General features: G+C 31.1%; 8 protein-coding genes and 2 long non-coding RNA genes across 20 annotated transcripts in view; 5 read left to right on the top strand and 5 right to left on the bottom strand.

Annotated features, from left to right (window-relative positions):
* The window catches only part of FPA (RNA binding protein), an 11,358-nt gene extending 4,284 nt beyond the window's left edge, over window positions 1–7,074 (top strand). The window contains exons 4-7 of one of the 5 annotated variants that reach the window (XM_011038824.1): window positions 1–250; window positions 784–1,765; window positions 1,902–2,184; window positions 6,688–7,074. The exon at window positions 1–250 is cut by the window's left edge and continues 667 nt beyond it. In XM_011038824.1, the coding sequence (XP_011037126.1) occupies window positions 1–250; window positions 784–1,765; window positions 1,902–2,168 (1,499 nt within the window). In that variant the 3' untranslated portion in view covers window positions 2,169–2,184; window positions 6,688–7,074. Of the gene's footprint in view, window positions 251–783; window positions 1,766–1,901; window positions 4,417–5,550; window positions 6,063–6,687 lie in introns of those variants that run through there. The other 4 variants (XM_011038826.1, XM_011038827.1, XM_011038825.1 and 1 more) reach the window with 4 other exon arrangements.
* A 7,134-nt stretch (window positions 7,075–14,208) lies between these two features.
* On the top strand, window positions 14,209–19,411 carry LOC105134419 (F-box protein SKIP16-like). Of its 2 annotated transcripts, none has more exons than XR_843980.1 (6): window positions 14,209–14,515; window positions 15,370–16,092; window positions 16,527–16,745; window positions 17,522–17,628; window positions 18,224–18,598; window positions 19,119–19,386. XR_843980.1 is itself a non-coding variant. In XM_011038822.1 (6 exons), the coding sequence occupies exons 1-5, from the start codon at window positions 14,312–14,314 to the stop codon at window positions 18,300–18,302; spliced, it is 1,332 nt and encodes a 443-aa protein (XP_011037124.1). In that variant the 5' UTR covers window positions 14,209–14,311; the 3' UTR covers window positions 18,303–18,321; window positions 19,119–19,411. The 2 variants fall into 2 exon arrangements, 1 of the variants encoding a protein (XP_011037124.1); XM_011038822.1 differs by having other exon boundaries at window positions 18,224–18,321; window positions 19,119–19,411.
* Window positions 18,736–19,461, bottom strand: LOC105134421 (uncharacterized). The gene is made up of 2 exons (XR_843981.1): window positions 19,197–19,461; window positions 18,736–19,125 (listed from the first exon to the last, which is right to left on the bottom strand). It is a non-coding gene; the product is annotated as an uncharacterized LOC105134421 (long non-coding RNA).
* A 3,088-nt stretch (window positions 19,462–22,549) lies between these two features.
* Window positions 22,550–27,250, top strand: LOC105134418 (probable transcription factor PosF21). 2 transcript variants are annotated; one of them, XM_011038821.1, is made up of 5 exons: window positions 22,550–23,879; window positions 24,407–24,539; window positions 24,723–24,807; window positions 26,528–26,727; window positions 26,770–27,250. In XM_011038821.1, exons 1-5 carry the CDS (start codon window positions 23,197–23,199, stop codon window positions 26,887–26,889), a joined length of 1,221 nt encoding a protein of 406 aa, XP_011037123.1. In that variant the 5' UTR covers window positions 22,550–23,196; the 3' UTR covers window positions 26,890–27,250. The 2 variants fall into 2 exon arrangements, with proteins under 2 accessions (XP_011037123.1, XP_011037122.1); XM_011038820.1 differs by having other exon boundaries at window positions 22,551–23,879; window positions 26,528–27,250.
* A 1,025-nt stretch (window positions 27,251–28,275) lies between these two features.
* Window positions 28,276–36,216, bottom strand: ETFQO (electron-transfer flavoprotein:ubiquinone oxidoreductase). Its single transcript, XM_011038819.1, has 18 exons — window positions 35,683–36,216; window positions 35,455–35,531; window positions 34,894–35,000; window positions 34,185–34,266; window positions 33,994–34,102; window positions 33,473–33,519; window positions 33,305–33,379; window positions 32,829–32,945; window positions 32,494–32,562; window positions 32,165–32,257; window positions 31,811–31,913; window positions 31,360–31,484; window positions 30,864–30,913; window positions 30,668–30,734; window positions 30,236–30,315; window positions 29,045–29,173; window positions 28,883–28,949; window positions 28,276–28,590 (listed from the first exon to the last, which is right to left on the bottom strand). The coding sequence occupies exons 1-18, from the start codon at window positions 36,062–36,064 to the stop codon at window positions 28,507–28,509; spliced, it is 1,863 nt and encodes a 620-aa protein (XP_011037121.1). The 5' UTR covers window positions 36,065–36,216; the 3' UTR covers window positions 28,276–28,506.
* Window positions 36,217–40,020: 3,804 nt separating this feature from the next.
* On the bottom strand, window positions 40,021–42,057 carry LOC105134416 (strictosidine synthase 1-like). The gene is made up of 4 exons (XM_011038818.1): window positions 41,636–42,057; window positions 41,020–41,304; window positions 40,779–40,946; window positions 40,021–40,556 (listed from the first exon to the last, which is right to left on the bottom strand). Exons 1-4 carry the CDS (start codon window positions 42,001–42,003, stop codon window positions 40,136–40,138), a joined length of 1,242 nt encoding a protein of 413 aa, XP_011037120.1. The 5' UTR covers window positions 42,004–42,057; the 3' UTR covers window positions 40,021–40,135.
* A 4,433-nt stretch (window positions 42,058–46,490) lies between these two features.
* On the top strand, window positions 46,491–50,090 carry LOC105134415 (protein ENHANCED DISEASE RESISTANCE 2-like). Its single transcript, XM_011038817.1, has 3 exons — window positions 46,491–46,715; window positions 47,624–48,576; window positions 49,515–50,090. Coding segments are annotated over exons 2-3 (948 nt in total). The 5' UTR covers window positions 46,491–46,715; window positions 47,624–47,629; the 3' UTR covers window positions 49,516–50,090.
* Window positions 50,091–51,023: 933 nt separating this feature from the next.
* Window positions 51,024–53,080, bottom strand: LOC105134413 (rhomboid protein 2-like). 3 transcript variants are annotated; one of them, XR_843977.1, is made up of 3 exons: window positions 53,028–53,080; window positions 51,394–52,629; window positions 51,024–51,249 (listed from the first exon to the last, which is right to left on the bottom strand). XR_843977.1 is itself a non-coding variant. In XM_011038815.1 (2 exons), exon 2 carries the CDS (start codon window positions 52,417–52,419, stop codon window positions 51,610–51,612), a length of 810 nt encoding a protein of 269 aa, XP_011037117.1. In that variant the 5' UTR covers window positions 52,420–52,629; window positions 53,028–53,080; the 3' UTR covers window positions 51,024–51,609. The 3 variants fall into 3 exon arrangements, 1 of the variants encoding a protein (XP_011037117.1); XR_843978.1 differs by having other exon boundaries at window positions 51,428–52,629; XM_011038815.1 differs by having other exon boundaries at window positions 51,024–52,629.
* On the top strand, window positions 52,210–53,233 carry LOC105134414 (uncharacterized). Its single transcript, XR_843979.1, has 2 exons — window positions 52,210–52,252; window positions 52,651–53,233. It is a non-coding gene; the product is annotated as an uncharacterized LOC105134414 (long non-coding RNA).
* Window positions 53,234–57,020: 3,787 nt separating this feature from the next.
* LOC105134411 (PRA1 family protein D-like) lies at window positions 57,021–67,548 on the bottom strand. 3 transcript variants are annotated; one of them, XM_011038813.1, is made up of 2 exons: window positions 66,859–67,548; window positions 57,021–57,237 (listed from the first exon to the last, which is right to left on the bottom strand). In XM_011038813.1, the coding sequence occupies exons 1-2, from the start codon at window positions 67,357–67,359 to the stop codon at window positions 57,151–57,153; spliced, it is 588 nt and encodes a 195-aa protein (XP_011037115.1). In that variant the 5' UTR covers window positions 67,360–67,548; the 3' UTR covers window positions 57,021–57,150. The 3 variants fall into 3 exon arrangements, with proteins under 3 accessions (XP_011037115.1, XP_011037116.1, XP_011037114.1); XM_011038814.1 differs by having other exon boundaries at window positions 57,021–57,812; window positions 67,434–67,525; XM_011038812.1 differs by lacking the exon at window positions 57,021–57,237 and adding an exon at window positions 58,821–59,015 and having other exon boundaries at window positions 66,837–67,547.
* Window positions 67,549–70,198: the final 2,650 nt, after the last annotated feature.

Genomic DNA, 70,198 nt, shown 5'->3' with positions numbered 1-70,198 from the left:
CTATTGATGATGATTCTTTTCCAGCTAGAAAGATGGATGATCGTGATCTGGGGTTGGACAAATCATATGGGCTAGGTCCTAGAGGTGCATATCCAAGTCTCCAGGGGAATAGTAGTCTTAGTCCAGTTGGTGGTAGGTTTAAGGGTCATTTTGATAATGATTTCATATGGCGTGGGATTGTGGCCAAGGGTGGAACGCCTGTATGCCATGCCCGTTGTGTCCCAGTAGGTAAAGGGATAGAATCAGAGATGTGAGTATGAAATTTGCTCTTAGCACTTTTTTGTCTTTGCGTTTTGCATATCACACCCATTTAAATGTTGTAGCCTGTATGTAATTTTGTTTACCTATAGCACATGTGTTCTTACATGGAATAGTTTCACCAATACATAATTATTTGTTTCTGCTCGTTCTAGAAGCCGAGACACATGGCTGGGTTGGCTTGCCAAATTTCCTTGAAATTTTACAAAAGCTGCTCGCCTTAATTATCTGCATAAAGTTGCTCATAATGCCTTTTTTCTATCACCATTAAATCTCCAGCTGTTGTTCGCTGCTGAAACATCATTTTGCATCATAAATATTCTTTAGTTAACTCTTTGACATGCAACATTCTTGACCAACTCCTTCCTGATAAATTCCAATTCTTCTCTGGCTTCAAACTCAGCTTTCAATGGATGATGTCACTCAATAATGGCTCTGTTCTCACTAGCATTTCACCTTTTCCATCAAGCGCTTCAGCAATAACCTCCTTTTCACATCCTAACATGTAATCTTCCTACTTTGCAGACCTCATGTCATAAATTGCTCAGCAAGAACAGGGCTGGATATGCTGGCTAAACACTATGCTGAGGCAATTGGGTTTGACATTGTCTTCTTCTTGCCGGATAGTGAAGAAGATTTTGCTTCCTATACAGAATTTCTGCGTTATTTGGGTTTGAAGAATCGGGCTGGTGTAGCAAAGTTTGATGACGGGACCACTCTATTTCTTGTGCCCCCATCTGATTTCTTAAAGAATGTGTTGAAAGTTGCAGGACCTGAACGCTTGTATGGTGTAGTTCTCAAGTTGCCACAACAGGTCCCTAGCAACACATCAATTCAGGAACAATTGCCTCAGCCCATCCATTTTTCTCAGTATACAGACAGTCAGATTCCACCACCAGAAGCTGACTACAATCAGCTCCGTCAGGGGGAGGAGCGAGTAATGCCAATCCATCATAACAGGTTTTTGCATGAGGATTCAAAGCTTCATCCAAAATCATTTTATCCTTCGACAACAGAGTCCATTGCAGTGCCACCAGTTCCCCAAGAGTATGCGCCAAATCTTAGTGCAGGACCATCCACTGCGGGAGTTTTGACACCTGAGCTTATTGCTACTCTTGCAACTTTATTGCCCACTAATAAGCAGTCATCTAGTTCAGAAAGTAATCAACCAGCATTGGGCTCTTCTATTGTCAGGCCACAATTTTCTTCAGTTGCACCTGACAGAGGAATTTCCTCTCAGGGATGGAAGCATGATAATCAAGTTTCTGGAAATGCAAGTCATTTACAAATGGGGAACCAGTTCAGTTCTCAGGTTCAGGTTCAGTCTCAGTTCCAGCCTTACCCATCTGTCCCCAACACATATAGCCATTCAGTAACTGTGGTCCCTAGCAACAATCAGATCCAAGATTCTACTGCCAGCCTATCGCATCAGAGTGTAACTTCATCCAGACTATTGACTAATTTTTCTATGCCTTCTCAAAGTGGACAATTTGCTTTGTCTCCACAGGTCAGCCAGAAAAATCTGCTCAGAGTCCCTCAAGCTACTCAGAAGGGCCATGGGTTGGTCCATGGAACAGATGTTCTGGAGCCATGTAGCCCTTCAATTATGCAGAAACCTAATCATACTGATATCTTGTTTTCAGGTTCAGGGAACGAATTATTCTCAGACCCAATCAGGGATCCCACCATCTGCAGACAGAGGGAACTGGGAGCTCCCCAATCAAGTGCAGCAATTCCAACCTGCTCTTTCTGGATCTGGCCAGGGCACCTCAGAGGTTGAGGCTGACAAGAATCAGCGCTATCAGTCAACTCTGCAGTTTGCAGCCAACCTCCTGCTCCAGATACAGCAGCAGCAGCAGCAGAAGACTGCTACCAACCCAGCTGCACACGGATCTGGAAATCAGCAATGAGTTTGCTCTCATCAAGGTAATTATTCCTGCTGTGACTTTTTAATTTACTCAATTGTTAGGTCCTTTTAGAATAAAGTGATAGTGCAGCTGTAAGTGTGGTTTGAATGTTCAAGTGATTAAATGTGTCTATTATTTGTCTATGATCTTGGCTCACAGGTATAGTACAGCATCTTCTCTAGTAAAGTGAACATTGTGTTGTTTCATGTATTTTTTTTCCCTTAATTTAATTGCCCATATCCATTGAAAACCTTTTTAGATAGATTAGCATTGGAATGCAAGATCTGCTATGATTGTTATTTGATAGAGGGTCTGCTCTGATATAGAAAACAACAATGTGCAAATGAGTAAATTAATCGTCATGCTTGTAGTCTTGTACATTACATTTAAGATGGTAACATTAGATGTTGGGAAATAGAATTGTCATGGCTGTTTGGAAGAGCTTGAGTTGCTGTGAGGTGCCCAGGAAGAGATGACTTACTTTAGATCGGGTTGGGACTTAATTATTGGAGTTCTGTTTGATATTGATGATATAAGGGATTTCATTCAGGAAGAAATGGACAATTTTAGATCAAGTTAGAACTAGTTTTTTGGAGTTATTTTTGGTAATAATGATACAAGGGATTTGATGTGGAAGATAGTCTTCTGAAGATGATTGCTGGCATCATATGCTACAGTTTGGCATTTGGAGAGCTGACTATGCTTCAACAGTGTTTCTTTCAAGACTGTTATTTTTCAAGGAACAGTGGTATGTTTTAGGTTGAATCGGTTGGTTTTGGTCTGTAACTGTAATTGTTTTTTATCGGATAATTCAATCATCATCTCTTCTGGGATATTGGCTTTCAGCTTGTTTTATTTGCTTAAATTAACATTGAAGCTGATTTTCTATGGCCTTCAGCTTGTTTTCAATGGGTAAAATAACCTTGAAACTGGTTTTCTCTTGATAGAAGTTGTTTTTTAAGTTTTGGGGATTGGTAGACATGTTTCATTTCATTTTTATATTCTAATCCAGAAAATTGCCTCTCTACTCTAGCGAGCGTTGATTGTAGCAGCCAAAGGAAAAAAAATGAGAATCTATTCTTGTCTTCAAGGTAATGTTTGGTACCAAATAATGAATGCAATTTAATGGAGAGGAACATATTCGTCTCTCCACTACAGTGCAATCACATTCCATTACGATCTTTTAAATGTATCATAGTTTGAAGAGCAAGCATCATTTTTTTCTTAAAGACAATCTGTTAGTGCTTGATGCAGCATTAAATCAGGCACATAATAGATTTAAGGTTAAATTTTATGGGACTGAATTATAAGCTTAGAAATAGGATTAATCAACTTCATGCTGTAATGCATGGGGATTTGAGGTGGAAGGGATGTTTTTGTCTCCTAGTCATTTGTGGGTCATGTCTGCAGTTTATGGACAGAAGGTTTGCTTGTAACGTAGCAGCAATGATGACAGCAGATTGCTTATTCTATTTTGAACCATGCCTTGGAAATGATAATGCAGCAAAATGAGGGTGATGTTGGTGGAGGGTTATAATGTCCACTTCGCAATCAGTGGCATTGGTAATGAAATTAGGAACAATATTTTTTATTATGAGATTAACTGAATGGGCAGCTGTTTAAAGAGGTTGAATCCAAGCATTCTACTTCTTTGGATGCCCTTTTTGCTTAGGATTGCGCCTTTTAGCTTACGGAACATGACAATCAACTCTGCTCTTTTGGTGCTTTGCAGTTTCTGCGCACTGTAACATATCTTCATGCTTTTGATGCTTTAAATTCTGTTAGTCATTGAATCCCCATGCATTCAATGTTGACATGCATGTCATTTTTATTTCTATCAGACCTGTCTTATAATCTCTCTTTGCATGACCAATTATGGTATTATATTATGTTGTGTATCATCGTTCATCTTTACTGCTATCAAGTTTTTTCTCTTGCTGATTAGATGTATTCATTTGTTTGTTGATGCTTAATGTTGAGTGCCGGAACAGATGGCTATGCTTTCGTGGTTTTAAATGCATGTTTCTTTTTATATGCTTTTATTTTATGGTCATATGCTGCCCTTTTTGTTTGCATTTCTATTATCTAAGCTTATATTTCTCTGACACCGTGTAGCTCTTTCTTTTTCATCAACTTTTCATATGTTACCAAAATTTAGGTTGGATTTGCTTAATTGTAACCATGAGATGTAATTGTACTTTGTAAGAGTTGGTTTTACATAAATATTTAAGACATCTGCTATTGAATTTCCTGAAATATGGTCTACCAAGGATGTTTCCTAAAATGATTCTTAATTTTGTTGAAAGGTCCTAGAAATCAATACACTCAATAACGTATGCCGCAGAAGTTTTTATAGATATAAAAAATGATGAGAGTTGATATATTGGAGCTCATTTTCACCTTTAAATAGGCATTTACACTTATTTTTTTAACTGTTTGCCCATGCAAACTGAGTTGGATGAACCGTATCATCCTCTACATCAGACATTGACAGAATAAGAACCTAGTGCATCCATTCAAATGAACCATTAACTACAAAATGCCACACGAGGAGGAACTTAGTTCATGTTCGTGTTGTAGAAACTTGTATGGTTTCAAGGATAAGGAACTGCATAAACTACCTAGGTAAATGTAAGGTCAATAAGTGTCAAAGCAGGCATCAAAAATGAAAACTCACGCTCCACAGATATGTTCCGTTTCGGTTAGATATTCTGTATTGGTAATCTTACTACTACTATTACAGTCAATTCCGAGCATTAAACAACACTACTGCGTTTGTGATAGCTAAATGAATTAATCAAATTGGGAATGCATATTGGGTCAATTTTGTTAGGTCTGAAAATGTTGCATCTGTCCCACTTAAATTAATTTATAGGGCTGTTAATTGGAAAATTGTTTCTACTGGTTTCGCACGACAAAATTAGAGTTTTTAGTTTTTCAAAAGTTTCCCTCCCCAAATATGCAAAGAGACAAAACTGAATTATTGTCAGTGACTGGAGATCCTTTGTCCTCTAAAGTATATACATTTTGATACAAAGCTTAACTAAAGATGAATCAGCCCTTCTCTTTTCACTCCACTTTTCTTGTTTTTGATTGCAGATTCAGTCTAACATAAACTAATTAGTTTAGGGTTTTCTAATGTAAAGAAAAACATTTAGGTAGAGCTTGTTAAGTATTCGATTCTGTTTTAGCTTATGAAATGAACTTAGTACAGTGGAGAGCAAACTACTTTAGAGCCTCGTAAGTACAATCAAAAAGGGATAAGCGACAGATTTTGCAAGAAATGTCTGTATTGATCTGTGTTCATCTTTAATTGAGATTGTTATAGATTTTATTAGATCCCCACTATTTCAAGAATCAAGACCATCCCTTGGCTCTTGGACAGGAACATAAATGCAACAGCCTGGAAGCTGCTAAAATCCTTGTTGGTTTTTAGACATTCTTTACGAGGACTCAATTTCATCAGCTGTCATTGGAAATCTTCCTGCGCTCAACCCAATTAGCTAGCAGTCATTCTAGTTCACTGGGTATTTCTTAGTATCCAGTTCTTCCTTTATCTCTTATGCGTGTGAGAGAGGAATGTAAGGAGAGGCAAAACCTTAGTATCTTTGGTTGCAAACAGCTTTTGAGGACTGTTACCACTTTGTGTTTTTTCTGAAAGGCAATCAGGGCACTTCAGATATTGTAACGATGTCAACAAACATTGTCAATCATCGGTCTAGCGTTCTGTTTTAGCAAATTTCTCAGAATCGAGTGCAATTAGAGGTTAATATTCCACTTCTATTAATGATTGGGTTTAGCAAACAGGCTTTGGCTATAGTTCTAACCTGTATATTTTGAACAATCATATCATAGCAGAATGGTAGTAATGAGAATCCAATTTCGGCTCCCAGCAAATATCAACATGCTCGTTCCTAGTTATTTTCAGTTGGTTTTGCGGTTTGCAAATCGATTTTCATATATCTCGCCTAAGGCTTCATTTGTTTTTGTGATGTGGTTTGGTGAGGTGTTTTGTCCATTATAGTTTCTTGAAATCTTGATCAAGAAAAAGCTATGATTTTATAGGTTTTTTAAAATTTATATTTTTCTACTCGCAACTATAAAAACTACCAGACATGCTAAATCTTCTATCTCATCAAAGCGAGGCAGTCTACGTTGGTCACTTCATATAGCAGTTTCGATCAAAACTATCCGGACCCGCAATCATGGCAGTCATGGCAATTGCTGGAGGTGCCTTCTAGCAGTTGCACTTGATGCTCCGTCATGTGGTGTCACTTTCTGCACGAGCAGAGTAAGGAATTGCTATGAATTTGGGGTGAGATCTGGCTGATAGCCTCCTATCCCAGAAGAATTTGATACTTTCCCTGTTTGTTAAATGAGCTATTATCATATAATTAAGTAGGAAACAAATGCTAAGCATATAAAGGAGGAGCGTATTTCCATGCCTGTGACTGGAAGTGAGAAATGGCAGTGATGGGCGTCTATCAGCACCTGATGAGGATTTCGTTTTTGTGTTGTGTAGGTGAGTGGAGCCCCGTTTTCCTCTCAAGGTGGCATCCATCAGTACAGAATCTACCTCTAGGATTGGCTATTCTGCCTGTAAATATCGAGGAGGAAGTGCAAGATCAAAGCTGTCTAGTGTTCGGATTGGGTTGGGTTGACTGTGTTTGTAGTCAATTCAGGAATGTAAATGGGTTTTGTCCCCCCTCTCTCAACATGACGCCATCAGAATGTTTTTTCCTTCTTTCTTTCAATGATTTGATTTCTTCTAGCTGATGCGCTCTCTCTCTCTCTCTCTTTCCAAACTGGTACTGGTATACTACCAAATCTAGTTCAGGTTTGAACATTAATTCAACTAAATTCGAGTTATTCATACGTTATTTGATTGATTCGGTGAAGCTTCACGAGATTTATTGAGTTGATTTTAAAGAATATTTTTTACATAAATTTTTTACTCAAAACAATATTATTTTAAAATTGATGTTGGGGTCCTTTCTCGTCGGATCGGATCTAATTAGGACACATTGAAGGTTCAAATTATTCGGCAAGATCATTTTTTACCTGCTTGCCGAGTAAAATAACCGAGGATCTCAACTGCTTTCCCCAGCAGTGGTATGGTTAATTTTGAATACAAAACATTAAATTGAATCAATCATCTAAAAATCAATAGAACATTGGGTTTTTTTTTCTCTTTCAAATTAGCGCAGGAAACACAAAACGTTGATGGAATACGGTTTAATTTTTTTTTTTATGAACATATTTTCATTTCTCCCGTTTTAGAAGCATAACAAGGTGAAAATTTAATTAAAATTTAATTATCTGGCCCAATTAGTATACTAATTTGTAATGATTAATAACATCAATTAACTATTTCGCATAAAAATCATGATTTATGGACGAATGAAACTGGTTTAGATTCAAACAAAATTTAATCATATTAAACTAAAATAACAAATCAAAATTACTATTATTTTTTATATAATTATTGCATTAGACTTAAATATTATAAAAGTTTATGTAACCATTAAGAATCACCTAACTACTTGAGTTAAATAATTGTATTTTTACTTTGTTGTACTTTAAAAACACAATATTACTAGACATCATTATTATGAAACATGACGACAAGGTAAAAATATACTATTTTATTAAAAAAATTCAAATAATATTATTCTATAAATATTTTATTTTTACAGTGTTAATTGTCATATTTATTCATAACATTGGCAATATTATAGCTACACTTAAAGGGAGCAGACATATTAAGATAGCTCATGATACTTTCTTCTAACGAGGAAAGCATGGCTTCAAGAACAATGGCTCCTCGAATACTTGGCTGCCAGCCGAAACATGATTGAGCAAACCATGTATTTCACCCCCACGTCTTCCCTTCATCTGCCTGTCCTCATCTATTTATCAGCACGAGTCCCTTTGAGGATTTCATGTCAGGAATGGGGTTTTTGCTATCATGGGATCTTGCTGGATGGATCGGCAAGTCAGGCATCCCTGCAAATGACACGTTTGGGCCAGAGGAGAAGATGGCTTGGAAATGGTTGAAGACGGGAAACAATCTAATATAGGTTTTCCGACGAGCCTGCAATGTATGACCATCTAGGAACAAACGGGAGGTGCTCACATGAGCTTGTACCCGAAACTTTGGCAGTTCATGGACTAGGTAGTTATTTGAAAATATAATAGTGGTTATTTTTTAAAATATATTTTGTTTTGTATTATATTAAAATAATATTTTTTATATTAATGCATTAAAATGATATTAAAATATTAAAAAAAATATTAATTTAAATTAAAAAAATAAAAATATTAATTTTTAAAAAATATTTTTAAAACACAAAAATAAATAATTTTAAAATATATAAACAGCTTGATCACTCCAAACTATATATCATGTATGATTGGCTTTTATTTATTATTTTTTGAATGTATCATGTTAGGATGATTTTGAAGGAAAGTTGGAAGTCTTTATTATTACAAAATCTTGTAAGATTTGCGCACAAAGTTTAAAGGGCTAGATGTGTTTTTTTTTTTTTCAATTAGGAAATTTAACTTAAAAATAAAGTGCATGATCCTACAAGGTTAGATGAGTTAATCTAAATAATTATTTTTTAAAAAAGTTATAATAATGTTGTTTAATTTTAATCAAAATCAATTAGATTTTGATTAAGTAAAAGCAGATCAACAATATATTGCTTTTTTTTTTTTACACCCACATCAAGCCAAGGTGCATTGAATCCCGAGTTCAATGATATATATATATATATATATATATATGCTCTTAGAGAATGAAACACATCTTAATTAGTTTTTTAAAAAAATCAAGAAAGGCATCATCTTTTTTAGAATTTACCGTCTAAGAAGTGAGAAATGCATATTTTAGGTTTATTTATTTTTCCTTTTATAGGAAAAAATTATTTATTGTTTCAATATAAAATAAAAAAATCAATTTAAAAAACCTCATTTTTCTATAAAAATATAATTGACAAAGAAACTTAGGATTTCATTCTCCTTTCATAACTTCAAATTTTGAATGAAAAGGAATTCTCCAAACATAGCCGCATACCGGGCTAATTAAAAAAGAGTATAAATGGTCTGTAAATATTTTTGAATGAATTAATTAAGAAAAGAATGATTTGTGAGGTTTTGGGTGGTTAGGTTGGGAGGAAAAAAGGATGAGTTGTTATTAAGAAAAAAATATTTTTGAATAATTTTAATTTATTAATATAAAAATTAATACCATGTACTTTCATATGTATTTTTACTTAATTTTAATGATTGAATCAGGTAAAAAAAGTCTTAATAACTTTTCAATAGTTTTATAAAAGTACATAATTTATTATAATTTTTCTTAAAATTTTCATCCATGTTAATTATTTATAAGTTTTTTTAAAATATAAATATATTTTTTATATATAATACTAAATAGTTTAGTGGCCCAAAGAAATGGATATCCTCAAACGAAATTACCTAGAACATATACAAAATTACAAAATAAATCTTATTAAATATTTGCATAATTTTAATTACTAACATTTAATAATTATATGATCAAAATTAATTTTATAATTTTAAAAAAAAACATTGATTTTATATCAATTTTCAACATTTTTCATTGTTTATTAATAATAATAATAATAAAAATTCTCATCATTTTATTCATCACCTTATCATCCTTACATCATGGTAACTGTTTTATTCATAATCTAGTTTAACTCATTACTATATGATTTATTTATTACAATTTTAAAATTGATTAGTTTTATTCAAACACTTTTATACAATATTCTTTTTCACATCAAGGTGTTTTCATAAATATTTTCATTTAAGGAATGTATTCAATTTATATTGACAATATTATTTCACAACTCATGGATTTTACCCCCTCCCAAATTATTTTCTTAACATATATAAATCATATAATGTTTCTCTCTTGACCACCTTTAACACGTATCGTAACTCATTGTATAAACATGTATTATTTACATCATTATTTAATTTATAACATATTTAATTCATATCACTTTTTTACTTTTCAAATATTTTTTTATATTTTATAATATATCGTACTTCAATCCATATAACATCATTGTTATATGAAAAAATTTCTTTGATTCATTTATTCAACTTATTCTACATCCATTTTTATTATTTATAATTTATTATATAACATTTTATTACTTTTATACTTGTAAGAAATGCTAAAATCATCTTCTTCTTTTTCATTAAAATTTATTAGTATAATTAATTAAATACTCAATTATTAACATGTTAGCATAACTAAACTTATATACACCTTGCTTCATTACATGTTATTGTAAATACTAATTACGTGATATACTACTTGATACAATGTTATAAGGTGCCTGAAAATTTATTTAATATCAAATATAATGAGCTTTATACACAATGAATATTTGTTATCATCTCTTTTATATATTTACAATAATTAATTTTTTATTTTACCATTAATTTTATAAATTAGTACAATTAACACAATTTAAAAACATATTGATATCCTCTCTAGTCCAAACCGGGTGCTTGTTCCATTATTAAATTAATAGGTAAATTAATAGGTTTCTCTAATTGTCTATTTACAAATGAACTAATTTCATGAATCAAGGTAACTTTGATAGCCCATTAACTAACTAAAGTATTAGTTTCATTAATTAAAATGACTAGTTTCACACATATTAATATAAAAAATAAAAATATATCATCATTACTTAACATAATAAATTTGTTAAATAAAGTATCAAGGTGTCATTCATCTTTCCTATAAAATATATGTTAACTTGTCAACTATTTCACACATAAGTTATTTTAAAATTGTCTTCAAACACACAATATATATATATATATATATATATATATATATAAACATTAATTTCTACAATGATAGTCTAATATGAATTATACATAATTTTCATTATTTCAATTGGTGATAAATCATACATGTAAGGATTTTTTTTTTCATTGTGGTACATAACTTCTTGTAATATACTATACATTAGCACCTATCTGATTAATTATAAATTGCATACCAATTTCTACCTTGAAATCATGCACGTTTCATTAATAATAACAACAATAATACACTATATAATTTAATTATTATTGTAATCTAACAATTATAAAAGCATGCATAAATAATTAAAAAGATAAGATATGGTTAATCTCTTATCTTGAAAATACTACAATGCATACTTATGAGAAATTAGATTCCACTCCGAATACTTTTCCTATATTTCAATAAAGCAATCTGAATCAATATTTAAACATTTTTAGTTCATTTATCATATTCATTAATTTACATAATCGAATACTTTTGTAAACAAATTTATGAATACAATTTGTCTTTTGTTTATCATTTCAATTTAACTAATCAACATCTTTTTACATTGATATTAAATATTTGAATGCCTCTATTTTTCATTAATGATTTTTAATGTTGAATTGACTTAATTTTTCATCAATGCTTTTTAATTTTTAAATGGTTTAATTTTTTTATTGATGAATTCCACATGACAATTAAAGCCAAGTTTGATATAGTCCATGATACCCTATTCAAGCTTATATTTTCTTTTATTATATTCATAATTTTAGCCAAGTAAACTTTAGTCATCTTTTAAAATTTTTCTTTATTAAATATTTCACTTTACACACTTATCTTCGAAAACTTCAAATACAATCATATCAAATCATTTCTTACATAAAAATGATATATGCACAATCTCTCTAAAATATAATAATTATTTTTTTCTCATCGAAATTAACTTATAATCATCCCCATGATTTATCCAATACATGATGTGTAATTCATTTAAACCATTCCTCAAGTAAGAAATATATATATTCAATCTTTCAAAACATAACCACAATAATCCCACACATTGTAATTTACAATGAAAATTATATAATTTAAATAAATTCAAGAACACAAATTCCCACGTATTTATAACCTTTCAAAACACATCTACAAATGGTTCTACATATCATAAATTAATTTACGATGATTCTAATCACATTTACATCTTAATTCACTCATCACATACAATTTACATAATTTCCAGCAACAATTATACATAGTAAATCTTTAAAAATACACAAAAAAAATGGTCCAACACATCACAAATTAATTTATAAACATTTACACAATTTATTAGACACATGGTGTCTAATTAACTCAATTCATGCTTTACCTAAAGAATATACAAACCTGATATTGAATCAATTTCAAATACAAACTAATTAAATCTTAATAATCCACCATTAATAAGTCTAAATTTCTTGTTGGGAAACATCTTAAAAACTATCTCATATAACCAAGGATCAAATTACAATTTTTCTAAATTTATAGTCAAGTCATATTAAGAAAAATAAATGATTATAGTGAAAAATATTATAAATCAATGACTAAACTAAATTTCATTATATTTAATCCCATAATCAGTTCTATTTAAAATTTTAAAATAAGTTTAAAAGTTAAAATCATAATTTCTTAAACTTTTAAAGATTAGACTGTAAATTTTATAAATCAAGAATCAAAATAAAATTTAATCATTTTTAAACTCAAATCCAATTTCTTTTTTCCATAAATGTTTCTTCACAAGTCATAAGATGACTTACTAAAAATATATTAATTAATTAAATTCAATCTCAAACAATTATTTTTTGACAATCCACTTAAATCAATTAATCAAACCATTATTCAAAACAATCACCAATTAATTTTAACAACAAAAACCTCGAATCTTTATTAACCCCGACAAAATCAACATCATATTTATAATACATATCAACACTCACTTTTGCCTTAACACATAACTCCTTTATCATCCAACTTACCTCCTTTATCGTCCATGTCTCAACTTTATCTTCATTTCTTTCCCCATCTCTCTCTTTTTCACCTCCTCCCTCTTTCTTATCCTCTCATTTACAATTTTCTCTCCAATATCTGTTGTCTTCTCTTCTTATATATATGAAAAAGATTACAATGTCCCCAATCATTAATATCCGTAATAATGCATACAAGGGCACATTTATCTTTTCAAATCATTTTTATTTTTTGGCTTCATATATATTTTTATCGCAATACATGAAAATCACAATGCACTCTATAAATATCTGTATATTCCTTTTTATTAAATTTCTGTTTGTCGGTATTTTCATGATCCTTCCCATATTTTGATTAAATTGAATATTTAATTTAAAGTAGAATAATATTTCAAATGACTAATTGTAAAATTTTAACTCGATCCAACAATTAGATTGAGAGATATAATTAATATTATAAAACTAATCATTAGATAATTGTACTATAAAAATCTAAATTTTAAGCATCATTTCATTTACTCATAACATTGTTATTTTTAATCTAATTAATTGATGACTCCTATCTATAGCTATCATAATAATTCATTCAAAATTTTCACCACTCTCAGTCAAAATAACACCATTGTACACGTAGTTTATATGAATAATAAATGTTTTTACGTATAAAATTATTCATTATTTTTTTTCTTAGAATCTCACTTTATCATTATTATTGTTGTTGTATCACCTTTTCTTCTTCTTAATACATAAATTTTTTTTCTTAGATAATAATGATTTTACCCAACTAGAGAATTTATGTTATTCATCGCTAGATTGACATTTTCCGTATCAATTTATTATTTTATTATTATCATAATTTAAGTTAAATTTCTAAAAGTTTATTATCCCTATGTTAAATAATGTTTCTTGTTAATAATCATTTTCTAATAATTTTTTTTTTATTTTTGATTTATTAATTTTAGATAGGGGGTTTACACATGCATTAGTTTTTGTCATTAATTTTAGAGTTGTGATATATTATGTTAATAATTATTTTTTAAAATATTTTTTATTTAAAAATATATTAGAATGATATATTTTTTATTTTTTAAAATTTATTTTTAATATCTTAAAAGTTAAAATAATATAAAATAATAATTTAAAATTAAAAAAAAAATTAAAACACAAAATCAATTAAGTTATCGGCCTCTTCTATCTGCAGACGATGAGACAACAAACAAACAAAACCAAGAAACTAAAAGCAGAACACATCTTAATAAGCAAGAGAAACCTACACAGAATTTAGAACACACAGAGACATGGGTTTGGATTCAGTGGGAGATTTAGCTCTCAACATAATCTTAACAAAATTGGGTCCAAAAGAGACAGCAAAAGTATCATCTGTTAGCAAGAGGTTCAAGGATTTAGCCTCTGAGGAATCTCTCTGGTCATTATTTTGCCTTAAAGATCTAGATCTATCTGCCCCTCTTGACCATCATGGAAACCCTTTACCCTCTTTTAAGATAATAGACAATACATCCAATCATTTTTGCTTTCTGGGTTCTTATTAGTTTTTCTATATATGATGAACATTTGGTAAAGTTTGGAACCTTACAGTTAGTTCTTGCTGTTGAAGAAATTTGTTGAAGTTTGGAACTTTATAGGGTGTTGGTTGTACTGAAGTGTTTGTCAAAATTTGGCATTTGGAATTGGAATCAATTCATTGATTTGCCCCCGGGACTTGTAGCTTGTTTGTTTGCTTTTGTTAATGATTTTTATTTTCTGGGTCTTTTTTTTGCTCGAAAAAAAAGTTTGAAGCTTTGTAGTGTTGTTTGTACTAGATTGCTTGTCAAGATGTGGAATTTGGAATGGTAATCAATCATGTGCTTTGTCTTGTGCATTTGCTTTTGTGGCTGATATCTTTGTTGACATGTATACAAACAAAACGGAAATATGGTTTTTTTTGTTAATTCTTATGAGAATCACTTGTTGATCTCAAAATATGATAAATTGGGTGGGATGGCGTCCAGCTTTACTTTCATCGAGTTGAAAAGCTGAAACTTTTCAACATGTGTGCATTTTTTCAAAGTTCTATTGGGTATGTTAGGTTCATTTGCTTTTAGAAGAATTTAGTGGACTTTGTGTGTCATTCATGTAAATCCCTGGATAGAGATTACTGAAAGAGGGTCTCTAGTTGATGGCCCGAACCCGTAAGTTGTAGCTTGTACTAATGCCTTGTTCGTTAATTTTGGACTCTAGTTGATGGCCCTAACCCGTAAGTTGTAGCCTGTACTAATGCCTTGTTCGTTAATTTTGGCTCGTATGTTGGAATCATCCTATTGCATCATACATGTTTACACTCTCTTTCTCTCTCCAGGCAACTTATAAATTATGGAGAGAAGCATTTTGCATGTATCCATGGTCCCTTGTAAAGCGAGTTAAAAGTTGTTGGGACAGACTGAAGAGCTGGTTGGGCACAAACTTTCCTGAAGTTAAGGCTACTCTTGGAAGGGGTGCATCAGAAGATGAGATTCAAGAGTTTGAAAGAATTTTGAAAGTTAAGCTGCCTCTTCCCACGAGACTTCTCTACCGCTTTCATGATGGTCAAAACTTAACAGGTGAAAATTTGAACACAGATGTGGCTGACTGTCTATTGGGCCTGATAGGTGGCTACTGTTTTTATGATCACTTGGTTAATGTCTACTTATTACCCCTACGCGAGGTGATCTTGGAAACACAGGAGATAGCACGCCACCTGGACTTACCCAATGGATCACAGTTTATTGTTGTGGCTGCCTCATCCTCATACAATGGAAAGTTTTTCTTCCTGAACTGTTCTGATGGCCAACTTTATGTTGGGACTCAGAATCTTCTGACAATTGGAGAAATGATCCCATGTGTACCTCAGGCATTAATTAGTCCAGTCCATGATTTCAACGTTGACCAACAACAGGATGCTATGCTGTTATGGTTAGAAGAACATGGCCATCGCTTGCAGAATGGCATGATCAAACTTCGGGATGAAGGAAATATCAAAAGTCTCTCTCTTTTTCCAGAAGAATCTCCTCTCTGCTCAACTGCTGTAACCAGTGGTGTAAAGGTAAGCAATTGAATATGGCCATGCACGCAAATTTTTATATTAGGGCGTTTATTTTTTTCTTTTCTCCTGCTCTTCAGGCTTGGGATGGGATTTTTTTTGTTCCTTGTGCAGCAAGGTTTGTCGAAAATACATGGTTGTCAAATTTATTTGGAATGTACTACTTAATATCATGTGTTTATTTCCAAAGTAATAACTAACAAACATGTTTTTGGCTCTTTCGCAATATGTTTATTCATACCTCTCTTTGTTAACATATTACTATTGCAATTTTTGTTTGCATCCACTGTCTCCCCTACTGGAATTATGACTATCATTATCACTTTTGCAAGAAATATGAGAAAATTTTACATTTCTTTCATACTTGTGTACATTTTCTTTTATTCCTTAAATAAATAGTTCTGTTTCAGATCAAAAGAGCTTTTAATTGTTTCCAGGTTCGCGCTTCTGCTATTTTTGTGCCAGAGGCTGTTGATCTGCTAGATATCTCTAGAAAATACTTGTTTGCTTATTCAATCCGCATGTCCCTTCCACCAGAAGGATGCATCATCAATGGAATGCACTTCAACTCTTGCCAACTGCATTTGAGGCACTGGGTTATCAGTGCCAATGATACTGTTGTATCCAATATCAACGCAGAGGCTGTGATAGGCAAGGTATGACTTAAGAATTTCTCGGGTTGATATTGCTAACTTGCTTCGAATGAGATTTTTATTTTTGTTTCTTGGGTACATATTTGGAGTTTGGACTGCGCTTGATCAATCTTTTTTTCCCTTATCTTTCCACTTTGTTCATAGACTTCTCAAGGTCCACCTGTGTGGCTTTCTAGATGCAACAGTTGGGAGCTTCTAAAAGGGCCTACTGGTGAAAAAGTCGATGATTTGAATTTATGTAATGCTTAGTTTCCCTTGATTTAAGAAAGCTTCTGGGGAGAGCGCACGGTTCCTTTCTGAATCTAATGGATTTTGTGCTGAACATGGATTAGCCATTGTAGTATCTACCTGGACAGCCAAACTCCAGAAAAGAGATGAAGGCATGATAATATTTTGTTTACTTGGATTTAATCAACATGAGCTTTAGGTAATGGAAAAATCATACTGTACTGTTGCCACTTCTTGTCCAAACAAGGAAGGGAAAAAATAGGAACTGCTGTAGTTCCCCTTGGTATTTTCTGACTCTGCCCATTTGCGAGTTTGATTTCTAGGTAACTGATCTCCATAGATAATATGCTGTGAACTGGGAATTCACAGTGACAATCATGCCATAAAAGAACTTCTCTGTGCCTACTACATATGAAGCAATTTTTGAAAGGGAAAAAAAGTGAATTTAGTAACTTGTTTGCTGTATGTTAAATTTATAAACCCACACCATGATGCATTGTTTCATGTTTGGAAAATGTGCAGAATCTCAGACTTATCGTTTATGCTTGCAGTTCCCACTCTTACTTCCAGGTGAGAAAGAATTTGTTTATGAGAGTTGCACACCTCTGCGATATCCTACTGGCTCTGTTAAAGGTTCTTTCACATTTGTCCCTGGCAGGTATTCTGCATGGATCCATGATATCCTCTGAGTTACATTGCTTTCAAATCTTTACGGGAGCAGGGATTGTAAATCCTACTTGTATCTGAGATGGTCTTGCAAAAATGACCTGCTTTCTTTTTATAATGACATTCTATTGCTATGTGGATGTGCCACACTATTGATTTTTGAGTTCTCACATGACAGAAACACTTAAATCTCATATACCAGAATCTGGTAGAGATAATTATCATAAAATGTATCTGTTGAAGCACTCCAGGCCGTGCCTACCAAAACTTGCATGTCGTTATGCTTGATTCATGTTTGCAGTGGCATGGAAGTGAAGTCTTTTGAATTTTTGTAGCCTTGTGATTGCTAAAACCTATTTATTGGGGTTTTTGTCATTGAACAGGAAATTTGAACACTGCTTATCTTAGTTTAATCATTGAACAAGAAATTTGAAAACTGCTGTCTGACAATAATATTAGCAACAATAATCACATCTTTCTTGCACTAGTTTCTAATGCAAAACTATGCTGCTTTGTTTCCTTGTTTGTAATTCTATTTTCTTTTTGTTTCTTCGTTTTTAATTCTATTTTCGTTTTGGTTTCTCAAGATTGACAGATCCAAAAGGAAGGCCATTTGAAGCTGAAGTTGCCCAGTTTCCCCTCCAACTGCCAGACTACATTTTCTGATGATCGTTCAGTTCACCAGGTTGAAAGTCCTCAATAAAGAACAAGAGTTTCCTTGTTAATAAATGTAACAAAGTCCCGGCGTCTTGAAAAAGACCTTATTGCATTTTCTGCCGGGAAAACACATTTCATTACACAACTCCAAAACCAAAATCCCAGTTCAAAACAACATCTAGAAGCAGAAACTTTAGCTAAAAAGTGTCTCCATGTCTTCCAAACTTCTGTTTTTTGCAAATAGAAGAAATAGAAGACCCAAACTACCAACGTGGAGCCCGCAAGGAGGAAAAAGCTAACTCCATTTGAGCAACTGTGGCGCAATAACAAAAATACTATAGCAAAAATAATCTTAACAAAAGAACTGGTAATCACTGCAAAAATAATCTTCCTCGCTGCGGCTCCTACAATGATGCCTGTTGCCTTATCGGAAGGATTTCTGACAGTAAACCCAGGTAATTGTTCCTAGCCTTGCTGGAGAGCTGGCTGAAAAATATGAATGTAGTATTAGAGCTCCTAACAACTTTGATGTGCCTTCGCAGCTATTTTTTTTGCAAATAATTTGCAGAAATGGTAGTTGCCAAAGTACGTGAGAAGTTGTTGGGTGTTCTAGCACTACATGCCTTCGTGGTAGTATTTCTTGAGCTTGCTTTTAATTGGGGTTAGGGCCTATTCCTTGGGTTTATTGTATCTTAGAGATCCTTTCCACGAGGAAGCAACAGGCAAAGAGCATCACTATGTGAGTCACATTGAGTAGGATTATTTCTGTAGTGTTTTTGTCATTGCACTAGAATTTCTCCGATGGAGTTTACTTCTTCCTTGCAGGACCCCCCTTGGTAGCTCGGGCCATCTGTTTCTTCTATCTGCCAATGGAGTTGACTTCATCTTCCTTGCGGGTTCCACTTTGGTAGCTCGGGCCTTCTGTTTCTTCTATAAGAAGACAGGGAGACAGTCCTTGGTTTTGGAGTGTTGGGTGGTCAAGGTGCCAGTAGGATCTCTTAACATGAACAGAATAAGATGGTGAGGGTACATGAAACGACACACCTTTCCTCATCTTATGTAAGGTTTATGGAGGGAATGTTATTTGGATAAATATTCTAAAACTCCATTGGAGTCTCTCAAGAACTGTAGTAAATGTTACTTTAAAATTCTGTGGTGGTGTTCGATGTTGGGATAATTTTTTTAAAGTGTTTTTTTATTTGAAAATTTATTAAAATAATATATATATATATATATATATTATTTTTGATGTCATTACATTAAAATAACAAAAAATAAAATTAATTTATTCAAAAGTCGCGGCATGCTTGCAAAGAAAAACAGGATGGGTTTATTTTTATTCAATAATTTAATATAATTAACGTATCTTACAAGGCAAAACTACCACTTAATATCTTTGACTGTGAACAACTCCCCTCCACATGCAAGAATATTTTTTTTAAAATGATCTTTAAAGTATTTTTTATTTAAAAATATATTAAAATAATATTTTCTAATTTTTTTTTAACAATTAGCCTATCAAAACAATTTAAAATATTAATTTAAAATATTCTTAAAAAAATCATTATTTTTTTTTAAAAGCATAGTTGTATTACAGTACCGAAAAAAGTCTATAGATTCTCCTGACTGTGTGGTGTGAATTATTTTAATTTTTTCCATTTTATTATTTAATTTTATCTTTTTAAAAACAGTTGAAAGTGTAGAAAAAGGGGGTCTGAAACATCCTAGTCTTCTTCTCACATGGAATTTGGCTTCTAGAAATTCGAAAGTAACCACAAAGATAGAACCTTCCATGGATGGCACGTGCAACTGTCACAAACATACCATTAGAAGGTGCCTTTCAACTTATTCTCCCATGTGCTCTCCTAAGAAATCTTCCCTTTTAAATTAAATTTAATTAATATTTCAGTACAAAAAAGATAAATACAGAAAACACAAAAATTAAGATCTAAAATTAAATTTATTCATATAATAATTTTAGAGTGAATTCTACCCTTTTTAAAACATGAAAAATAAAAAACTAAGTGTTACTTTATATATCATTATTTTAGGATATTTCAAGTTTTACTTTTCAAGATTTTTTAATTTTTTAGGTTTTTTGAAGTTTTATTAGGGCCTTGAAATTAATTTTTCTTTTGGTTTTATAGAGGTTTTTTTTGTCAAAGAATAATATAAGGTAATATATATAAATACGCAAAGGTATATTGGTGTAAATCGTATTTTTTTAAAAAAACTATTATACAGAATAATACCAATATATAAACATAGCTGGATATATTATTTCAAAAATTAATATTTCAAGAAAAGAATGGAGAGAGCAAACATGAAAAAAAATTATTCTAAACAAAAGGTTTCTCAAAAAATTATAAAAAAACTGGATGAATTCTACAAATTGAATTATAATATCCACCAGTTTCAATGATTAATGACATCTTTTCAATTTATTTATTATTTAAAATGTTTCTAACAATATAAATAAATAGCTCAAAATCAGTTTTTCTCGTGATATAATATTATATAAAATGATATTTATAACATGATGGTAATATTTTAAAACAAATTACAAAATATTAATTGAATAATGATGGAAGTATTTATTAAACTTTCTTCATGATGTTTATAAGAACATGATAAAATAATTATCTTCGAGATCTTTATACTAAAACTTTTATATAAACTTATTTAAAATATTTTTATAGATTTAGATGATCTTGAAAGGTCAAAATGCTGTAAAACATTACTACTTCCAGAACTTATTTATCTACAATTTAAATAACAATATATTTTAATATAGTTCATTGTTATCTAAAAAATTAAGCAATTATTATAAGAATAAAAATATCGTGTTTTGTATATTTTCACTTTTTTAAAAAAATTTCTTTTAAATAAATTACTTATTCCTAGCTGTCTTCCACTCTCCCTTAAAACTTTGAATATGAGCAAACTTAGTAGTTTATAATAATAGATTTTAATTTTAATCTGAATATGATAGATAATAACTTAATTTAATGAGTAGAGTTTTTTTTTAAATAATTATTTTATTCAATGAGTAATGGGAAAACTATAAATATTGTCAAATTCAATTTAAAACTTAACCTAAGATATATGTTTGTGTTATATAGATATATACATGGAATATTTATATATTTTTTAAATTCAATATATATATATATATATATATTAAAAGAAAGAATTGTTTAGTTTTTTTAGAGTAACCCTCTCAATTCATATTCATGACTGGAATTTTATAATGGATTGACTAACGGGCAAAGCTCAATAATTATGATGGCTACATTTACAATATATATATATATATATATATATATATATATATATATATATATTTATTTACAGTGATGAAACTAAAAAAATTTAAATAAAGGAAATTATAAATACTTAATATTATATATTATATAGAAATATATTTTATATAGATAAATCAATTTGAACTTTATATATTAACTCATATCAAGTAAAATTAATTTAAGAATATTTTTAAAATAAAAAATTTATATTATAATTATTTTTTAAAATTTTTATATTTTAAAATTCCTTAACAATGACTTCATTATTAATTTTATTAAAGATATTCTTTCTTAATATATACAATGAATCTTTTATTTATCTATTTCTAAATCTAGTAAAGACTAGTGAAATTATTGGTAACAATTCTTTGTTAATTTGTTATTTTACACAAGTAGGTTAAATATAAATATAAATATATTTTTTTTATTATATATCTAATTTTTTTAGTTGTTTAGTATTTTATTTGTAATCACTAGTATGTTAATCACCATTATTTTTTTATATATAATTTATAAAAAAATATATATTATTTCATTAAAATTCATTTTAATTCATATTTATATACATATAATATTATATATAAACATATTAATTTAACAAACCCATAAATTATCATATTATTAAGGAACAAAATTAAAATTAAACAATGAAATGAATAGAAAAAATGAATGAAATTCACCTAAAGCATTAAGTATAAAATATAAAAAATTATTTATTTAATAAATTAATAATTTACATTATTGAAGAAAAAGATATAAAAACAATAATTAAAAAAAACTTATTAAATTATTATATTAAAATTTTAATATAAAATATATTTAAAAAAAAGTATTAAGGGGGCAACTGCCCCCTTAATCCCCACTGTGGCTCCGCCACTATATCTATCTATATATATATAAAATACTGTACATGTATGTATACACGAAAGGTATGGTGAGAGCATGTGACGGGAGTTGAATAGGAAGGATTCTCCTTTTGTTTTTGACCTTTTAACCCTTTTGGTTTTTGTTTTTAAAATTAGAATTAGAAGATCTAAAAGCCCCCAAAATCTCCATGGGAGAGAGAATTCATGTCTGAAATATTTTCCTTGAAAGTTATCAGATTTTCCCTGGAAATTTGTCTCACTAATCCCAAGGAGCTTTCAGCTGTCTGATTTCTTGGGTTTGCTTGCTTTTCATTGCGTTTAACATTCCCTTCCTGTTTTGTCGAATCTCTCTCTCTCTCTCTCTTGTGTTAATCAGATCTCTCTCATTTTTACAGGGTTTGTTGTTGTTATGTATAAAGTTAGAGACTTTGTGTCAAGTTTGATACTTTATTAGGTTTTTTGTTTGCGTGTCCTTAGTTTGTAGTGTTTTGTGGGAATTAGAGTGGATAAACTTTTGTTTTGAAGTGTAATATGGGTGTTTATTAGGGTTTGGTTGTGTTCTCTTAGGTGTTTGAATGTCATGAAGCTTCAAAATCAAGAATTTTTGGCATTTCCCTTTTTGTTGCGTGCAAAATCTTCATTTTGTGGACTATTTGTTTGTGCCTTCTCGAGTTATTGAACTAGCTGCCCAAAAGTTTGATTAGGGTTTTGGGGTTTTTGTGATTTATTAAGATGGATAAGGATAAATCTGCTAGCCACCATAGTAGTGGTTTACCACCACCTCCAGGCAGGTACTCTAGTTTTTCACCCTCTGGGAGCTCCTTTAATTTGAAACCTGAGCAATCACCTTCCACATATCCTCCAATGGCTCCCGGTAGTAGTTCAGACCCTAATCATTTCGGTCATGGATCGGATTCTAACCGATTTAGTCATGATATCAGCCGAATGCCTGATAACCCACCAAAGAATTTGGGCCACCGTCGGGCCCATTCTGAGATCCTCACTCTCCCTGATGATATTAGCTTTGATAGTGATCTTGGTGTCGTGGGTGGTGGTGCTGATGGGCCAACTTTTTCTGATGAAACTGAGGAAGATTTGTTGTCAATGTACCTTGATATGGATAAGTTCAATTCGTCCTCGGCCACATCTTCTTTTCAAGTTGGGGAGTCTTTGGCTCCAGCAATGGCAGCACAAGCAATGGCACCACTGTCTGCAACAGTGAATTTGGGTGCTGGTCCAAGTGAAAGGCCTAGAGTTAGGCATCAACATAGCCAGTCAATGGATGGCTCAACAACTATCAAGCCGGAGATGCTCATGTCAGGTTCTGAAGAGGCCTCTCCTGCAGATTCTAAGAAAGCTGTATCTGCTGCGAAGCTAGCTGAACTTGCGCTTATAGATCCCAAGCGTGCAAAAAGGTATCCCATCTCTCATTCTCTTAAATTTTTCTATTTTTCAAGGTGTGGTTTGTTAAGTTATGGGATTACTCATGATGCTAATTTCAGTAGTAGCTATATCATGTCTATTTCGCGTGAAATTAAATATTCGTGCCCGTTCCATGAAATTTAATGTTTTTGAAACATTTTGTTATGGGACATCTTTGAGTTTGTTATTGGCTCCATAAAAATAGTCTTATGAAGCACAGAATTTAATTGCACTCACTGTTCATAAGGTACTTATTGTAGTGAACATACCTGGCATATACAGGACTTCTTTTAGGAATAGTTTATTATACAGATAGCATGGAGTTTTTGTTAAGCTCAAATGAAGTTTTCTGCTTGGATAAAAAATGGTCTTGAATTCCCCCGCTGCAAAGGACTCATCTCTCTCCTCTTTCATCCCTCTTGTTTGGTTTCCTTCTATCAAAAAAGAGAGAGGAGACATATCCATTGTTTTATTTATTTTAGATTGACGTCAGACATGTTCATTTCTGTTCCATCTGTAGGATTTGGGCCAACAGGCAATCTGCTGCAAGGTCCAAGGAGAGGAAGATGCGTTACATAGCTGAACTTGAAAGGAAAGTGCAGACACTCCAAACAGAAGCGACATCGTTGTCTGCTCAATTGACTCTTCTTCAGGCAAGTTGCATAAGCTCACTCTTATTTATTTGTGAACTGTTTCTGGTTTGACTTGACTGTCCAATGGAAGTTGTAGCCTATGTTTCCTTTTTTCTATATGTTAATTTTAATTTAACAAGTAATGTTTCCATCGGGAACACATTAATGCATGTCAAATTGATATTGTTGCTTATGATTTGATAGAGGGATACAAATGGCCTGACTGCTGAAAATAGTGAACTGAAACTGCGTTTGCAAACGATGGAGCAGCAGGTCCACTTGCAAGATGGTAAGGGTCTCCCCTGAATTTTCTAAATACAATTAGCCAGTTTTAGTTGATGTATTTTTTCCATTAATGTTTGTGTTATTTGTATATGGTTTTTATTAAGAGGCATTTCGATATGTATAAAAAGCATATGAGTGCATGCTGTGATCCACAAATAATGTTGCCCTATTTTATCTCTTCATATCTTCTAATAGTAATATACTGTCAATGTCAGCGTGTGCATGGTCTAGGTATTTGGCATTAATTGTGTATGATTCATCATCCTACGACTTACATATTGCCACAAACAGAAGTCTTTTCATAATATATATATATATATATATATATGATCTCTAGCGGGCTTTATGATACGTAACTTTTTTTGGTTGTAAACATTGTTATTTTGTGATCTACATCTTTTTTCCCACTTATGCATTTTTGTTGCTGTACACAATCTAGATTTTGCTTAGAACTGTTGTACAATATGGGGTCTGCAATTGCTAAACTTTCCTCTTTCTTTCACGTCATTTGATCAGGAAAGGAATTGTAATAAGCCCTGTCTAGTGGGCGGGATTGTTTGTAATCTTTTAATTTGGTTACTTGTCATTTAGGACACTTTTCATGCCAGAGGATTTTGTAGTTGTTTTTGTTGAGTTAAATATGGGATCAGCTGTGTTTCTTTACATGGCTGATTAAAATGTCAACTGGTTGATTATTTGTTGATATTTGATGGCCAAGGGCATGCATTAAAACCACAGTTGTGGGTTACATGTTTCATCCCTGGATTAATACCTAGGGCTGGGAATTGAGCTGACTTTTCTAAATTAGGGAGATAAGAGGTGTTATTTATTTCAGCTCGGAAATTGTCCTCCAAAATGTGCATACTTGTCATCTTAGAGTCAGGGATTTTGGGTATTATTTATTCTCAAGTCTTAAAATGTGCACCTGGCACTTGATATCATTCAACTAATGGTGTGCTAGGCATGGGATGTGATACTGTTGTGATATAGGTAGTTATGGATAACAATAAGAAATGTATACTACATGGGGGAAATAAATTTAAAGCTCCAAAGATGATGCAAGACGTAGCCTGTGTAGACTGAGTTGCATGTGAAAGATCTCAAGGATGCTATGCATTGAGTTATAGGGATTTTGTTTTTATAGTAAGCTTGCTGATGGGTATTTTATTGCAGAAGTGATTGTTGTCTATAAATTGGTGTTAAAGTAGCTCTTCCACTTCCAAATTTTATGCAAGCACTTTATTTTGTGGAATGGTTTCTCATGAATTCCAAAAATTATTGCTAACTTAACCTTATTATTCAAGGTTTATACCTTGTATTGGGAGCAGGTAGTTTCTGTTCTTATTTGGGGGTGCGAATTTATTTTTTGTAATGTCAACTAGCTTTGAGTGGGCATTCCAAATATAAGCATTTCCTCATTTGTAAGACTTGTTAGGCACTTAGTGGAGGCATAGCTGTTTAGAACTGCTAAATAGAAGCAAGTTGATAAACTTTGCACCAGTTTTATTTGACACATGGTAGAGACACTTCTGTCTTAGCATAGGCGAAATTTGCTCGCGTGGCCATTCATAAACTTGCAATTGCATCCATATGAAGCTTCTGTACCCTGTATCTTCCATTGATAGGGCCGTTAATGAATTTGGTTGTGCATATTAATTTTTAATTTATTGAGATTCAACTTCTTTTGTTACAGGCCTTAATGATGATTTTTTGTTTTGTGATAGCCTTGAATGACGCACTGAAAGAAGAAATTCAGCATCTGAAGGTACTGACTGGTCAAACACCAAATGGTGGACCCATGATGAACTTTGCATCTTTTGGAGGAGGCCAGCAATTATATCCCTCCAATAATCAAGCAATGCATACTTTCTTAGCTGCACAACAGTTTCAACAGCTCCAAATTCATTCCCAGAAGCAGCAGCAGCAACAGTTCCAGCTACATCAGCTTCAGCAGCAACAACTTCAACAGCAGCAGGAGCAACAGCAGCAGCAACAAGGTGGGGATTTGAAAATGAGAGGATCATTGACTTCTTCAAGCCAGAAAGACAATGGATCTGAGGCTAATTCCTCTTCATCAAAGGATTGAAAAAGAGAAGGCAGCTACTTGAATGGTCTCTACGGTTGTTTACGTACTAGTTGCAAGCTATTGTCACATAGGATATTTTCCCGTACTTTTTATCTCCAGTCCTTCTAATATACATTACCTTGCATTTCTACCTTACATTTCTTCTAGGCAGCTCTATATTCTAGTTTGCTTAAAGTACTTAATATGGTATAGTCTATGTAGAACCTTTATTACAATCATGGGCCTTTGTCGGCGATTTGTTGATTCGAAATTCATAGGTGTGCCCTCAGTTGTACCCCACCAAAACCCATAAAACTCTACTTCCTGTCCGATATGGTTGTTTACACATGCAAGTTCTTACTGATGTTTATGTGCTTGGTCACCTCTGTTTCTATACCAGAGTCTCAAATGGGCATTACAAATTGTGCTGGTTGTTACTAGTTTTCGTTGCTTTCAGTGTGGACCAATGAGGCATTTGAACCCAACACCCCATTAAAGAAAGAAAACAGAAAGGGTTATGTTGGTTTTAGTGGAGCTGCAATGGAAGTGACAGAATTTAGGGCAAGGACAAAAGTGGGTCCTGAATTGTCAATGCAATGCAAGAAAATGTTTTGTTGTCGGAGGTAAGTTTAATATGTAAGAGAAGATGTTCTTAGGTTGCCTAATTGTTGTTGGTAAAAGTGGATAGGGACTGCAACTAGCTCATGAAGTTGTCTAGAGGGATTGTTACCCTAATAAATTAATAGCGGCCCAGCTATCTATATCACCTTCATCGTTCCTTCCTGGTTTATTTCTTTTGGTTGATGATTATTTTGGTGGATATATAGAAAGGGAATTGAAAATGATTTACAAATTATATATATATAGTCTTGATTAGTTTCTTTACTTGCTCTGGAATAAAGACCTTAGGAATGAATTTATTTGAGAATTGGGATGACAATAGCTTGGTAAGACTTTAAACAAGAGATTAAGCTCTTCTCCTAATCATGCTTGTTAAATTTGACCCTACAAGTTGACTTAAAAAATATGGGACTCGAAGCATAACCTAAGTGTAATTAAAATTAATAGATAAGATATTCATCTAATAAAATCTGATTGATAAAAGATCTAGCACACACCAAGAAAAAAAAATGTCATTTTAATAAAAAGAGTTGCAAGACTTTTTGCTGACAACTATATTCCCAATCCATAAAAATAAAAATAAATAATATAAATCTTTCATGCTAGTTTGTATGGCAACTCCCTTCGATTGTATTGACAATCCTTTCTTTATCAGTGCACAGACAATTTTGCAAATGCGCACCATAGATAATTGGCCTAGATAGCATGGCTTCAAATCATAGTGAAAAAGTTTTTAATAGCTTGCTTAAGGATTCAAGTCAGTATCGATAACATTAATCATTCTTGATTATTTGATACTTTATTTATTGCTAAATCAACCAATCAATCAGCAAGGGATCTTCCATTTTCTGTGTCAACTATCCAAGCTATCAAATAAATATATCAGCATCATGAGATTCAAGCTTTGCTTGTTTCCTGTGAGGTATTTACAGGAAAATACTCTTTATTTTAGGGTTGCTTTGTTTCTGAAAACTTAGACATGAAGTGTCCTTTTTCAATGAAGGTCACAAAGTAAATCTACATGACTGAGTAGCCTGGGCCACCTCCCCCTTCTGGCACTGTCCATTCAATGTTTTGCTTTGGGTCTTTGATATCACATGCCTGAAAATAGTATTCAAGCAAAGTTAATGAAGAAACGAAGGAGGTTGAATGATCAGATTAGGCATTTGACAAGCACAACATTGATCCTTTTCTGGTTTAAGTTACCTCTTCAATGCTTACAGAAAAAAGAAAATTCATCACTTTAGCTTATAATGAGAGTTATCATTTCATATTTAAAATTTATGATGGTTCCGGAGGCTGGAGGTAATTTCTATGAGCTAGAAAATGGAACCCTCAAAACAGACTGAAAAGGGAAAAAAAAGAAGAAGCTAGAAAATGGTCTCAACAATACCTTGCAATGCAGGCAATTCTGGGCATTGATCTGTAACTTCAGCTGACTGTTCTCATCAGAGACGTATCTGTGTTTCAAAGAAAGGTGAAAGGAATTATAACATATACAATCCATTTGATAAAGGAAACCTAAAGTGCAGGCCATATCAAGAATGTGTATTACTCGTATACACGAGCAGGACAATATCGTGACTCTGGTCCAGCATATTCTGGCAAATTCAGAGTCTCAGGAATCTTGGGGTCCTTCAAACGAAGATGAGCAGGCTGATCGTGGTCATGATTAGTGTTGCTCCTACACAAGCAAAAAAAAAAGAGAAAAAAGAAAAAAAGAAAAGATTGTTATATATTTGCTGCCCCCATTCTGGCATGGAAAAATTAAGACTCAAAGTTCTGCTATTGAACAGATAACAAAAAAAGAACTTGACTAGCAAGAACCTCACCAATAATTGAATATTTTTCTCAAATATGCATAGTATAGACCACATGGATCTAGCAATGCCAATCTATTCTATCAAGGGTTAAAATCTCTGTCCAAATATAAATCTCTAACCTCTTCAGTAACTTTATCTTATAATAGAGCTTGTCATGATTATGTTGACAGGATGATGGTCTTTTAGAACTCACACCCCTTAGCTATCTGATGTCAGCAATCACAGTACCCCTCTACTATTACAGTCTACAGTCTGCCAAGCCTAACAATTTTCTCAAGACTTTGAATAACCGAACCTCTTCATCAGTAACAATTATCAAAACTACTCGTATACATGCCAGAATCTTATTTCTTACCTTCGTAAACAGTGCAGAAAAACACTGCTTCTAAAGTAGATGCCACTAAGTTTTCCACTTTTGTTTATGAAAACTGTTGATTAGTCTTGACATATTATGCTAGTAATTCCAGCACGTCTCATTTTCTATCAGGGCATAAAGTGAAAAGGAGCAGAAGAAGAGGAAGGTTGGCTATTTAAAAGGAGGGCAGGGCCTTGGGCAAGTGCTGAGTAATGCTGGCTATTCAAGTTTTTCATAATTCAGACATGGAGAAGTGTGTCAATGAGAAGACAAGAAAAGGGAATTAGAAGGAAAAAGAAAAGGAGAAAATTTGCTATAGGTTCCACATCAACGGAGCCCAAATAAATGGGAACTTTATTACAATATGTTTATTCATAGCATCCTAAAAATAAACATTTCACCACAAGTTCTTGTAATTAATTTAGAAATGCAACAAAAAACACATCCTCCATGAAAAGTCAACAATAATAGCATCCCCATGGTAACCATCCTGGAAAATGACAAGGCTATCCACCCAACGAAATTGAATGATAACTGAACAGAATAATCAAAGTGTATATTTACAAACCTGTGGAGGGAGGTTGGCACATCAAAAGAAAAAACTCCATCAGGCTTTGGATATTCAATTGGAGAGTGTAACCGTGCAGCCTGAAAAATATGAGGGTTCATCAGTCAGCATTCAATTGCTCCATCTCTTTCTCTTAGTCTATACTAAGAATTTATAGTGTTAGTTAAACTCAAAAATAATAAAAGAAAGAAAAGAGTTAACTTCCTCTTCACTCAGAGTCCACTAGCTCTTCACTCTTTTTGACAGATAGAACTGGGAGAGTAACTCCGTAGACATTTATTGAGCACATCATTAAAGCAAAAGTGATAATGCTGAAGCAACAAACTTAAGATGGTCAAACTATATTCCCCATCTTTGCAGTGTTCGATTGCTGAAGAAATTAAAATACCATGTGTGATAGAACAAAGTGTTTCCTAAGAAGTGTCTTCTTACATTTGTTGCCTCATGATCAGGTTTCCCATGTTTCAGCGTGAATGGGGACCTTCCTTTTAGTATGTAGCTGCCAGGCAGAAAAATTCAGCTAAATGAGAGTGCAAAGAAAAAATTATTTCATAATTAGAAATTTTCAAAGGTCAAGCACTCAAGCAACAAATGATTAAAGTACAAAACCAGTGAGGTGAAATCTTACTGTTCTAACGCACTAATGGCCATTCCAGGAATAACCCCATATTCAAAAGCCTGCAGCGATAAAATCATATTTCAGAATGAAAGGGTTCATTATATATGCTACTTAAACAAACACCCTTTCTTATTCACTCAATCAAACTCCATATTACCAATAGTTTTTGCACAATTAAGGGACCATATTAATTATCATGCACTGTATAAATAGAGCCTCAAGCAGACTGAACATACAGTGGTTTCTCTAGTGTTTGACAACCAAGCCGATAACAACTTAAAAAAACTGTTATATACTGTCTGCACGAGTCTATGTTATTTCATGCTATAGTAATCTATGAAATAAATAATTTAGGTAACATATGTGTGCTCAGTTGAGGTTCCTTCATCAATTAAAAGTCATATAAGTTAAGTACAGAGCACACAATAGTAGATGGACCTATTTGTCGGTGTACAAACAGAACATTGTTTGTAAAGAAAAGAAGGAATTGAATTGGTGCACATACAGGTCGATAGTTTCGAGCTCGGTAGAGTTCATCCCATATCCAAGAACTCCCTAAAGTTTCCCAATATGATTTCAAGCTTGTGCCTTCCCTAAGAGAACCAAATGCTGCTTCTGCTGCTAGCATTCCTATATGAAGCAAGCAAGAAAAATAAATTAGACATTTACTGTTACCTAAAAGATGGATGGTAATATTCTGAAATCTGTTTCTCTTCTAGGAAAGTTGGTAAACTAGATTCATAGTACAACCACAAATGGACATACTCTAGAAAGATCATCTATTTACTGTAACCTTTGAAGTAACTTGCCAGTCTAAAATGCTCTACCAGTTTTTAATTCAAACTTTTCATCATCACATGGTTCATTACATTGATTAATATGCCCTAATCAGAACATACTTAAATAGGAAAGTTAGGCAAAGATAAGCCAAACTGCATGATTAATACGATTGGTACCTGATTTCATTGCAGTGTGTGTTCCCTTTATTTTTGGTACATTTAAGAAACCAGCTGAACATCCAATAATTGCTCCTCCCGGGAAAACTGGATATGGAATGGACTGAAATTTAACTAGCATCATATTCTTATTGTATAGCATTTAATAATGGACAGAAGATGTTATGCCTCATGTATCCATGAACAGTTTGATCCATGGTTTATGTGAACTTTTGGAATTGCATCATTCCATATTTAAGTGTCAAACATTTACACCTTTCAAGAGATTTGTAAATCATTGTTTTTGGCACACAAAAATTGCATTCACTTATTGCAAATTGCAAGCTACCTATAAATTAGAGATTACTGACTCACCTGAATACCACCTTCATTTAAAGTGCGAGCCCCATATTGGATTACAGTCCCCCCTTCCAGAAGGGGTCTGATTGCAGGATGATGCTTAAATTTCTAAGAACAAAATTCAATAAGTGGAAATTGAATAAGATTCCAAGAACTGGTGCTCCATGGATGAGCAAGTTAAAAGCCAGAAATATAAGACAATATTTTTAGACTATTTTATAACACAAGCAACCCGGAGAAGCATTAAATGATATGATAACCTAGATCCATGTGCACATGCCCTACAAATAAAATGGGAGATATTGAATGCAAAGCTTGACAAAAGACCTGTAAATATGGTTCACCTGGAATTCCTCATAAGGGTTCAAGTAAGGATTGCGATAATTCAAAGTAACCACCAAACCGATTGAAACCTGTTTGATCAATCAAGGTAAATATAATTACGAGCTTTAGTTATCAAAATAAATGGTGATAAATAGCTCCAAGGTGAGAAACTGTTGAAAGAAGGTGATAAATAGCTCCAAGGTGAGACATTGTTGAAAGAACAGTATTGTCAAATGATTTTTAAAACTTGAACAGCAATTACATTTGCAGGACAAAGAATGAAATAAAAATCTGGCAAGAAACGCAACACTCAAAAAACTCGTCTTGTTTTTAGAGTTTGATTAAAAGACCTTACCTGCCTATCTTTCATATGGTACAAAAATGACCCTCCATATGTTTTCTGATCCAAAGGCCATCCTATCGTGTGAAGAACAGCACCAGGTTTATGCTTGCTCTCATCAATTTCCCAAACCTGATCGAACCAATCAAACATCAGATCAAAATAAATTAGATGAGTGAAAATAGCTTGATTAGACTTCATGTATGCCATTAAACCAAGAAAATCTCCTTCAGAAAATCCATCAATAACAATCAAAACATATTTGAAGGATAGTATGAACTAAGCATGAAAACAAGGACAATTGCAACAACTATAATTTCATTAATATATCTAAGCTTAGTGGCTATACAACTAGTGTGAGTGCTTTGTTACAATTCCTAGTGTAAACACCAAGAAAATTGACATTGTTGCATCAAAAGGGAAAGAACAAATAGAAATCTGAAAAGTTAAAAAAGGCAGTAGAACATAAAATTTGCTAGAAGATAGATTACCTCTTTAATTCCTAAAGCATAAGTCTGATGTTGAGCATGCCCCTTCTCTCTCAATTTGTATTTTTTAATTAGTTTCTGTTAGAACGAATATAAGACCAGCCTTAGCATAATTAGTTAGCTCAGAAGTTTAACAGTGTCTACTACAGCTAAATACTTATTCCTACAAACCTCTGATAAAGATCCTCTACAACCTTCAGCTAGAAGCGTTACGCGACCTGCATGTTCATGTAACCCTTATAACCATTAATTAAACCACAGAAAACTTAATACTAGTCATCATCAGAAAAAAACATACTAGATTGAAGTCTGATATATGTGTAACAAATGAGCATGATTAAATGGCCATCCAAGGTGTATCTAAGGGCATTGAGGAAAATGATACGTTGGCTCTCATTTCATGGCTGTTTAAGGGGGAAAGGCAGCATAGACATCTTATTTTGTTGGAAGCTAAGAGTGGTCTGTGGCCTTATTGAAAATAAAACCCAAAAGGGTAAAGTCATGTGTCCAGATTGGAATAGAAATACTCATAGGATGCATTATTAAATTCCATATGGTAATGCTAGAGAGAAGAGGTAAGAAAGTACAATTTTTGCTCAATTCTTCATTGTTAACTGAAACTAAACACGACAAAAAAACCACCTTAGATATGGTAAAATTTCAAGGATTTTAGATAACAGAGGGTGTCGGACCTTTCAGCTCTACACCACGTTGGAAAGTATCCTTCTTAGAACCATCTTTGGCAATTCCCATATCGTTAGTTCCAATGCCAACAACACTGTCATTTGCATCATATACGATCTGGTAAAATTGCATGACTTGTAAATACATTCCTGCAGTGATATAATTGTTGAGAAAAATATGAGTGCCAAACTAACTGTACCTCACTTGCTGCAAAGCCAGGATATATCTCAACTCCAAATTCTTCAGCTTTTATCCCCATCCAACGCACTAATTGACTTAAACTGCATCAGAGGACCCACAATGACAATGAATTGACAGAATAAAAAACAGAAGAGTTGCAGAGCAAGTACTAATTGTTGTAAAATAGAGACAAAGGAAGAGACAGTTTAGTCAGATATCTTAAGATGCAAAGTGTTCAGATGACCTAAAAGTTCTCGCAATCCAGTAAGACTCTATTACATGACCAGCTTCCTTTACAAAGAAGTGAACCAACAATGCAAACAGAATCAATTTCAAATTCAAGTCAAGAAGTGGTTACTCCACAGAATTACAACCTCCTTTCTGGTGTGACAATCAAATGCAGTGTGTCAATTAGGCTGCAAACTTTAATAAAATTGTTCAGAAAGTCAGAAAAAAATACTTTATGACAATGGCATGAACAGTATAAGGCCCAGTCCAACAGAGAAACTTCATATGCATAAAATATTATCAAGTGCTCAGTTTGACTATTTGTCAAAACTGTTCTCAGGTAAATTGCATAAATTCTCAAGAATTCATTCATGATGCGAAGGAAACAAAGACAAAATCTTAAAGAAACAGGAGTTGAAACCATTCAGAATCGTATAAAATCAGATTTGCATCATCACACAAATATTCCAGGCAAAACAGAAGAACATCACATTAATTACCTTATAACATAGTTCCCCTTGTTATCAAAAGGACATGGAAGAGAAAAGGCACGATCCTTTGTAAGAAACCAAAACTTGTCAGAAGATACAGGGACATTGATTGGTGCCTGCAATCCCAGATTGGCAAAGAATGCATACAAGAATCAAAAGAGGTAAGTGGTGGTGATACATTTTGCAAAGCATTGATTCTACTTCAGTGTACTTTCTTAGCAACAGCTAAAAGCTTCACTACACAATTACTGTCAGATTTATACACCAAGCAAAAAAAATTTGAAAATAAAAAGGAATCATAAATATATCTGGAACCAAAATAAATTCTGCTAGAAATATTACATATTCAATAAAAGTTTATTGGTAATTGAATCCTTCATCCAACTTGAAACACAAATCAACTACATTTAACCGGTAAGAAACATTAACAGGATGAGGCTTCATTCTATATTCCCATCGTTAACTGTATGATGCTTGTATGTATTCTTGATTACAAATCTTATATCACATTAACCATAAAAAAATGGCAAGAATTGCGACGAATGCCATAGACAATCAATGAAAGATTACCTCTTCCTCTTTCCAATGCGGTAGAAGTTCATCCAGTGCTCGGGGCTCAAACACATTGCCCGATAAGATATGAGCACCTACAACCACGTTGAATAACCAAAAAAAAAAAAGAGCCATACAAATAAATAAAATCAAAGAAAAAGAATTAAATAAACTCATTTCAAAAGCTCTATTAACACTAATACAATCTCGAAAGCCAAAAATACTACCGGCAATTTAGACAAATACCTACTTCAGGGCCTTTCTCAACAACACAAACCGATAAATCCACACCCTTTTCACTACACAACTGCTTCAATCTTATTGCAGCTGATAATCCAGCCGGTCCAGCACCAACAATCACAACATCATACTCTATAGACTCCCTTTGAGCTTCACTACTAAATCTCCTAACAAAACCTTGATTTTTATCAAAATTCCTCATTTTAGCCCAACTTGGCCAAAGCCCATATGGAAAAACCCGGTTGAAGCATCCTTTTGAGGCTACAAGACTCCAGCTTTGATGGAAAGACCAATATGGAGAGATTGAGTGTTTTTGAGGTGATTTCAATGTATTGAACAAAGATTTAAGAGAATTGGACTTTGAACGAAGTGAAATGAGTCTCTGCATAATTTATGGATTGATGGATGGATAGAATGTGGTGATTGAGGAGCTAAGCTTGAATCTTTTTTATTGCACAGCTTGTTTGGCCAAGGATGATGAGCTGACGTTCTATGTTCATCTTTCCATGTTGGATCATGGATGTGACCCATTATGACAGGTTGTGAACTTAAGGAGGATTTTTTTTATTATAATCTCCTCTCATCATACTATCATACTATACGCTAGGATATTTTTTATTTTTATTTTTATTTTTATTTTTTAATATATATTTATAAATTTTAATTTTATTATTTAATATCATAGTATAATCTTTTTAATATTTTATGAGGTTGTTCTAAAATTTTAATTCAAACTATAAATTTAAAGTGTGAACTCATTTTCTTTTCTAATTAGTTTTTTTTTTAATTTTATTTTTTAATATTAAATTAATAAAAAATTAAATTTTATGATTTATTTTAGCCTTTTATCCCATAAATTAGGTGATGTGTTTAACAAATTAATTCTGGTTAACCTTGGTTATTTTTTTTTATTTTTTTTTTATTTTATTTTTAATATTAAATTGATTAAAAATTAAATTTTATAATTTATTTTAATTTAGTTTCTATTAGGTTATCTTAGTTTTATTATAAGTTATAGGTTTGATAAATTAACACAAATTGACTAAAATTATTTTTTAATTGATTTTTTTTACAGTTTCATACTTCAACATTATATTTATTAAATATTAAACTTTATAATTTATTTTTATATAGTTATTATAATCTCATAACTTAGCATACAAATTGATAAATTAACCGGAGTTAATTTAAATGAATTCAATATATTATTATTTTTATTTTTATTAAAATATATCATTTTAGATAATTATATTAGGTTAAACTACCTTTTTAGTTATTTTTTTATTAGAAAAAATATTAGCAATATTAATATATTATTTTACATTAAAAAGAATTCAATTCAATTTTCAGCATTGCATGAGTGAATTATCTAGTCCTTATCTAAAGATTCTATGAATTGGATTCATCCATCTGATGAAATTAGACAACGTGGGAGATAATTTTTCATTACCTCTCCTCACAAAACAAAAAGTTCTTTGTATTTTTTTCTTTAATCAATTATTTTTTATTTTATAATATAAAATTTATTCTTTTATTGGGCAATCTCACTTTTACAAAAGAGATTATAAGTTTGGTGATTTAACCTCGTTAACTCATTTTTTTTTTATGAATTTCATCATTTAATATTGAGTTATTCAAAAATTAAACTTTATGATTTGTTTTGTTTACTTTTTATTAGGTTATTCCGATCTTATGACCCGAAAATAGTGCTTAACAGGTTAACTTGAGTTGGTTCGAGATATTTTTTAATGTTTTTTAATTAATTGTTTTCTAATTTTATTATTCATCATTAAGTTGATTAAGAATTGAGTTTTATAATTTTTTTTAATTTACTTTCTACGAAAATATTTTATTCTCATAACCAAGGTCATATATTTTGGTATTTTTATCCTATTAAATCAGATTGTTTCTTTAATTTTTTTCTAAAAGATTTTCTCGGTCTTACAATCTAGAATACAGATCCTTCAACATTGGATTCACTTTTTATTTGACTGTCCTTATCTCATTACTCAGGTTACAGATTTGATATGTTAACCTAATTAACTAAGGGATTGTAATAGCTATAGCGGTTTAAAGTGTTTTTCACTTAGAAATATATTAAAATAAAATTATTTTTTCTTTGTATTTTTTTCTTTAATCAATTATTTTTTATTTTATAATATAAAATTTATTCTTTTATTGGGCAATCTCACTTTTACAAAAGAGATTATAAGTTTGGTGATTTAACCTCGTTAACTCATTTTTTTTTATGAATTTCATCATTTAATATTGAGTTATTCAAAAATTAAACTTTATGATTTGTTTTGTTTACTTTTTATTAGGTTATTCCGATCTTATGACCCGAAAATAGTGCTTAACAGGTTAACTTGAGTTGGTTCGAGATATTTTTTAATGTTTTTTAATTAATTTTTTTCTAATTTTATCGTTCATCATTAAGTTGATTAAGAATTGAGTTTTATAATTTGTTTTAATTTACTTTCTACGAAGATATTTTATTCTCATAATCAAGGTCATATATTTTGGTATTTTTACCCTATTAAATCAGATTGTTTCTTTAATTTTTTTCTAAAAGATTTTCTCGGTCTTACAATCTAGAATACAGATCCTTCAACATTGGATTCACTTTTTATTTGACTGTCCTTATCTCATTACTCAGGTTACAGATTTGATATGTTAACCTAATTAACTAAGGGATTGTAATAGCTATAGCGGTTTAAAGTGTTTTTCACTTAGAAATATATTAAAATAAAATTTTTTTATTTTTAAAAAATTATTTTTGACATCAGTATATCAAAACGATCTGGGAACATAATTTTTTTTCACTTTAAACAAATAAAAAAATAAACAAAATTTCAAAAAATTTTAGAAAGTGGTCTGCGCGTTCCCAAACACACCTCAAAGTTTTTTCCTTATTTTAATTGGTTTTTTTTCTTCTTCATCATTTAATATTACATTTTATTAGAAATTGAGCTTTATTATTTATTTTAATTTATTTTTTATTATGTTATTTCAGCCTTATAATAAGGGAATAATACTTAACAAGTTAATCTCTATGGACATGGCTAATGTTTTATGTCATTTTTTAAATAAAAGTTTTATAAATTTTATTATTTAATATTAGATCAGATATAATTGATTAAAAATTAAGATTCATAATTTATTTTAATTTATTCTCTATGATATTATCTTAGTCTCGTGACAAACATAGTGGATTTGATAGATTATCCCGGGTTAAATCAAGTTATTATTTTTTTTTATGAAATTATCTTGGTATCATGACCCGACTCATGAGTTTAATGGATTGACTTGAGTTGTTTTTTATGTTTTCTTAATTAATTTTTTTAATGTCATCTTTCAATATTAAACTGATTAAGAATTGAGAATTGAAATTTGTAATTTTTTTTAATTTAATTTATATGGGATAATCTCAGTTTTATGACCTAGGTTAACTCGTATTGTGTTTTTAGGTCTTTATTTATTTGATTTTTTTTTAAATTTTATCCTTCAATATTTGATTGATTATTAAACTTCATAATTTGTTTTGCTTTATTTTTCATAGAATTATTATAATATTATAATTTGATTCATGAATTTGACATGTTATCTATGTTGACTTGAATTAATCTACTATATTATTATTTTAATATAAAAAAGAAGGTTTGAATCAAATTATATTTTTACAAGGTATTTAAATTACTTTTGAATCCATAAATTCAACCCCTAAAAAATTTATTTTTTTACTAGAAAAAAATTAATAATATCAAAATATATTTTTTATGTTAAGTGAAAATTTAACTCGACTTGCGGTGAATAACTAGTTATTTTCTAATTAATTATATTGAGAGGAGAAGAAATGACCAGTGGTCTGTAATTGTAGTTAAAAATCAATTTTCATTTGTATTATTTCGAGTCAATTTTTCGGGAAAAAAACCCCTCTCATAACTGAAAAATGCGAGTAACTCTAATGGGTGTTAAACTCGGTCCATCTTAACAAATTGATTCGAGAAACTTATAATTCAGAGCTTAAACATGGTTGGGTTTTTAGTTAATCAAACAAAAACAAAATATTAACCTAACTAATTACTTTCTATCTAACTATGTTCTTAATAACTTTGTTCGAACATGGCTTAAATGCTACTAGATCAACATGCAAGAAAAAAAAATTATTGACCACTGATTCAATAACTCGGGGGGTTTTCCAGGTTTTTTCGTCGAACAATTTGACAAAACATATTGATCATAAAGGGATGAATAATCTAAAATAATAATAATAATAAAAATAAAAACTAAGGGGGTAGAGAACTAGGAAAGTGACAGAGGAGTCTGCAATCTGTACACTAAGGGGGTAGAGAGCTGGGAAAGTGACAGAGGAGTCTGCAATCTGTTGAACCATTGCTAAATAAAGGAAAATCCAAGTCAAAGGGAACATGCAGCGCAGCACAGATGAACAAAATAACTATCAGGATTTGTGCTGTTGGTGCTCAGTATAAGGGAGGGTAGCAATGTGGTTATGAGCCACAGTTCCAATCCACAGCTTCCCTTCTACTTCCCTGACTTCACTCACTAGCTTCATTACCTCACCCTTTGGATCCTCAAGAACTTCCAAGATCTCTCCATTCTCATTGAAGAGGGATACGACTGTGTACATCTTCATGCCCACCATCCTGGCTAAGTACCTCATTTGGATTGGTAACCGGAAATAAACACTCTTCATCCATGGATTCTGAGTAAGAACCTCCTGTGCTGCTGTCCTGCAGCAATCTATTGCAACCCAGAATTGGCCTCTATCATTAAGTCTTACGTTGTCTGGAAAACCAGGCAGGTTTGCGACAAGTTCCACCCTCCCGGTCTTCGGTCCTTCTAGCCAGTATTTCATTAGCCTGTGGCATTGCCATACATGTTAAACAAAACGACCAAGCTCGTCATAACCGACTACTCATCATGCACTAATGTCCATGATGTTCGTAGTGCAATCTTTGGATGGAGTACTAATTTGGTTTCTTTTAGTCGGTCACCGAAAAGATCGAATTGGATCATACAACATCTCAATATTTATGTCAGGATATTGAATTTGTGGAATTACAAGGATGTATGCACATTACCTGCAATTGGTAGTCTCGGTGAAGACAATGAAAGTTTGGTCCCTAGATAGCTGCACTCCATTTGGAAATGCTAGGCCATCCAATACTACATGAGTTGTTTTGGTAGGAGGGTCATATCTGAGAAGCCTACCGGTGGATTCTCCTTCCAACAATCTGAAGAAATGGTCCCTGCAAAACAAGTTCCTATCAACAGCTCCAAAATTGTACAGAAATAGCCAAATCTTGTAAGAACAGCTCTTACACTCTATCGTATCTTTTGCTGGTGTCAGTAAAGAAGATGGATCCATTCTTGTGTATGTCAAGGTCATTTGCAAAGAGTATTTGGTCCCCTCCCAAATGAGTTGCCAAAGGAGTAGCAAGCCCTCCTTCAGGTCCAACTACCAGAAGGCCGTAATAAGCATCAGCAATGTACAAATTTCCACTCTCTTTGTGGAACCTTAGACCCAGGGGGCGACCACACAGTTTCTCATGCTTCCATTGCTTTGATGTGGTCGAGTCAACTCCTCTGGCACAAAGTTTCTCTGACCTTTCAAAGCCAATTCAAAGAATAGTTAGTATATATCAACAAGGAGATATTAAAAGAGAAAACAAATTCATGTTCCAGATTTCTTTGATTTGACTCACTAGCTTATTGATCTTAATTAATAACTTGATTAGAGAAAGTTTTCCCTCAACACAAGCTAATTACTTGGCATACGCTCCAGTTAAAAATGCCAATAATTTTCGCATATCCAAACTATAAATAATCTACACGAACTTGATTATCCTCTTGATTTGTTGAGATATGAAGTGGGTTAGTTTCAGAGTAGATGAATACATATTCTCTCTGCTTTCATCAAGTCATTAATAGAACTCACCAGTTTGAGGTAACAAGTGCAAAGGTTTCCCATCCAACATCCTGTCCCATCCATCTCACAACGCGTCCATCGGCCAAACCAGCGTAAGGGCCTCGCCCCAGGCTGTCGAACTCCAACGATTCAGGGCCGAAAACTTCATCGACAAACTCCAAATTTCCGGACCCTAATCGACTTCTATTGTCTCTAGGCCAGTTTTCCATGACTTGCTTGTAAGGGGCAAGGTCATGCTTAAAAGGCTTGAAATCATGGTCTCCTAAAGGTCCCATTTTAAACGGATCGATTATAACAAAACTTACAGCTAGAGCAAGAACTAGGAGAAGTGGATGCTGCAACAAAGTCCCATCTCTTTGTGATCCCTTCTTCTCCATCTCGAGGAACTTGGTTGGATCAAGAGAAAGTGTGTTGCGGTAAGGAAATATCTAGTGAGGGTGTAAATGGTGGATCGTGAGGACACAACTTAGTTGATTTTCATATGTTAGGAAGTAGAGAGCATGCAGTGTTCGTGATTTCATTGAGTTCAGAAGTAGGTTGTCTGTTGTTGGCCATGTTATTTGCATTTCTTCTTATTGTTGAGGTACTAACCAGAAATTATGATTTCCCTCTGGCAACAGAATAAATTCTATCCATACGTCTAATTCAATCGAAACATTCAAATGTAAGCATTGCCTCCATGAATGGAGTCTTTTTAACTAGTGATGAAAGTAAGTTGGCTGCATCCATAAGGAATGCAATTTGTACAGAACAATTTTTATAGGACAGCTGCAGAGGATGAGCCTCATCATGATAAAGCTTTTGGGTATCTTGTTTACTGTATTGGGACAAAAAAAAAAAAACAGAGATAGTAGAGATAGATATGACATGTACTTCCTGTTTTGCAGAAATTCACTAAAAAACTGTGAAAGAGACATTATGTCCCCGTCTGTCTCTTTGATCAAATACGATTCTGTTTCTTCTGCATTTGTCCTTCATTTCCAAGAACTGAACAACTTTCAAATCCAACAACTACATGTCATTTACTTGTATGTTATTTGAAACAATGAGTGATCAGCATAAAAACAATAACATTTGGGTAGGTCGTTTGGTATTTTGATTGGTTTAGCTCATACAGGCAAAGAAGACATGCAGGGAGCGTTGGTGCGCATGGACAGTTTTTTTGCCGGTGCGTGTTGACCTGTTCGGCCATTTGATGTTCGATTTCTACACTGTTTTCACCAGTATGCTCGTTTTTTCTTCTTCTATGTAGTGTTATGGTTAAAATATAATTTTGATAACTTTTATTTTTGAGTAAAAAATCAAATATCACTTTAAACCAAATGCTTTGATACTAATTATTGGGGATTGGACCGATAATGTTCTGATAATTGCTTATTGAAGATTAAGTACACTAACACAATATTTAACGTAATTTTACAAATAACTTATATCCACAGGAAAAATACATATTATTAAAAATATAAAAAAAATACAATACAAATATATATAAAAAAAAAATCACATCTACTTTCCTCAGCTCTTATGTTTCGTTAGTTTCCTCAACTCTTATGTTTCATTGATGTAATTGCAGTTACTGTTATTAGTAGCCTTTCATCAGTTTCTCTCTTGATCTGCACATTCTGCACTCTCTCTTTCATATTTTTTATTGTTTTTTTGGTGTTTATTTATAAATAAAAATGATAAGACAATTTATAATTGCCACGTATTAATCGCAATAATTCTTTTTTGGTGCGTGTTGGCCTGTGCGGCCATATTTGATGTTCGATTTCTATACTATTTTCACTAGTATGCTTGTTTATTTCTCCTTTATACAGTGATATGGTTAAAATATAATTTTAATAATTTTTATTTTTGATCAAAATCAAACACCATTTTAAACCAAATGCTTTAATACCAATTGTTGAGGATTCAGACCGGTGATATTCTGATAATTGCTCATTGAAAACTAAGCACACTGACACAATATTTAACATAATTTTATAAATCACTTATATTCAAAAAAAAAAAAAATTATTAGAAATAAAAAAAATACAATACAAATATATATATAAAAAAAAATCACATTCACTCTATTCAACTCATTAATGTAACTGCAGTTATTAGTAGCCTTTCACTCTCTCTCTTGATCTGCATATTCTGCACTCTCTCTTTCATATTTTGTATTACTTTTTTGGTGTCTATTTATAAATAAAAATGGTAAGACAATTTATAATTGCCACGTATTAATAGCAATAATTCTAACACAGTCTGAGGAGTCAATTTCACTGTACAGAGAAAAAAACTAACCTACGACAATGGAGGAGGAGCAACACCTCAACTTAACTCCCACTCTCTGTAATGGTCTCACATCTCTCTCTCTCTCTCTCTCTCTCTCTCTCTCTCTCTCTCTCTCTCTCTCTCTCTCTCTCTCTCTCTCTCTCTCTCTCTCTCTCTCTCTCTCTCTCTCTCTCTCTCTCTCTCTCTCTCTCTCTCTCTCTCTCTCTCTCTCTCTCTCTCTCTCTCTCTCTCTCTCTCTGCTGCTACAGCTACTGCTTGCTCTAATGCTCTACATTGTGCTGCTTATTTTTTCTCTTGTTATTGCCTCTATTTATGCTGGAAATGGGGGAGCAACCATCCGCATTTCTAGCTCACCTCCACCTTTCCAGCCTAGCACCACTTTCCAGGTTGTCTTTATCTCCACTTCTCAACACCATACTCCATCATCATCATCCACGCTTCCGTAGATTTTGAATTTTCAACGCTATCAACTACAAAAATAAAGGGAATCTTCATATAATCCTACATCTACCCTTGATTTATAATTACCTCGAAAATCCTGCGGCAATGAGGATAATCTGAATCTCTCAATTTCAAAACCAAAAGCACAAATTCGAATTGGAAGAAAGAAACCGAAAGTTCTGATGAAAGCTCGGAACTCCATTCAAAAGCAGCAGCCAGGTTCTTGTCATCAGAGTGACTAAATCCTCCTAAGTAGATTGATCAAAGTAGTTTTTAAAATTGCTTTTCACTTAAAAAACAATTTCTATATATGTTCTTATGTACTTTTCTATTATAAGTGTCCTTTCTGTAGCGAAACAGTAACCAACTACTGCCTTGGTAACTCTTCTTCATCCCAATTCAACTAAAAAAATCTGCAACACTATCATATAACTTCTGTCAGCACATGCTGAGCAACACATTACCTGTCCCTCTTAATCAACAACTTAATGTCTCAACGAGTAGAAAGAAGAGCAGGGTTAACATCATCACCCCGCGACAAAGGGCGGCTGGAAATAGGCTGCCTGGAGCTTGAGTGGCCTGCCGAAGGATGCAAAACACCGCCATTAGAGGCTTGCTGACCAGGTTGAAATTATCGAGTTTGGAAGAAAAACACGCAGGAGAGAAGGAAGGGTGAAGGGCATATCGATCCGGACGTGAAGAGGGGTATACAGTTCTAAACCTTACCAACCGAACGTACTCGGTTGCTACTCGGTTGCGGTGCTATTTAGCAACGGAGCTTGATCATTTATAGGTGCTATGCTGTTGAATTTTTTATTTTTAATTTGAAAAAATATTTAAATATTATTAACATGTTAATCAAAAGAATTACAAATACCTAATAATTTAGCAAGTTCAACAGCAAATGATAACAAAAATATAATTAAATTAAAAATAATTTTAAAATAATATTTTTTTAATATTAAAATAATAAAATATTGAATTCTCTCGAATTAATCTAAGTTAATATATTAATTTTATATCTGAATCATGAGATTATAATATTTTAATAAAAAATAAATTAAAAATTTTAATTAAATTCTTAATTAATCTAATATAAAAAATAAAATTAAAAAAATTAATTAAGCTTTATTTTTAAACAATTTAAATGGTGAAATATAAAATTTTAAAAAAATTCAATTACAAAATAAAATAAAAAAATCTTGAGTTAACCAGATTAATCCATGAAATTCCTCACTTCAGTAATGTAATTATGATAATATTATAAAAAATAAACTAAAATAAATTATTAAACTTAATTAATAAAAAATAAAATATTAAAAAATAAAATTAAAAGAAAAAACAAAGAAATAACAATTTCATTTTTTCAAATATTTCTTGTTAATTTTGATTGCAAACTTCGGCAAATTAGTTTTTTTTTTAGTGAATTCGGTTCCAATTTTAATTGTCAACCCAATGTAGATTCTTAAAGTTAAAAATGAAAAAAATAAGTTGGTGTCATTTGGTTGCAAATAAAAAAAAATTAAAAAAAAATTCAACTTTTTCTTCCAAGCATTTATAGGATTTTAAAGTTTAAAAGTGAGTAGGGTATTTTTTTTAGTTCAATAATCAAAACTAATTTTTCTTCCAATTAATTTAAAAGGGCACCAACTCACAACATGTAATTGGTTTAGGATTATTTGATTGTGTATTGTAATAAAAAAGATGAAGACAACATAAGCATATCTTTTTATATTATTTTTTTAATTTTGAAAGTATATAAATTTATTTTAAAAATATATTGATTTTGTGTTTCTTTCTCATTCCTCTAACTACCTGTTCTTTATCTTTAAAGACTAACCAAACGCAAAGTCTACAAATTAAAGAAAATAGGGAAAGACTTGAGAGAAAAAAGCAATTCGAGGTTAAGTCTACAAATTAAAGAAAATGGGAAAGACTTGAGAGAAAAAAGCAATTCAGTAGGGATGACATTGTAGTTTTTCCATGAAACAGTCTACTTGAGATGATCAAAGGAGCCCGAGAGACGTGGAGCTTTTCTGATTGGTCAACAGCATTAGATCTGTCAGAAATTTACTTGGTACCGGTTTTTCCGGTATGTCCTCCATGTCATAATCATCTCTCACTCTCAAAGACTAACTGCTTTAGCCAGTTTTCAGTAAATAACAAACGGAGCAAGTTTTCTTCGTGAGGACTATCAAAATCTATACAAACGAAAAGCAAACAACTTTTAACCTTTATTGAAGGCTGTCTTTAAGCTTCCTTGCAAGGCAAATCAAGCAGACAAAACCCTTTATGTATCCGTTTCTAATTTGGGTTTTTTTCAGAAATCTTGATTCTTTGAGTGACCCTTTGTCTTCTCCACAAAAAGGTTAGAACTTTGTGGTTTTAATTGCTTTTTTAGCTTAATTTCTTTGGTGTTTCTGTTTTTTGGCTTGTGGGGATTTTAGTTATTGAATGATTTATGTTTTTGGTTGCAAATCTGGTAGGATTTTGTAGCTGCCCTTTGGGGGTTTCTTGCTAAATTTACACTTGTGTAGACAATAGCATGTTTATTTGAGTGGTTTTTTTTTTTTTTTTTTTTTGTTTAAAGGTGGCTCTTTTGGTTTTGGTTTTAATTTTGATAATTTGTTGATTCTTTTTGCGGTTTTAGATGTAATTGGTGTAGTGTAGTCTACTTTCTTGGCAAATGCTGTGGATTTTGGTTTGGTGGGGTTTCATTGCTGGTTTCAATCATGTTGTTGTGTGTTTGGTTCATGTGAATTTGTTTTCATGAAAGCGAGGTAGATTTGGAAACATTTTTCCATGAAAACTGTGTTCATATAACTATATGTACCAAAGCTTATCACTTATACGTGTTGATACATACGATAAATTATTAGTTCTTGATGATAAAATTTTTATTCAGGTCAATAAAAGCTCATAGAACAACCCTTTAAAGAAAATTTTGCAGTGCCTAATGTATGGAGATTCTTGACTCTGAAACTAGCAATCTCTTTATCTGGTTATGTTTTGATGGGTTTGAGAGAGTAATGTTTAGTCATTTCATGCATGTTTTGTTTTATGACGTGAGGGCGCTTTTTATCTTCATAGAGTTGGCAGGAGTAATGTTTAGTCATTTCATGCATGTTTTGTTTTATGACGTGAGGGTGCTTTTTATCTTCATAGAGTTGGCAGGAGCATATTTAGAACTGTGCCACAGATTGCATATGTCTGATCTTTCCCATTATTGGTTTTGTTCTGTCACGTTTGGTTAATTGATATGTTTGGTCCAAACAGAGTCATATGGCCAGCCTCGGTGATGGGGAGCATCAATGGTTAGAGAGAGTAAAATCAGAGGGGGCTGTTCCACTACTTGATCCAGATAATTGTTCAAATGGCTGGGCATCTCCACCTGGAGACTATTTCATGGTAAGAGGTCCAGAGTATTTGACAACTAAGACTAAAATCCCTGGTGGAGAATATCTTTTACGGCCTCTTGGATTTGACTGGGTTAAAGGGTCTAATAAGATTGCAGAGGTTTTGAACAATCGAAAAAACCGTGTGAGGAAGGTTATTGATGAAGAGTTTCCAGATGGTGATAAGCCTTTTGTTTGGGCATTTAATCTACAACTCCCGGGTAAGGACAACTATAGTGCTGTGGCGTATTTTGTAGCCACAGAGCCATTTCCTGAGGGATCTTTAGTTGATCAGTTCTTGAATGGTGATGATGGGTTTAGAAATTCAAGGCTTAAACTGATTGCCAACATTGTCAAAGGCCCCTGGATAGTAAGAAAGGCAGTCGGAGAGCAGGCTGTGTGCATTATTGGGCGTGCCCTTTCTTCGAAGTACTGTGTTGCAGAGAATTTCTTCGAAGTGGATGTGGATATCGGATCTTCAATGGTTGCAAGTGCAATAGTTCATTTGGCATTTGGTTACGTCTCAATGTTGACTGTTGACCTGGCTTTTCTCATCGAGGCTCAAAGTGAGTCAGAGCTTCCAGAACGACTCTTAGGCGCTGTCAGGTTTTCTGATCTAAACCCTGCTTGTGCTTCCTTATATGACCTGTCATATGGAAGTACTGATAATTTGCAGTCCTCATTGCCGACCCGCTTATGGAAGTCAATTGGACAGGGGTTTTCTCAGCTCCTTCATCCCATGCCAGGGGCTCAAGAAAATAGTTCTGCCTCAGGCACAACCCATGGTAATGAAACTTCTGAGCTCAAAGAGGGGAGTGAAGACACAAAGAAATGGTAAGAGTTGTGAATTGCAATTACCTTCATATTCTTACATTTGAATAAGTGAAGGTTTAAATTTTGGTCTGTTTCGAGCTGTTTTGGGCCATGTAAAAGTGAGCTCGCAAAAAAGATCTCAAGTTTTCAATAATATATTTGGTTTGCATCACAAGGAGGACAGGGATCTGGCATGCGTAATTAAACTCTTTGCATGCAACTTCTTCTTTTGTATGTCATATTGACATGTGCTGATTGATGGTATTTAAACTAAAGATGCACGCAATCTATGATTTGTTTCCATCATCTGGAGGTTTTTAACTTATAATACTTGTATAACATGCAAAACCATTCGATGCCCTAATCTCCAAATCTGTTCTCATGCCCGCCTTTCCTTTTCAAATACGAGTACTAGGATTGTTCTTCCTTATGTTAATTGTTGCTTTCCTGTCAATTTCTGTCTTGGTTGAGTATGCAAGTATTATCAATCACCAGATTCTCAATCCTACTTCATAGTCCTTGCTTTGGAGGAAAGTCCATCATCAGTGTCCGTTCCCAAGACCATTTCCCTAATTTACAAAATCCGCTTACTCCAGAAGTTGGCTATATTCCCACGCGTACCATGTCTCAATAACTGCATCCAACTTATCCTGCGCCTCTTGTGCAATTAGTTAAAGATTGATTAAAGCTCTGAGATATTCTCTATAAAAGTAAAGTGCAGAAACTTTATGTGACAGATTTTTTAAGGCTCTTGTTTATTATCAAATTTCTCAAGAATTGTTCCAGACATTTCATTTCATGCATGTGATACATTTATCATGGTGCATAATCTATTCTTAAAAAGTTATTTGCCTTGCTGGTTCTAAATTTATTAATTGGCATCCATTTTTCTTTTAACCAATCAATGTGGTCGAGCACTGAACTAACTGTTATCCTTTGATGAACTGTAATATTTGCAGATGAATCAGATGCTCCTGGTGGACATTGTATATGTGGGTGTTGGAGTAGCTTAATCTAGAAGTCACAGAATGATTTAAGTGGTAACAAGTATCCAATGTTCACTGCATTCAACTGCTTGGTTGCTAGTCCTAGTCGTGCCATTTTATTCTTTCGATTTGTTGTAGTTATGAATATACTATATTGGCGAGCAGTCAACGAGCCATGTTATTTATTGGGAAGTATTAAAATTGTTGATAGCGTATTCTGATACATTTGTAATTCAAAAGTATTATTTTCACAAAAAGCTGAGTTGAATTTGCTAATTTCATTTCTACTATTAACTTGGGGTTATGAGGAGATGATCGAGGCAGGACAGTGTAGCCTTCCTTGGCAAGTTGGAATTGCGCCTTGATTAGCTTCAAGCTCTTCCACTGCCGCTGGCTGTGGTCCTAGTGGTTGGTACCTTGCTGTTTCTTGATCTAGACCTCTTGCATCTTATTATGGATTGCCTTTTCGTTGAGCTTATGAAGTCCCTTTCCTGTGTAGTTGGCTGTAAACTTTATGGTTATACAACAAAACTTGCAACTTTGTGTCAATTCTTTTCGGCTATCAATGGCCATCTGCAGGAACTACTGTCAGCGTCACATTTGGTAGGGATGAAACATATCTCAGCTTTGATGTAATCTGTTTACTGTTGCCCGTTGTACTCCACACGTTACCTTCTTTCTGGCTTAATATAAGGACTGGATCATGTTGATTGTTAGCACTTGTGTGTGTCTAGTGGGGCTCAGGCAATGCAATCCAAGCAGTTTTAGCCACTATAGATGGCACTCAAAGATGATGTGAAGTATGCTGCCATTCTAGAGCTTTGAGATTAGATAAGCTCGGTCCAAAAGATCTGAAACAGCTTATTAAATTTATGGTATTTTGGATTCTTTTAACCTAAGCAGTGCATAATCCAGCAGGCAACAAAAATCAGCTGAACTAATTGTTCCATCAGGAAATACTTGAAAGCTAAATGATAAGGCCATTCAACAATGAGAATTCAAGGCTAGGACAACCGGGCAAAGTGATCTCCATGCAAAAAGAATCCATGAGAACCCGCAGGAGACCCTCAAACAATGGCATTCATAGCATGCAAGTTGAGCATATCCAATATAAACGATTGGCATAACTGTCATCACTACATTCGGCAAGTGTTTTGTTTACCAGATCAGAACACACACCAACACCCCCCCCCCTTTATTTATTTATTTTTTGCCAAAACCTGAGTGCTTCGTAAATGAATAATCAAAGAATTCATCAATCTGAGACTGAGAAATCGAAGGAAAGTCTCATTCCCAGCAATTTTTTTTGCCGTAGCCAAGTAGGAAACAGTGCCTCCCCGGGTCTAAATTGGATGCGACTTTGCATATGATGATTGATAGTGATCCGTGAAAGAATGAAACAGGAAACATCGTCCAAACAACCATTGCGTGCATGGATGCCCTAGCCATTCATTTATGCAATAAATAACTATAAGCATAGCATTCATCCAAAAGAAAAGAAAATAAAACTTGTGCATCACAGTCAAACAATGGTAAGAGTGCAAAATACAAGTAGAGAGTTGAGCAACAACTGAAGCAAAAAAAATTGAATACAAAAAAGCATGTTCAGTTTTTAAGCTTTATAGTTCATAGAACAGTAATATCTTCATTACATTACAACGGATCTGTGAACAAGTTACGTTTCATCATTTCTTGAACAATATTGTGCCTAACAAAAAAGAAAATCACGAGATCAGAAGACCCAAAGAATTTCAAAAGGAAGAAAAGCTGCAGTACAACAAACAAGGAACTAGAGGGCAAAACAATGGCCGATAATCTCAAACCACATTGGTCTGCAACAACAAGCATTTACCATTCTAATAAATGACTGAATGCGAAAGCTGCACCTGTAAATCTGTAAGTCTACAGCAGAAATGAGTGCCAGCTTGAGCTTTGATGGCCGGGAAGATGCGACAAATCCCAGTGTAAAAGTCCAGCTTGACAGAGCATACTTAAATAGTATCGAGATTTGACTCTTCAGAAAGTAAAGCCCCTAGTTAACAAATGGGGATAACATCTTTAACAGAAGTTAAACGATTTCAACACCTTCAACTGGTAGTGCACTCATCTGCAATGCTCTACCAGTTCCAGGAAACCGCACAGAAGGCAAGGAAGTATCCATGACAGATTCAATCTCAATAAAATCAAAATCATAAGCACCTGACCGCTTCAAACTGACCACAGAAAAAAGCACAATCCATCCAAGCATCGATATTGCCCAGAAATTGTTCATCCCATGTATCAAACCCCATGCTATAGCATATCCAACAACAATTCCCGATAAATGGCCAAGAAAACTCGCTTGTGGAACAATAATTGATGTAAAAATCAATGACTCAAAAGGCGCAAAACTGATAGGAAGTGAAAGGAATCCAAAAAGATCCAACTTCGAGGATGGTTGCTTCACAGAAAGAATTGTCATCCAACCAAATACAACACAAGAGTACCCAACAGCTGTCACTCTCCGAAAATACTCTAGCTTGAATCTTTGTATCAATATATGGTACATCCCCAGTACTAGTGCCCCAGACAATACGACCAACACAAGCGTGTAGTGAAGATAGTACGCCATTCCAAGGCCAATGTGCCCCAACTGTTCTACAACCCCTAGACTCCAAAGTGCGCTCATATTGAAAACAAGATGAATAACACTAATATGTGAAAAAGCAGAGGTAATTATCCTCCAATGGTGCCCTTCAACTGCATTTTCATAACTTAGTCCCACATGAGAGTACCCGATATTTTTCTTCTGAATATAAAACCATATAGCGCTACATATTCCAATCACACAACTTGTAGCTGGTTTTTCCACAATCTCATAAAACAATGGCCTCCCCATCTAGATAAAGCCCTTGTTCACTTCCTCTCTTTAAAAACACAAGTTACTCAACAACGCAATACCAGATAGAGCTTTTCCACAACCACAAAATCCACCAAAGCTCCAACAAAAGTGGGTTCTCCTCAGAGATCAAAACTTTATAAGACAACACAAACCCATTTCAAATCTAACAAATTTGAATAACCCCAAATGAAAATAACACCAGAAAACCTAAATTTTACACATCCAGAGGTAATTATCCTCCAATGGTGCCCTTCAACTGCATTTTCATAACTTAGTCCCACATGAGAGTACCCGATATTTTTCTTCTGAATATAAAACCATATAGCGCTACATATTCCAATCATACAACTTGTAGCTGGTTTTTCCACAATCTCATAAAACAATGGCCTCCCCATCTAGATAAAGCCCTTGTTCACTTCCTCTCTTTAAAAACACAAGTTACTCAACAACGCAATACCAGATAGAGCTTTTCCACAACCACAAAATCCACCAAAGCTCCAACAAAAGTGGGTTCTCCTCAGAGATCAAAACTTTATAAGACAACACAAACCCATTTCAAATCTAACAAATTTGAATAACCCCAAATGAAAATAACACCAGAAAACCTAAATTTTACACATCTAACCAATCCAACATGAATAAAAATCGGGGTTTTCTATATAATCAAACACCAACCCTTTTCTCACACTTAATTCCTCATTAAGTATAAGTAAATTCTACACGCAAGTAAAGGTACTAAAATTCTGAAATTCCTATTGCAAGAACAATAATAGAAAAGAAAGTTTAGATTTTTTACACCAAAAAGTAAGAGAACAAAGCAATTTTTTAGAGAGATAATTTCGTCACCTTTTTGCTTCAAATTGATTGAGAAGTTGCTTGAGCTTTCTAGTTTTCTGCTTTCTGGGTGTTTCTGTCTTTTGCACAGATGTCATCGTTTTGAAAGCTTATATATGGTACAGCCTTCTGAACAGCAAGGAGACGTGGCTCACCTCATTGATGTTTGCCCAGAGGTGGCATTTAAGGACAAATGACGTGTAGTTTGCATTGTGTGTTTGAACGACATATGACAAAAGCACAAGTGGTGATTACGAGCTATTTGTGAACGCGTTTAAACTAAAATTTGATTTTTTTTAATGTTTTTTTTTTATTTTTTTAATATTAAAAATAATTTTTAAAAATAAAAAAAATATTATTTTAATATATTTTTAAACAAAAAATACTTTAAAATATAAATATTATTATACTTTTAAACATCTTCGAACAAAAAAATTACTCCTAATATTTTTTTCAAAAATAAATCTACTTCTCAAAAGATATAAATTAGGTGTGACGGTGCTGATATAGTAATTAATTACATTTTATTAGTTACTCAGCAAGTTTGATTGAAAAAACATAAAAATAAAAATAAAATAAAACTTATGACTCATTAAAAATAATAAAAATATTTTTTTAGATTTTTATTTATATCTATATATTTTTTTTAAACGGACACATAAAATAACTAATAAAATTTAGCAGCTTGAGATAACCCGAGGATGCAAGTGGTAAATGATTTCATGGGTTCCCTATTAATCTACTATTTCTTCCTCTTTAAAGCATAATTGTGAACAGCTTACATGTATGAACAAGTTGTTTTCGAGTTACATGTTTTTTAAATTATTTTTTATTTAAAAAATATTAAATTAATACTTTTCAGGGTATTTTTATATATATAGTTTTGATGTATTCCCTACTAATTTGTTATTTTTTAATACATTTTAATTATATAATATTTTTAAAAAAATATTATATATTACAATACTAAATATATATTACATCATATTGGTTGAAGGTTGAGTTTGTCGAAGAATTAATTTAATTTTAAATTTAAAATTATTAAATAAGATTTAAAAATATTTTTTATATTATTTTTTAATAGATTTTCTTAAATAATTTTTTTTAAATTTAAAATTTATATAAGCTTATATTATTTTATATTTATTTTTTATTAAATAAATAATAATAATAAAATTCAACATATTTAGTTATTAAGATTTTAATATATTAAAGGAGTTGAAGTGGTGTTGGATACCTAGCTCCAAAGGCTACAATCAGCATGAACATCTCTATAGCGAGCCTTTGATTTAAGAGATTTATATGAATTACATGTATGCTCGATGAATACATGATGTATATTTGTGTCATTATATATCTGCTTTAATTTATTTTTTTTTGGATTGAAAACACTATGTATTTTAGGTTTTTTTTTTAATTAAAAAAATAGTTGCTGTGTATTTAAGTAATGAGTATTTGAATAGTTACTCTAAATGGTTGGATATCCAAAATCTATATCTATGTGAAACTAATGATTTTTCTAATAAAATATGATTTTTAACTTTATTTGAAGAGTAATTTTTTTCAATCTTTAGCTTTTATTATTACATTTGTCCACGCTAATCCATAGATCAAGGAAAAAAAATTTAAATGCAAAAACAAATTTAAGTATTAGTAACGTGTCTTCTAAAAAAATTAATTATAAATTAAATGATATTCTGATCTAATACTAAAATAAAAAAACATTTAATCTATTTGAATTAACTTTAGCCAATATTAGAAATTTACGGGGATAATTTAAAAAAATTAAAAAATTTAATTTTAAATTAACTTAATTTTAAAAAATAAAATCAATAAAAATTAATATTTTATTAAAAAATAATTTCAAATCATTTTTTTAAACCAAACATAAAATAGCAAAATAAAAAAGATTTCAGCTACATAGGACTGAGCATTTAAACAAATAGCCCGGACGCATTTAAACAAATAGCCCGGACGCATTGGCTTTCCAACTTAGCCCATGCTCCCGAGTTTGTTTTATATTTTTATTTCTTAAAAGGTCACCTACAAATAAGGGGTTTGATTTATTTATTTTTATTAAAAACTTATTTTTAACTCAAAAAACCTACAAAATACTTTTATAATTTTATCTATGATCACAAAAAATCCCAAAAAGTAGCTCAAAATATCAAAATTAACTCGAAGTTAAAATTATTACTGTAGTCATATTTACCTCCTTGGTTAAGGAGAAGAAAATAAATACCTAGATCAAACTCTTCTTGTGAAATGAAGCATATTAATATAAAAATTAATCATTGTTATGGTAGGATATATCAACAATGATGAATTTTTCTTGTTACACAAAAATTTAGTGAGCCTTTTCTCTCCTTTAATCAAAAGAGATTAAAAATAAAAAAAATAAAATTTAGTATTAAAATTAAATTTTAAAAAATTAAAAAGATTGATCCCCTAATAATTAAAAAAGATGAAGAACTATAATAAACTTTTCAATTCAAATTCTAAGATATGTATTTTACATGTCCTTTACACTTTAATCTTCTATCTTTCAATTCAACAATTACTATCAAAAAGACATGTAATTGGTGCTAATTTAGATTTAAAAAGATTCAATTATGTTTAAAAAAAAAATTATAAACCAAAATAAAATTTTTTAAAAATATTTCTATTTCAATTCACAATAATTTATATAAAGATAAACAGAAAAAAAAATGCTATAGTGGTTTCCTAAAAGGCTTAGTTTCTATTAATAATTCTAAGATGTTGTTAATAACTGGCATGTTTGTTTATTTATATTTTTGAGCTGAATTCCTTTTTTCTAAAAAAAAAAACCTCCAAAAACCTAGAAGTATTTATAGTAAGATTAGACATTGGGTTAGGTAACAAACGGATTTATTGCTCAAGTAATCTTACGAAATTTAATTCAAGCAAAAACTACATAAAATGTAATACACCTTACAACCCTTGCATGATTTTTTTTTATTAACATGAATGTTTAAATTAACTTAAATGCATCTTGATTTTATAATATAATTTTATTATTACTATAAATGCCTTAGCAACTATTATTATTATTATGATTATCATTATAAAGAAAAAAAATATTCTTTGCAATAATTTTTTTTTACAAATGCAACAGTGCATTAATATAAGTGATTGGTTAAAGATTGATATATACCTAGGGGTATTAGGCTTGTTAAAGACTCTGAAACAATAAAATTTAAATCATAAATACCTCACTCCTCTTATATTAATTATATTTTTAAAACTCAAATAGAAATTGATTGAGAAAAAAGTCAATTAATCAGGTGCACTACTTGTTTTTTTATTTTTTTAAAAGGTTAACAAATTAATAACTAGGTAGATCCAACTTTTTAATCAGATGGACCGTATTTTATGTTCTTTAATCCCGAGTGGATTCAATGGTCGGCAGACATCATAGAGGACTTTAAATATTTAGGGTATTATTTTTCAAGTGAACCCCAAAATGATTAGTCAATTAATCCATTACTCAATTGCAAATCTATCTGAAAAAATGTGTGCGCATAGCCTTGAAATTGACTTGGTAATAGCATGTTTAGTAATGTGCAGAATGTTGTTTGTTAAAAATTTATTTTTTTAAAAAAATAATTATAATTTTTTAATATTCTAAATCATTTTAATATACTAATATAAAAAATTAAATTTTAAAAAATTATTTTAATATATTTTCAAATAAAATAATACTTTAAAAAACATCATCTAAATATCAATAACTCTCAAAGATTGGCACACAAGAAGGATCTTCCCTGCTTTATTAATCTCGTTTATTACACTTGGCTAACGATAAGCCGTATCGAGACAAAACACTTGATGGCAATAATAAAAATAAAATGAAAGGAAAATTACGCTCATCACTCACACCATTGCCGTGGACACATCAACGAGAGGAACCAATTCTCCACCACCACCACCACCACCACCAGTCCTCTCCTCAACACAGAAATCCTCTCTAACCCACAAAACAGCATGAATCAAAACAATAGGAACTGTGGCTGCCAAGGTGATAACAAGATGCAAGCCAGCTTCTGTCACTATGAGCTCTACCATAGTTGCAACAGCTATCAAGCCAAGCACTATACTCTTATAAATAATCTTATGCAGCGAATAAAAATTTGGAGGAAGGGCACGCAATAATAACAGGTAAAGTGATGCAACATATGTCATGATGACCAAATAAATCAAAGAGACCTTGCGTTCTGGGATGAGGGCAATGAAGAGCACAATCCACACAAAATGTGTGTAATACAATGCAAAGTGGCCTAAATTTCTTATAATTCTGAGAGAAGCTGCTTCTGTGCTTGAAGGGATGCTGAAGGGGCACACAAGCCTGAACTCGGGTCGCTCGAAATCGTCACGGTTCTTTCCTGTCGAGTCCTCAGGGTCGGTCGGCGTGGTTGGTGTTGACATGGTGCTTGGCCTCTGAATGGTTCCATGACCAGCCATGGTTTGGTTTGATTAGAGAGAGATATGAAGCTTTATCAAGTATCTACGTGATGTGTTAGAGCTCAAGTGGTATCCTTGGTTTAGAGAAAGGAGAGATAGGGTTCTGCAGTCACCTTTCATATATATATATATATTAAGTTTTACAGTGGATATAGCTCATCCTCAACTTTATATAGCAGTTTTCTAGAGTTTATTTATTCAATAAAGGATATATTCACTCATTAATTATCAATATAAAAAATATTTAATCAAGCTTGTTTAAACTAAGAGTCATTTGGGTATGACTTAAGATCTTCACTTAAAAAAAAACCCTAAACATAAACGAGTTATATTTTTCATTATGTTTTATAAAATACATTAAAATAATATTATTTTTAAAAATTTATTTTCAAGACCGTACATTAAAACATCTAAGACCATAAAAAAAATTAATTTGAATAAAAATAAAAAATCTCAAAAGTTTTTTTAAATACAAAACCAAATACATCCTATATTTATTCATGAAGGGACTTGTATCAAGTACAAACTATAGGCTGTAGTGTGATTAAACCATGGAAAACATATAATATGATCAACAACTGATAGTAAACATAAACTTTAGAAGCATTTATAGTAAGATTAGACATTGGGTTAGGTAACACATGGATTTATTTCTCAAGTTATCTTATAAAATTTAATTGAAGAAAAAACTACATAAAATATAATAAATATAATATATCTTACAACCCTTGCAATATGATTTTTTTTTATAGTACTATGGGCATGCTAGCAGCTGTTGTTATCATTGTAACAGTAAAAAAATAGTCTTTGCAGGAAAAAAAATCTTTTGCAAATGCAACAGTTCATTAATAAGTGAATGGTTAAAGATTGATAAATAAAATTAAAATGATATTATTTTATTAATTTAAAAAAAAAAAAACAATAGCTAGATGAATCTAGATGGTCAACCATACTTTTTTTTCAATCAAAAAAGTATTATTATAGAGAATCTTTTTAAACGGTGATATAAATAAATATTATAGAGAATTTTAAATATTATTTTAATATATTTTTAAATAAAAAAATTATTAAAAACAACAAGAAAGCACAAAGTATTATCTTCCCCGCTTTATTAATGTCGTTTATTACATTTGGCAAACGATGAGCCGTATCGAGACAAAACACTTGATGGCAATAATAAAAATAAAATAAAAGGAAAATTACGATCATCACTCACACCATTGCCGTTGACTCATCAACGAGAGGAACCAATTCTCCACCACCACCACCACCACCACCAGTCCTCTCCTCAACACAGAAATATTCCTCTCTAACCCACAAAACAGCATGAATCAAAACAATAGGAACTGTGGCTGCTAAGGTGATAACAAGATGCAAGCCAGCTTTTGTCACTATGAGCTCTATCATAGTTGCAACAACTATCAAGCCAAGCACTATACTCTTATCAATACTCTTATCCAGCAAATAAAAATTTGGAGGAAGGGCACGTAATAATAACAGGTAAAGTGATGCCACATATGTCATGATGACCAAATAAATCAAAGAGACCTTGCGTTCTGGGATGAGGGTAATAAAGAGCACAATCCACACAAAATGTGTGTAATACAATGCAAAGTGGCCTAAATTTCTTATAATTCTTAGAGAAGCTGCTTCTGGGCTTGAAGGGATGCTGAAGGGGCACACTAGCCTGAACTCGGGTCGCTCGAAATCGTCGCGGTTCTTTCCTGTCGAGTCCTCAGGGTCGGTCGGAGTGGTTGGTGGTGACATGGTGCTTGGCCTCTGAATGGTTCCATGACCAGCCATGGTTTTGTTTGATTAGAGGGAGATATGAAGCCTTATCAAGTATGTGGCGTGTTAGAGCTCAAGTGGTGTCCTTGGTTTAGAGAAAGGAGAGATAGGGTTCTCTAGTCGAGGAAGAAAAGTCTTGTGAGTTTACTTGGAAAGTTCATAGCAATTTACCCATACATATTGCCTAGAGAACATTTACTAGTCAAAAAGCAGAGATCAAAAAATATTTTCCATTTAAAGTTTTCTTTTCTTTTTCTTTTTTATGGGGAGGGTGAGGATTTTCTATATATAAAAATTAAAATGAAAGAAATATAAGTGATTTATTATAAAAGAAATGGAGCAAACTAGGGGAAAAACAAGTATTGGTGGATGCCAACTGATTAATTTGAGAATTAAAATTGATTGATAATTAACAGATTTGAAATTAAAAAGGAGATTCATTTTGTTGCTTAAATAAATTAATGGATAATTAATAGTAAAAATATAGTTTTATTAAAAGATTAATAGAAAAAAAAAAGGGAAGAAATCATACATGAGAAGGCAAAGTAAACAGTGAAGTGGACTTGTGATGGATAAAATTGAAGTGACTTCTAAATTGGAGCTATACTCGTGAAGGTTTTACCCGGTCTTAATTTGATTTCTTTTGTTTTAGTTTAATTTCGTAGGTGCTCAACGATATAGTGAGATTTTTTTTTTCATCTTCTTTAATTTCTCTTGATTCTTGTATTACATGTTGAAATTCTTTAAAAAAATAGTGAAAAAAAAACTCAATACCAAAATATATAAGGGAGAGAAGTGAATATTAAAATTGAAAAATAATTTATTATAATTTTTTTATGTTTAAAATGTTTTTTAAATTGAATTTTTTATTTTAATTTTTTTTAAATTATTTTGATATGTTCATATTAAAAATAAATTTTAAAAAATAAAAATTATATTTTTATATTTTTAAATAAAAAATAATTTAAAAAATAATTAATACTACTATTATAAACTTTTAATAATAAAGTTTTTAAAAAATTTTAATTTTAATTTTTTTAAGTTAATTAAGCTCTTATAGGAGAGCTCAAGCCCATTAAAAGGATTTAGATGGTGCACGGCCCAAACAACTATTCAATATCAAAGTATATATATATATATATATATAAACCTTAGGTGCAAACGAATAAGAAAGAAATCCCATTATTAAAATAAGAAGCCATTAAAAGTAAGAGCATTTCCAACGTAAAAAGTTAAATTGAGAAGTTAAATTGATAAAATGATTTTTTAAATAGTATAAATAAGGTTTTTTTAATTATATATATTCTAATAGTAAAAAACTATTTAGAAAAGTCATTTATATTTTAATATATTTCATATTAAATTTATTTTTATATAATTATATAACTAATTTACATATTTTATATATAATATAATTATGATGTTATTAATTATATAATTAATATGAGTAATTTAAAAAAATAATATAAAATTTAATGAAATAATATGAAAGTTAAAAGATAAAATTAAACTTAAAATTTATTGATATGACTATTTTTAATTTTAGTTTTATATGTTACCATTAAAAATTTAATTTTTTAAAAGTAAATTCAAATTCAAACTTTGAAAAAAATCATTAATATTTTAATTTGTTTTTCAATTCTTTTTTTAAAATTCAGGCTTTGAAAAAAATGACCACTACCATTTTAAATTTTCAAAATTTAAAACAATAACTACCACCATTTTAAATTTTCAAAATTTTAAAAAATAACCGCCACCATTTTAAATTTTAAAATTTTAATTTTCAATAAGTTTCTTTTCTTGCTTTTAAATAAATACTGTTGATCAACGACTATAAAAATAGTCATTGACAACGTTAACTTAATTTTGCCTATTCTACATAAATATATAGAAATATCTCTTTTAAATTAAAAAAATAATTTTGATTTTTTTGTTGCCGGCTCTATTGGAATGACTTAATAAAAAAATTAAATGTAAAAATATATGTTTTTGTATTTAGCTCTCCATTTATATTTCCGGTTGGAGATGCTCTAATATAGCTTCTTCTTTTTTATTAAAAAAATATTCAAACTAAAAAATTAAATAAAAAAAAGGGAGGTGAAGCAATTTATTTGATTATGTAATATAATTCAAATGGATATTAAACTTAGACAACATATTCATTTACCTAATTTAGCTTAGAATTGAAGGTATACTCAAGCGACTTGTTGAAAACAATAATTGTAAGATGGCAATCGGTAGTTTTTTGAATTGCCCTTGTCTTCCTTAAGGCAGTTCATGCTTTAAGAATTCTATGTATTTTTTATTTTAAAAATACAGAAATTTATTTTAAAATTATGTTAAAGATAAATAATTAATATAAAATACTTGTATTAGTTGCACCTTTTATTTTTAATTATCTGTTAATCTAATTATAGTTGTATATATATACTTAGTTTATACAATAATAAAACTTAAGTCGTGTTCACCTACAAAATCATTAACTAGCTATTTAAGGAATGCCTAGTTTACGCAAAAGTGAGAATTTAATTACACTATTAACGAGAACTAATTGAGGAGGAGAATACCCTTTTTCTCACGAAGTGTTGTTAAATGGAATAATATTTTTTTTTTAATATTATATTTATTAAAAATTAAATTTTATAATTTATTTTGATTTATTTTTATAGAAATATTTAAGTATTGTAACTCAAGTCATGAGTCTTGTGTATTAATTTAGTTGATTCAGATTTTTTTTATTTTTTTTTATAATTTTTTAATTTCATCCTTTATCATTTGTGTTGATTGAAAATTAAATTTTATAATTTATTTTGATTTATTTTTATAGAAATATTTAAGTATTGTAACTCAAGTCATGAGTCTTGTGTATTAATTTAGTTGATTCAGATTTTTTTTATTTTTTTTTATAATTTTTTAATTTCATCCTTTATCATTTGTGTTGATTGAAAATTAAACTTTATAATTTATTTTAGTTTGAGTCAAGGGTTTGGCATGCTAAACTGAGTTGATTCGAGTATTTTTTTGTCTTTTTTTTTCAATTTTATTTTTTAATATTGTTGGATTTTAAGAATTGAGTGTTATAATATGTTTTGATTTATTTTATTTTGGGTTATTTTTATCTCATGATCTGGATTTGACAAGTTAACTTGTGTTGGCTTGAGGTTTTTTATTCTTTTTTAATTAATTTTATTTTAATTTTTTTCTTTAATATTAAGTTAATTAAAAATTGAGTTTTAATATATATTTTTATTTGATTTCCATGAGATTATCATAATTTTATTATCCTAACAACAGATTTTATATATTAACTTGGATTTACCCGAGTCATTTCATTTTAATAATTTTTAAAAAGATATCATTTTGATTTTTTTAATTTTTTTTCTAGTTGTGTAGGTTGTTTTTAAATTTATCAAATTGGTCAAGTCATATTAAATTAAACTCTACACTGTTAAATTTTAAAAATACACTTAATAATGTTTGAATATTTACTTAAAAAATTAATCTTAATCGCAACATAGTACAAATAAATGATCCAGAATAATATCTATAAATTTGAGGATATAACACTATTGTAAAGTCTCATTTAATAAGTTTTTTGTACTCGAAAGTAGAAGACACGGGCCAGAGAAAGATGGTGAAGACAATGCAATCAGGGAGTAAGCAGGGAAAAATTAAACTCTTGAAACTAGGCTTATTTAAACCATGTAGAATAAACTAAAAATAAATAAAATAAAAAAATAATATAAATAATTCATAATAGTAAAATTTATTTCTCACCGTAATTATATGCCATCAATAAAAACATAAATACATACATAATGTTGTGTGTGTATAAATATACACATACACAAATAATCAATTTAAAAAAAAAATTATTTTAATATATTTTTAAAAAAATACTTTAAAAAATAACTATTATTATACTTTCAAACATCTTCTAGCAAAAAAATTACTTCTAATATTTTGTTCAAAAATAAATCCACTTCTCAAAAGATATAAATTAGAGGTGATGATGCTCATAGTGATTAATTACATTTTATTAGTTATCATCAAATTTAATTAAAAAAATATAAAAATAAAATTAAAAATAAAACTAATGACTCATTAAAAATAATAAAAATATTTTTTTAGATTTTTTTCTATTTATATCTATATTTTTTTTTAAACGGACACATAAAATAACTAATAAAATTTATCAGCTTGAGATAACCCGAGGATGCAAGTGGTAAATGATTTCATGGGTTCTCTATTAACCTACTATTTCTTCCTCTCTAAAGCATAATTGTGAACAGCTTACATGTCATGAACAAGTTGTTTTCGAGTTACATGTTTTTTAAATTATTTTTTATTTAAAAAATATTAAATTAATACTTTTCAGGGTATTTTTATATATATAATTTTGATGTATTCCCTACTAATTTGTTATTTTTTTAATAAATTTTAATTAAAAAATAATTTTTTAAAAATATTATATATTACGATACTAAATACATATCACATTGAAGGTTGAGTTTGTCGAAGAACTAATTTAATTTAAAAAATTAAGTTATTAAGTGAAATTTAAAGATATGTTATATATTATTTTTTAACAGATTTTTTTAAATTTAAAATTTATATAAGTTCATATTATTTTGTATTTATTTTTTATTAAATAAATAAAAATAATAAAATTTATATTTAGTTATTAAAATTTTAATATATTAAAGGAGTTGAATTGGTATTGGATACGTCGCTCCAAAGGCTACAAATACAATCAGCATGATCATCTCTATGGCGAGCCTTTGATTTAAGAGATTTCTATGAATTACATGTATGCGAGTATCCAAAATCTATATCCATGTGAAACTAATGATTTTCCTAATAAAATATGATTTTTAACTTTATTTGAAGAGTAATTTTTTTCAATCTTTAGCTTTTATTATTACATTTGTACACGCTAATTCATAGATCAAGGTAAAAAAAATTTAAATGCAAAAACAAATCTATATATTAGTAACATGTCTTGTAAAAAAAATTAATTATAAATTAAAAAATATTTTGATCTAATACTAAAATGAAAAAACATTTAATCTACTTAAATTAACTTGAGCTAACATTAGAAATTTACAGGGATAATTTAAAAAAAATAAATTAAAAAATTTAATTTTAAATTAACTTAATTTTAAAAAATAAAATCAATAAAAATTAATATTTTATTAAAAAATAATCTTGAATTATTTTTTTAAATTAAATATAAAATAAATAAAAAAATAAATCACAGCCACATGGGACTGGGCATTTAAAAAAAATAGCCCAGGCGCATTGGCTTTTCAACTTAGCCCATGCTGCCGAGTTTGTTTATTTTTTTAAAAATCACCTACAGGGGGTTTGATTTATTTATTTATTTTTATTAAAAAATTATTTTTAACTTAAAAAACCTACAAAATTAACTCAAAATTAAAATTATTACTGTAGTCATATTTACCTCCTTGGATAAGGAAAAGAAAATGAAATATATTGATATAAATATCAATTATTATAATGGTTGGATATATCAACAATGATAAATTTCTCTTTCTACATAAAAATTTAGAGAGCCTTTTTCCTTTTTCTACACTAAATTTAGTAAGCATTTCTCTCTCTTTTAATAAAAAGAGACTGAAAAAAAAATAAAGTTTAATATTAAAATTAAATTTTAAAAAATTAAAAAGATTGGTTACCTAATAATTAAAAAAAATAAAAAACTGTAATAAACTTTTCAATTCAAATTCTAAGATATCTATTTTACATGTCCTTTGCACTTTAATCTACTATCTTTCAATTCAACAATATTTACTTTAAAAAAAAGACATGTAATTGGTGCTAATTTAGGTTTAAAAAGACTTAATTATATTTTAAAAAAATTTTAAAACCAAAATAATTTTTTTAAAAAATATTACTATTTCAATTCACAATCATTTATATATAAAGATAAACAGTAAAAAAAATGCTATAGTTGTTTCCCTAAAAGGGTTAGTTTCTATTAATAATTCTAAGATGGTGTTAATAATTGGCATGTTTTTTTTTTTTTGAGCTGAATTCCCTTTTTCTAAAAAAAAAAAACCCCCAGAAACCTAGAAGTATTTATAGTAAGATTAGACATTGGGTTAGGTAACACATGGATTTATTTCTCAAGTTATCTTACGAAATTTAATTCAAGCAAAAACTATATAAAATATAATATCTCTTACAACCCTTGTAATATGATTTTTTTTTTATTAACATGAATGTTCAAATTAATTTACACAATCATATAATATAATTTTTATTAATATTATAAACGTGCTAGTAGCTGTTATTATTATTATTATTATCATTATAAAGAAAAAAAATTCTTTGCAATAAGAATTTATTTATTTTTACCAATGCAACAGTGCATTAATAAGCGATTGATTAAAGATTGATATATCGAGGGGTCTCAGGCTTGTTAAAGACTCTGAAATAGTAAAATTTAAATAATAAATACCTCACTCCTCTCATATTAATTATATTTTTAAAACTCAAATAGAATTGATTGAGAAAAAAAAGTCTATATCACGGGTTAAGAGGATTAATTTTTATTAAAAAAAACTAAAATGATATTATTTAATTTTTTTTATTTTTATTTTTTTAAAAGCTTAACAAATTAATAAAAAAAGTCAATTAATCAGGTGCACTACTTGTTTTTTTATTTTTTTAAAAGGTTAACAAATTAATAACTAGGTAGATCCAACTTTTTAATCAGATGGACCGTATTTTATGTTCTTTAATCCCGAGTGGATTCAATGGTCGGCAGACATCATAGAGGACTTTAAATATTTAGGGTATTATTTTTCAAGTGAACCCCAAAATGATTAGTCAATTAATCCATTACTCAATTGCAAATCTATCTGAAAAAATGTGTGCGCATAGCCTTGAAATTGACTTGGTAATAGCATGTTTAGTAATGTGCAGAATGTTGTTTGTTAAAAATTTATTTTTTTAAAAAAATAATTATAATTTTTTAATATTCTAAATCATTTTAATATACTAATATAAAAAATTAAATTTTAAAAAATTATTTTAATATATTTTCAAATAAAATAATACTTTAAAAAACATCATCTAAATATCAATAACTCTCAAAGATTGGCACACAAGAAGGATCTTCCCTGCTTTATTAATCTCGTTTATTACACTTGGCTAACGATAAGCCGTATCGAGACAAAACACTTGATGGCAATAATAAAAATAAAATAAAAGGAAAATTACGATCATCACTCACACCATTGCCGTTGACTCATCAACGAGAGGAACCAATTCTCCACCACCACCAGTCCTCTCCTCAACACAGAAATCCTCTCTAACCCACAAAACAGCATGAATCAAAACAATAGGAACTGTGGCTGCCAAGGTGATAACAAGATGCAAGCCAGCTTCTGTCACTATGAGCTCTACCATAGTTGCAACAGCTATCAAGCCAAGCACTATACTCTTATCAATACTCTTATCCAGCAAATAAAAATTTGGAGGAAGGGCACGTAATAATAACAGGTAAAGTGATGCCACATATGTCATGATGACCAAATAAATCAAAGAGACCTTGCGTTCTGGGATGAGGGCAATGAAGAGCACAATCCACACAAAATGTGTGTAATACAATGCAAAGTGGCCTAAATTTCTTATAATTCTGAGAGAAGCTGCTTCTGTGCTTGAAGGGATGCTGAAGGGGCACACAAGCCTGAACTCGGGTCGCTCGAAATCGTCGCGGTTCTTTCCTGTCGAGTCCTCAGGGTCGGTCGGAGTGGTTGGTGTTGACATGGTGCTTGGCCTCTGAATGGTTCCATGACCAGCCATGGTTTGGTTTGATTAGAGAGAGATATGAAGCTTTATCAAGTATCTACGTGATGTGTTAGAGCTCAAGTGGTATCCTTGGTTTAGAGAAAGGAGAGATAGGGTTCTGCAGTCAAGGAAGAAAAGTCTTGTGAAGTTCATAGCAATTTACTCGGAAAGTTCATAGCAATTAATTTACTCATACATTTTGCTCGGATAACATTTACTATATATATATATATATTGCGATGAAAAGAAATATAAGTGATTTATTATAAGAGAAATGGAGCAAACTAGGGAAAAAAGTATTGGTGGATGCCAACTAATTAATTTGAGAATTAAAATTGATTAATAATTAACATATCTGAAATTGATTAGTGGATGATTAATAGTTAATTAAAATACAGTTTGGCTTATCGAATTTCACAAATGAGTTTGGCTTTGATGATGCCATTATTTTATATTGACGAGGAGCTCAACATCTCTTTCTAGGAGGTGTCTTTCCCGAATAAAATTTACTGTATGATTTTAATAATATAATATTTTTTTAGAGGACGAGTGTATATTATTATTCTTCTATTTAAACAAAAAATTAAATTCTTGTAATAACTTTATACATTATATTTTAATATCTTATTTATTCATTGCGGGATAAATTCATCAACGCCCCCTCATTTACAACTTATTTTTTTGAGGTATGTCAAGTGATTTAAGTCTACGATCTGCGTTGAGTTGTTAGGTCTTATTGAATTTAATGGCTGAGTTTGCCTTTCATATATATATATATATTAAGTTTTACAGTGGATATAGCTCATCCTCAACTTTATATAGCAGTTTTCTAGAGTTTATTTATTCAATAAAGGATATATTCACTCATTAATTATCAATATAAAAAATATTTAATCAAGCTTGTTTAAACTAAGAGTCATTTGGGTATGACTTAAGATCTTCACTTAAAAAAAAACCCTAAACATAAACGAGTTATATTTTTCATTATGTTTTATAAAATACATTAAAATAATATTATTTTTAAAAATTTATTTTCAAGACCGTACATTAAAACATCTAAGACCATAAAAAAAATTAATTTGAATAAAAATAAAAAATCTCAAAAGTTTTTTTAAATACAAAACCAAATACATCCTATATTTATTCATGAAGGGACTTGTATCAAGTACAAACTATAGGCTGTAGTGTGATTAAACCATGGAAAACATATAATATGATCAACAACTGATAGTAAACATAAACTTTAGAAGCATTTATAGTAAGATTAGACATTGGGTTAGGTAACACATGGATTTATTTCTCAAGTTATCTTATAAAATTTAATTGAAGAAAAAACTACATAAAATATAATAAATATAATATATCTTACAACCCTTGCAATATGATTTTTTTTTATAGTACTATGGGCATGCTAGCAGCTGTTGTTATCATTGTAACAGTAAAAAAATAGTCTTTGCAGGAAAAAAAATCTTTTGCAAATGCAACAGTTCATTAATAAGTGAATGGTTAAAGATTGATAAATAAAATTAAAATGATATTATTTTATTAATTTAAAAAAAAAAAAACAATAGCTAGATGAATCTAGATGGTCAACCATACTTTTTTTTCAATAAAAAAAGTATTATTATAGAGAATCTTTTTAAACGGTGATATAAATAAATATTATAGAGAATTTTAAATATTATTTTAATATATTTTTAAATAAAAAAATTATTAAAAACAACAAGAAAGCACAAAGTATTATCTTCCCCGCTTTATTAATGTCGTTTATTACATTTGGCAAACGATGAGCCGTATCGAGACAAAACACTTGATGGCAATAATAAAAATAAAATGAAAGGAAAATTACGATCATCACTCACACCATTGCCGTTGACTCATCAACAAGAGGAACCAATTCTCCACCACCACCGCCGCCGCCGCCACCACCAGTCCTCTCCTCAACACAGAAATATTCCTCTCTAACCCACAAAACAGCATGAATCAAAACAATAGGAACTGTGGCTGCTAAGGTGATAACAAGATGCAAGCCAGCTTTTGTCACTATGAGCTCTATCATAGTTGCAACAACTATCAAGCCAAGCACTATACTCTTATCAATACTCTTATCCAGCAAATAAAAATTTGGAGGAAGGGCACGTAATAATAACAGGTAAAGTGATGCCACATATGTCATGATGACCAAATAAATCAAAGAGACCTTGCGTTCTGGGATGAGGGTAATAAAGAGCACAATCCACACAAAATGTGTGTAATACAATGCAAAGTGGCCTAAATTTCTTATAATTCTTAGAGAAGCTGCTTCTGGGCTTGAAGGGATGCTGAAGGGGCACACTAGCCTGAACTCGGGTCGCTCGAAATCGTCGCGGTTCTTTCCTGTCGAGTCCTCAGGGTCGGTCGGAGTGGTTGGTGGTGACATGGTGCTTGGCCTCTGAATGGTTCCATGACCAGCCATGGTTTGGTTTGATTAGAGGGAGATATGAAGCCTTATCAAGTATGTGGCGTGTTAGAGCTCAAGTGGTGTCCTTGGTTTAGAGAACGGAGAGATAGGATTCTCTAGTCGAGGAAGAAAAGTCTTGTGAGTTTACTTGGAAAGTTCATAGCAATTTACCCATACATATTGCCTAGAGAACATTTACTAGTCAAAAAGCAGAGATCAAAAAATATTTTCCATTTAAAGTTTTCTTTTCTTTTTCTTTTTTAGGGGGAGGGTGAGGATTTTCTATATATAAAAATTAAAATGAAAAGAAATATAAGCGATTTATTATAAAAGAAATGGAGCAAACTAGGGGAAAAACAAGTATTGGTGGATGCCAACTGATTAATTTGAGAATTAAAATTGATTGATAATAAA

This window comes from Populus euphratica, unplaced genomic scaffold, assembly GCF_000495115.2.
Source record: "Populus euphratica unplaced genomic scaffold, PopEup_1.0 scaffold67.1, whole genome shotgun sequence".
Lineage (NCBI taxonomy): Eukaryota > Viridiplantae > Streptophyta > Magnoliopsida > Malpighiales > Salicaceae > Populus > Populus euphratica.
Note: the sequence above shows the minus strand (reverse complement) of the source record. Positions and strands in the feature narration are given on the sequence as shown.

Coding starts and splice junctions, on each gene's coding strand:
- LOC105134419 (XM_011038822.1), top strand. CDS start 14,312: ATGGGTTTGGATTCAGTGGGAGATTTAGCTCTCAACATAATCTTAACA. Junction 16,746..17,521: donor CAGAGGCTGTGATAGGCAAG/GTATGACTTAAG, acceptor TTATGCTTGCAG/TTCCCACTCTTACTTCCAGG. Junction 17,629..18,223: donor TTCACATTTGTCCCTGGCAG/GTATTCTGCATG, acceptor TGGTTTCTCAAG/ATTGACAGATCCAAAAGGAA.
- LOC105134418 (XM_011038820.1), top strand. CDS start 23,197: ATGGATAAGGATAAATCTGCTAGCCACCATAGTAGTGGTTTACCACCA. Junction 23,880..24,406: donor GATCCCAAGCGTGCAAAAAG/GTATCCCATCTC, acceptor TTCCATCTGTAG/GATTTGGGCCAACAGGCAAT. Junction 24,540..24,722: donor CTCAATTGACTCTTCTTCAG/GCAAGTTGCATA, acceptor ATGATTTGATAG/AGGGATACAAATGGCCTGAC.
- ETFQO (XM_011038819.1), bottom strand. CDS start 36,064: ATGCAGAGACTCATTTCACTTCGTTCAAAGTCCAATTCTCTTAAATCT. Junction 31,914..32,164: donor TAAATGAAGGTGGTATTCAG/GTGAGTCAGTAA, acceptor GTTAAATTTCAG/TCCATTCCATATCCAGTTTT. Junction 29,174..30,235: donor GTGCCAACCTCCCTCCACAG/GTTTGTAAATAT, acceptor TTGCTTGTGTAG/GAGCAACACTAATCATGACC.
- LOC105134416 (XM_011038818.1), bottom strand. CDS start 42,003: ATGGAGAAGAAGGGATCACAAAGAGATGGGACTTTGTTGCAGCATCCA. Junction 41,305..41,635: donor GCACTTGTTACCTCAAACTG/GTGAGTTCTATT, acceptor TGGCTTTGAAAG/GTCAGAGAAACTTTGTGCCA. Junction 40,557..40,778: donor ACCGAGACTACCAATTGCAG/GTAATGTGCATA, acceptor GCAATGCCACAG/GCTAATGAAATACTGGCTAG.
- LOC105134415 (XM_011038817.1), top strand. CDS start 47,630: ATGGCCAGCCTCGGTGATGGGGAGCATCAATGGTTAGAGAGAGTAAAA.
- LOC105134413 (XM_011038815.1), bottom strand. CDS start 52,419: ATGGGGAGGCCATTGTTTTATGAGATTGTGGAAAAACCAGCTACAAGT.
- LOC105134411 (XM_011038813.1), bottom strand. CDS start 67,359: ATGGCTGGTCATGGAACCATTCAGAGGCCAAGCACCATGTCAACACCA. Junction 57,238..66,858: donor TTTTGTGGGTTAGAGAGGAT/TTCTGTGTTGAG, acceptor GTTAGAGAGGAT/TTCTGTGTTGAGGAGAGGAC.